The sequence below is a fragment of the Tribolium castaneum genome, unplaced genomic scaffold (assembly GCF_031307605.1).
Source record: "Tribolium castaneum strain GA2 unplaced genomic scaffold, icTriCast1.1 ptg000067l, whole genome shotgun sequence".
Taxonomy (NCBI): domain Eukaryota; kingdom Metazoa; phylum Arthropoda; class Insecta; order Coleoptera; family Tenebrionidae; genus Tribolium; species Tribolium castaneum.
The window spans coordinates 1-55000 of NW_026986664.1; the positions used below are offsets into that span (position 1 = coordinate 1).

General features: G+C 32.5%; 6 long non-coding RNA genes across 6 annotated transcripts; all 6 read right to left on the minus strand.

Annotated features, from left to right (window-relative positions):
• Positions 1 to 15856: 15856 nt before the first annotated feature.
• Positions 15857 to 16273, minus strand: LOC135267653 (uncharacterized). Its single transcript, XR_010336049.1, has 2 exons — positions 16151 to 16273; positions 15857 to 16100 (listed from the first exon to the last, which is right to left on the minus strand). It is a non-coding gene; the product is annotated as an uncharacterized LOC135267653 (long non-coding RNA).
• Positions 16274 to 22502: 6229 nt separating this feature from the next.
• LOC135267651 (uncharacterized) lies at positions 22503 to 22919 on the minus strand. Its single transcript, XR_010336047.1, has 2 exons — positions 22797 to 22919; positions 22503 to 22746 (listed from the first exon to the last, which is right to left on the minus strand). It is a non-coding gene; the product is annotated as an uncharacterized LOC135267651 (long non-coding RNA).
• A 5074-nt stretch (positions 22920 to 27993) lies between these two features.
• On the minus strand, positions 27994 to 28479 carry LOC135267655 (uncharacterized). Its single transcript, XR_010336051.1, has 2 exons — positions 28288 to 28479; positions 27994 to 28237 (listed from the first exon to the last, which is right to left on the minus strand). It is a non-coding gene; the product is annotated as an uncharacterized LOC135267655 (long non-coding RNA).
• Positions 28480 to 34637: 6158 nt separating this feature from the next.
• Positions 34638 to 35054, minus strand: LOC135267652 (uncharacterized). Its single transcript, XR_010336048.1, has 2 exons — positions 34932 to 35054; positions 34638 to 34881 (listed from the first exon to the last, which is right to left on the minus strand). It is a non-coding gene; the product is annotated as an uncharacterized LOC135267652 (long non-coding RNA).
• A 5077-nt stretch (positions 35055 to 40131) lies between these two features.
• LOC135267656 (uncharacterized) lies at positions 40132 to 40776 on the minus strand. Its single transcript, XR_010336052.1, has 2 exons — positions 40426 to 40776; positions 40132 to 40375 (listed from the first exon to the last, which is right to left on the minus strand). It is a non-coding gene; the product is annotated as an uncharacterized LOC135267656 (long non-coding RNA).
• A 6001-nt stretch (positions 40777 to 46777) lies between these two features.
• Positions 46778 to 47194, minus strand: LOC135267654 (uncharacterized). The gene is made up of 2 exons (XR_010336050.1): positions 47072 to 47194; positions 46778 to 47021 (listed from the first exon to the last, which is right to left on the minus strand). It is a non-coding gene; the product is annotated as an uncharacterized LOC135267654 (long non-coding RNA).
• Between the last annotated feature and the right edge of the window lie 7806 nt (positions 47195 to 55000).

The window sequence follows — 55000 nt, forward strand, 5'->3', positions numbered from 1 at the left end:
AAGAGTCCTACAAGAGTCCGAGATACGCCGTTCTCGTCAAGTCTATAACGTAATTCGTTTTTTTGTGTCAGAATATGTGGCTTTAGTTACGCTTTATAAAAGTTTGCTCTTATGTAAGCAAAAGAACAAACAGGATAAACTGCTTCTATTTAAAGTGATACATAATAAGCTCTTTTGTGACAGAATACGTTTTCTGTCTGTTTAATATAAGTTTTTAATAATAATAATAATAATAATAATAATAATAATAATAATAATAATAATAATAATAATAATAATGATAATAACAATAATAATAATAATAATAGTAATGAAAGTAAGCTTAGTTTTCTAAGCAAAAATGAAGCTTGTTTTGTGTGTTATATGAGCGTTTTCTCATTTCTATGGAAGAGATCATCTGTGATCTGTGTTTTTAGGCAAGAAAATGTCTAAAATTAATAACTCATTTTAAAACTGGTATAAAAACATTTACTATACAAAAGTTAATAAAAATAATAATAATAGTAATATTAATAATAATAATAATAATAATAATAATAATAATAATAATAACAATAATAATAATAATAGTAATAGTAATAGTAATAAAAGTAATAATAATAATAATACTTTTAATAAGGAAAAATGAAGCTTATTTTGTGTGTTACATGAGCGTTTTCTCATTTCTATGCAAGAGATCATCTGTGATCTGTGTTTTTAGGCAAGAAATTGTCTAAAATTAATAACTCATTTCAAAACTGGTATAAAAACATTTACTATACAAAGTTATGATCGGTTTTTAATACTAATAATATTAATAGTAGTAATAATAATAATGATAATAATAATAATAATAATAATAATAATAATAATAATAATAATAAAAGTAATAGTAATAATAATAATAATAAAAATAATAATAATAGCAGTAATAAAAGTAAGCTTAGTTTTCTAAGGAAAAATAAAGCTTATTTTGTGTGTTATATGAGCGTTTTCTCATTTCTATGCAAGAGATCATCTGTGATCTGTGTTTTTAGGCAAGAAGTTGTCTAAAATTAATAACTCATTTTAAAACTGGTATAAAAACATTTACTATACAAAAGTTAATGAAAATAATAATAATAATAATAGTAATAAAAATAATAATAATAATACTTTTAATAAGGAAAAATGAAGTTTATTTTGTGAGTTACATGAGCGTTTTCTCATTTCTATGTAAAAGATCATGTGTGATCTGTGTTTTTAGGCAATCTAAGCCATTTTATAGTTTTTAGACAAGAAATTGGCTAAAATTAATCACTCATTTTAAAACTGGTATAAAAACATTTACTATACAAAAGTTATAATCGGTTTTTAATAATAATAATAATAATAATAATAATAATAATAATAATAATAATAATAATAATAATAATAATAATAATAATAATAATAATAATAATAATACTTATAATAATGAATTTCTTTTTAAATTAAAGCTTAGTTTTTCTAAGCAAAAATGAAGCTTATTTTGTGTGTGTGTTATATGAGCGTTTTCTCATTTCTATGCAAAAGATCATGTGTGATCTGTGTTTTTAGGCAATCTAAGCCAATTTATAGTTTATAGGCAAGAAATTGTCTAAAATTAATAACTCATTTTAAAGCTGGAAAAAAAACATTTACTATACAAAAGTTAATAATAATAATAATAATAATAATAATAATAATAATAATAATAATAATAATAATAATAATAATAATAATAATAATAATAATAATAATAATAATAATAATAATAATAATAATAATTATTATAATAATAATAATAATAATAGTAATAAAAATAATAACAATAATAATAAAAATAATAATAATAATAATAATAATACTTATAATAATGATTTTCTTTCTAAATTAACGCTTAGTTTTTCTATGCAAAAATGAAGCTTATTTTGTGTTATCTAAGCGTTTTCTCATTTCTACGCAAGAGATCATCTGTGATCTGTGTTTTTAGGCAAGAAATTGTCTAAAATTAATAACTCATTTTAAATCTGAGTACTAAATTTGCTTATATGCAAACGCTTAATTAAGGTAACAGTTTTTTGGTTTCTTGTTTATATCTCGAAAACAGTTACACTTATCAATTTTTATTTTTTTACTAAAATTAAAGCTGATAAAATTTGCTACAAAATAGTTATTTGCATTTTTCTTGTAGAACCAACCATAAGCGAGTTATAGAGTTGGATATTAAATTTATTTAACAAAAATTTGCTTTAAAATAAAATGTTTGAAAATCTGAAATTAAACTAACTCAGCTTTAATTTTAGTAAAGAGATAAAAATTGATAGGAGTAACTGTTTTCGAGATATAAGCAAGAAACCAAAAAACTGTTACCTTAATTAAGCGCATGCATATAAGCAAATTTAGTACTATAAGTATTATTATTATTAATGTTATTGTTATTAATATGACGACGAAAGACGACTCTGAAAACTTTAGTGATTTTTATGTCTCCTCCTTTTTCCTCTACTAAAATGCTAGACCCAATTAATTTAGTTTAATTTCAGTTATTCAAACATTTTATTTTAAAGCAAATTTTTGTTTTGTTTTAAACGCTTAATTAAGGTAACAGTTGTTTGGTTTCTTGCTTATATCTCGAAAACAGTTACTCCTATCAATTTTTATCTCTTCACTAAAATTAAAGCTGACAAAATTTCCTACAAAATAGTTATTTGCATTTTTCATGTAGGACTAACCATAAGCGAGATATATGATTGAAAATAATTAATATTTAAAAAAAAAGTGTTTTAACAGAAAATGTCTTGTGATTTAAAATACACTTAATTTATTGGGTCCAACAATTTATTAGAGGAAAAAGGAGGTGACATAAAAATCACTGAAGTTTTTAGAGTCGTTTTTAAATGCTGCATCTTCGACTTCGTCTCAAACATTGAAAATTGTATTACATTTTTGTTCAGTAACTGTAACAGTTTTCACTTTGGTTTTTTGCTTATATCTCGAAAATCGTTACTCCTATCAAATTTTATCTTTTTTTTAAAATTAAAGCGCATAAAATTTCCTACAAAATAGTTATTTGCAAATTTCCTGTAGGACGAACCATAGGCGAGTTATAGAGTTGGATATAAATAATCTTTAACAAAAATTTGCTTTAAAATAAAATGTTTGAAAAACCGAAATTAAACTAAATTAATTGGGTCTAACACTTTAGTAGAGAAAAAAGGAGAAGACATAAAAATCACCAAAGTCTTTAAAGTTGTTTTTAGTCGTCATATTAATAACAATAACATTAATAATAATAATACTAATAGTACTAAATTTGCTTATATGCAAGCGCTTAATTAAGGTAAGAGTTTTTGGTTTCTTGCTTATATCTCGAAAACAGTTACTCCTATCAATTTTTATCTTTTTACTAATAATAATACTGATAAAATTTGCAACAAAATAGTTATTTGCATTTTTCTTGTAGGATCAACCATAAGCGAGTTATAGAGTTGGATATTAATAATATTCAACAAAAATTTGCTTTAAAATAAAATGTTTGAAAAACTGAAATTAAACTAAATTAATTGAGTCTAGCATTTTAGTAGAGGAAAAAGGAGGAGACATAAAAGTCACTAAAGTTTTCAGAGTCGTCTTTAGTCGTCATATTAATAACAATAACATTAATAATAATAATACTTATAGTACTAAATTTGCTTATATGCATGCGCTTAATTAAGGTAACAGTTGTTTGGTTTCTTGCTTATATCTCGAAAACAGTTACTCTTATCAATTTTTATCTTTTTACTAAAATTAAAGCTGACAAAATTTCCTACAAAATAGTTATTTGCATTTTTCATGTAGGACTAACCATAAGCGAGATATATGATTGAAAATAATTAATATTTAAAAAAAAAGTGCTTTAACAGAAAATGTCTTGTGATTTAAAATACACTTAATTTATTGGGTCCAACACTTTATTAGAGAAAAAAGGAGGTGACATAAAAGTCACTGAAGTCTTTAGAGTCGTTTTTAAATGCTGCATCTTCGACTTCGTCTCAAACATTGAAAACTGTATTACATTTTTGTTCAGTAACTGTAACAGTTTTCACTTTGGTTTTTTGCTTATATTTCGAAAACCGTTACTCCTATCACATTTTATCTTTTTTTCAAAATTAAAGCGGATAAAATTTCCTACAAAATAGTTATTCAGTGGATTTTCAAAAAACAATTTTAGTATTTCTCTCAAACACTTCGCTTCTTTTCATAATTTTAATCAATTTAATAACATACGTAATAATAGGAATAATATATTGGATCTCATCTTTTCCAACATGGACTGTGCCGTTAGCAAGTCTTCTTTCTCGTTTGTTCCTGAAGATCCTTTCCATCCGAGTTTGGAGTTTACCCTCGATATTGTAGCAAAAACTCCTGATAAGTTCTATATGAATAGGGACCACGTCGCATTTAATTTTAAAAAAGCAAATTTTGATTGTCTATACACTACTTTACAGGTAGTTGATTGGTCCGAACTGGAGAAGTTTAACGATGTGAATGAGGCATGTCGAGTTTTTTATGAAACCCTCTACAATTGTTTTGAGTTATCTGTTCCAAAACTATTTTGTCGTAAAAACTACCGCACATTTCCTACTTGGTTCAACACTGACATTATCAATTGTCTACGTCGTAAATCTAACATTTTAAAGAAATATCGTCGAACTAAAAATATCCATTTCTATGAGGAGTTTAAGAAACTTCGATCTCTTTCAAAATCCCTAATAACTACTGCCTATTCTCAATACATCGACCACATGGAAAACACTATCTCCAATGATCCAAAGAAATTCTGGTCTTTTGTTCAAGCTAAAAAGCGTAACTCTAGAATTCCGGGTGTGTTGTATCATAATGGTAATGCAATATCAAATCCTAATGATATAGTAAATAGTTTCGCTAAATTCTTCAAAAGTGTTTTTTCTGACATGACTTTGACTTCAGATAGTCCCTCGATGATGACGAATCTAAATAGTTTTATTACTGTAAACGAGATTAATGAGCATGAAATAATCCGGGTATTAAAGCGATCTAAAGACACACTTACTGCTGGTTGTGATGGTATCCCCAGCTTCTTATTAAGGGATTGTGCACATATTTTTTCTAAACCACTCGTATACATTTTTAATTTAATATTGCAAACTTCGACGTTTCCTAACATATGGAAAATAGCACACGTTTGTCCTGTCTTCAAAACGGGTGATATAACACAAATTCAAAACTACAGGCCAATTTCAATCTTGTGTAATTTCTCGAAAGTTTTTGAGTCAATTATTTACGACCGCATCTACTCTTCTGTAAAAAGATTTATATCACCTTCGCAGCATGGATTTGTTGAAAAAAGATCAACTGTTACAAATCTAGCCTGTTTTACTCAGTTCATATCGGACGCTTTGGACAGAAAAGGTCAGGTTGATGTCATTTATATGGACTTCAAAAAAGCATTTGATCAAATTGATCATCATCTGTTATTGTTAAAACTTGATCAGTATGGTTTCTCCGATTCTTTGCTATCCCTAATAAAATCTTATCTTGCTAATCGAGAGCAAAGGGTTAAATATCGTAACTACATTTCGGATAGTTACGTTGCAACTTCGGGTGTGCCGCAAGGTTCCAATCTTGGACCCTTATTATTTTTGCTTTTCATTAATGATATATGTGGTTCTTTATCAACATGCGATAAACTTCTCTTTGCCGATGATCTTAAAATTTACACAGAAATAAAATCTATAGAGGACTGCCTCACTTTACAGAACAATATTAACGCAGTAGTGAAATGGTGTAATGAAAATCGCCTTTATCTAAACCCATCCAAATGTAACGTTATGTCTTACACTAAAAAGCGCGAATTCCTTGAATTTGTATATGATATTTCGTCCGTAACACTGCATCGTACCTTTATTATTAAAGATTTGGGAGTTATTTTCGATACTGAACTCGCATTCAGTGAGCATATTAGGGATGTTACGGCTACAGCGATTAAGTCATATGGATTCATCTATAGAAATTGTCGAGATTTTAAGAACTTATCAGTTATGAAGACTCTATTCTTCTCGTTAGTTAGAAGCAAACTGGAATACGGCGCACTTATTTGGCACCCGATTTATAAAATCCATATAGATCAACTCGAAAACATACAGCGACGATTCCTAAAATTCCTAGTTTTTATAATAGATGGAAATTATCCTATAAGGGGCTATGACCAGAACTTGCTTTTGAATAGATTCGGTCTCCAATCTTTACATTTTCGCCGTATTTGTATTATAATTAAATTTCTGTATAATTTAATTAATAATAACATCGACTGTTCTTGGCTATTAAATATGTTAAATTTTGCTGTTCCACGTTTAAACTCCAGACAAGCCATGACATTTTATCCTATAGCGAGAAGGACCAATGTAGCTGATAAGTCTCCTATCGTATTAATGACTACCCTATTTAATAATGTATGTAAAGACGGTGATATCAACTATGATTCGTGGCGGAAGATTGTTTCGTCTATATCATTAGTATAGTATTAGTGTAGTTCTAAGTTTTTGTATATATTTACTGTAAATGGGATTCCTGTAGTAAATAAAGGCTTATTATTATTATTATTATTATTATTATTTGCAAATGTCCTGTAGGACGAACCATAGGCGAGTTATAGAGTTGGATATAATTAATCTTTAACAAAAATTTGCTTTAAAATAAAATGTTTGAAAAACCGAAATTAAACTAAATTAATTGGGTCTAACACTTTAGTAGAGAAAAAAGGAGAAGACATAAAAATCACCAAAGTCTTCAAAGTTGTTTTTAGTCGTCATATTAATAACAATAACATTAATAATAATAATACTAATAGTTCTAAATTTGCTTATATGCAAGCGCTTAATTAAGGTAAGAGTTTTTTGGTTTCTTGCTTATATCTCGAAAACAGTTACTCCTATCAATTTTTATTTTTTTACTAATAATAAAGCTGATAAAATTTGCAACAAAATAGTAATTTGCATTTTTCTTGTAGGATCAACCATAAGCAAGTTATAGAGTTGGATATTAATAATATTCAACAAAAATTTGCTTTAAAATAAAATGTTTGAAAAACTGAAATTAAACTAAATTAATTGGGTCTAGCATTTTAGTAGAGGAAAAAGGAGGAGACATAAAAGTCACTAAAGTTTTCAGAGTCGTCTTTAGTCGTCATATTAATAACAATAACATTAATAATAATAATACTTATAGTACTAAATTTGCTTATATGCATGCGCTTAATTAAGGTAACAGTTTTTTGGTTTCTTGCTTATATCTCGAAAACAGTTACTCTTATCAATTTTTATCTCTTCACTAAAATTAAAGCTGACAAAATTTCCTACAAAATAGTTATTTGCATTTTTCATGTAGGACTAACCATAAGCGAGATATATGATTGAAAATAATTAATATTTAAAAAAAAAGTGCTTTAACAGAAAATGTCTTGTGATTTAAAATACACTTAATTTATTGGGTCTAACACTTTATTAGAGGAAAAAGGAGGTGACATAAACGTCACTGAAGTCTTTAGAGTCGTTTTTAAATGCTGCATCTTCGACTTCGTCTCAAACATTGAAAACTGTATTACATTTTTGTTCAGTAACTGTAACAGTTTTCACTTTGGTTTTTTACTTATATCTCGAAAACCGTTACTCCTATCAAATTTTATCTTTTTTTCAAAATTAAAGCGGATAAAATTTCCTACAAAATAGTTATTTGCAAATTTCCTGTAGGACAAACCATAGGCGAGTTATAGAGTTGGATATAAATAATTTTCAACAAAAATTTGCTTTAAAATAAAATGTTTGAAAAACTGAAATTAAACTAAATTAATTGGGCCTAGCATTTTAGTAGAGGAAAAAGGAGGAGACATAAAAGTCACTAAAGTTTTCAGAGTCGTCTTTAGTCGTCATATTAATAACAATAACATTAATAATAATAATACTTATAGTACTAAATTTGCTTATATGCATGCGCTTAATTAAGGTAACAGTTTTTTGGTTTCTTGCTTATATCTCGAAAACAGTTACTCCTATCAATTTTTATCTTTCTTTAAAAATTAAAGCTGATAAAATTTCATACAAAATAGTTATTTGCATTTCTTTTGTAGGACCAACCATAAGCGAGTTATAGAGTTGGATATAAATAATCTTTAACAAAAATTTGCTTTAAAATAAAATGTTTGAAAAACCGAAATTAAACTAAATTAATTGGGTCTAACACTTTAGTAGAGAAAAAAGGAGAAGACATAAAAATCACCAAAGTCTTTAAAGTTGTTTTTAGTCGTCATATTAATTACAATAACATTAATAATAATAATACTAATAGTACTAAATTTGCTTATATGCAAACGCTTAATTAAGGTAACAGTTGTTTGGTTTCTTGCTTATATCTCGAAAACAGTTACTCTTATCAATTTTTATCTCTTTACTAAAATTAAAGCTGACAAAATTTCCTACAAAATAGTTATTTCCATTTTTTATGTAGGACTAACCATAAGCGAGATATATGATTGAAAATAATTAATATTTAAAAAAAAAGTGCTTTAACAAAAAATGTCTTGTGATTTAAAATACACTTAATTTATTGGGTCCAACACTTTATTAGAGGAAAAAGGAGGTAACATAAAAGTCACTGAAGTCTTTAGAGTCGTTTTTAAATGCTGCATCTTCGACTTCGTCTCAAACATTGAAAACTGTATTACATTTTTGTTCAGTAACTGTAACAGTTTTCACTTTGGTTTTTTGCTTATATTTCGAAAACCGTTACTCCTATCAAATTTTATCTTTTTTTCAAAATTAAAGCGGATAAAATTTCCTACAAAATAGTTATTTGCAAATGTCCTGTAGGACGAACCATAGGCGAGTTGTAGAGTTGGATATAAATAATCTTTAACAAAAATTTGCTTTAAAATAAAATGTTTGAAAAACCGAAATTAAACTAAATTAATTGGGTCTAACACTTTAGTAGAGAAAAAAGGAGAAGACATAAAAATCACCAAAGTCTTCAAAGTTGTTTTTAGTCGTCATATTAATAACAATAACATTAATAATAATAATACTAATAGTACTAAATTTGCTTATATGCAAGCGCTTAATTAAGGTAAGAGTTTTTTGGTTTCTTGCTTATATCTCGAAAACAGTTACTCCTATCAATTTTTATCTTTTTACTAATAATAAAGCTGATAAAATTTGCAACAAAATAGTTATTTGCATTTTTCTTGTAGGATCAACCATAAGCGAGTTATAGAGTTGGATATTAATAATATTCAACAAAAATTTGCTTTAAAATAAAATGTTTGAAAAACTGAAATTAAACTAAATTAATTGGGTCTAGCATTTTAGTAGAGGAAAAAGGAGGAGACATAAAAGTCACTAAAGTTTTCAGAGTCGTCTTTAGTCGTCATATTAATAACAATAACATTAATAATAATAATACTTATGGTACTAAATTTGCTTATATGCATGCGCTTAATTAAGGTAACAGTTTTTTGGTTTCTTGCTTATATCTCGAAAACAGTTACTCCTATCAATTTTTATCATTCTTTAAAAATTAAAGCTGATAAAATTTCATACAAAATAGTTATTTGCATTTCTTTTGTAGGACCAACCATAAGCGAGTTATAGAGTTGGATATAAATAATCTTTAACAAAAATTTGCTTTAAAATAAAATGTTTGAAAAACCGAAATTAAACTAAATTAATTGGGTCTAACACTTTAGTAGAGAAAAAAGGAGAAGACATAAAAATCACCAAAGTCTTTAAAGTTGTTTTTAGTCGTCATATTAATAACAATAACATTAATAATAATAATACTAATAGTACTAAATTTGCTTATATGCAAACGCTTAATTAAGGTAACAGTTGTTTGGTTTCTTGCTTATATCTCGAAAACAGTTACTCTTATCAATTTTTATCTCTTTACTAAAATTAAAGCTGACAAAATTTCCTACAAAATAGTTATTTGCATTTTTCATGTAGGACTAACCATAAGCGAGATATATGATTGAAAATAATTTATATTTAAAAAAAAAGTGCTTTAACAGAAAATGCCTTGTGATTTAAAATACACTTAATTTATTGGGTCCAACACTTTATTAGAGGAAAAAGGAGGTGACATAAAAGTCACTGAAGTCTTTAGAGTCGTTTTTAAATGCTGCATCTTCGACTTCGTCTCAAACATTGAAAACTGTATTACATTTTTGTTCAGTAACTGTAACAGTTTTCACTTTGGTTTTTTGCCTATATTTCGAAAACCGTTACTCCTATCAAATTTTATCTTTTTTTCAAAATTAAAGCGGATAAAATTTCCTACAAAACAGTTATTTGCAAATGTCCTGTAGGACGAACCATAGGCGAGTTATAGAGTTGGATATAAATAATCTTTAACAAAAATTTGCTTTAAAATAAAATGTTTGAAAAACCGAAATTAAACTAAATTAATTGGGTCTAACACTTTAGTAGAGAAAAAAGGAGAAGACATAAAAATTACCAAAGTCTTCAAAGTTGTTTTTAGTCGTCATATTAATAACAATAACATTAATAATAATAATACTAATAGTACTAAATTTGCTTATATGCAAGCGCTTAATTAAGGTAAGAGTTTTTTGGTTTCTTGCTTATATCTCGAAAACAGTTACTCCTATCAATTTTTATCTTTTTACTAATAATAAAGCTGATAAAATTTGCAACAAAATAGTTATTTGCATTTTTCTTGTAGGATCAACCATAAGCGAGTTATAGAGTTGGATATTAATAATATTCAACAAAAATTTGCTTTAAAATAAAATGTTTGAAAAACTGAAATTAAACTAAATTAATTGGGTCTAGCATTTTAGTAGAGGAAAAAGGAGGAGACATAAAAATCACTAAAGTTTTCAGAGTCGTCTTTAGTCGTCATGTTAATAACAATAACATTAATAATAATAATACTTATAGTACTAAATTTGCTTATATGCATGCGCTTAATTAAGGTAACAGTTTTTTGGTTTCTTGCTTATATCTCGAAAACAGTTACTCCTATCAATTTTTATCTTTCTTTAAAAATTAAAGCTGATAAAATTTCATACAAAATAGTTATTTGCATTTCTTTTGTAGGACCAACCATAAGCGAGTTATAGAGTTGGATATAAATAATCTTTAACAAAAATTTGCTTTAAAATAAAATGTTTGAAAAACCGAAATTAAACTAAATTAATTGGGTCTAACACTTTAGTAGAGAAAAAAGGAGAAGACATAAAAATCACCAAAGTCTTCAAAGTTGTTTTTAGTCGTCATATTAATAACAATAACATTAATAATAATAATACTAATAGTACTAAATTTGCTTATATGCAAGCGCTTAATTAAGGTAAGAGTTTTTTGGTTTCTTGCTTATATCTCGAAAACAGTTACTCCTATCAATTTTTATCTTTTTACTAATAATAAAGCTGATAAAATTTGCAACAAAATAGTTATTTGCATTTTTCTTGTAGGATCAACCATAAGCGAGTTATAGAGTTGGATATTAATAATATTCAACAAAAATTTGCTTTAAAATAAAATGTTTGAAAAACTGAAATTAAACTAAATTAATTGGGTCTAGCATTTTAGTAGAGGAAAAAGGAGGAGACATAAAAGTCACTAAAGTTTTCAGAGTCGTCTTTAGTCGTCATATTAAAAACAATAACATTAATAATAATAATACTTATGGTACTAAATTTGCTTATATGCATGCGCTTAATTAAGGTAACAGTTTTTTGGTTTCTTGCTTATATCTCGAAAACAGTTACTCCTATCAATTTTTATCTTTTTACTAATAATAAAGCTGATAAAATTTGCAACAAAATAGTTATTTGCATTTTTCTTGTAGGATCAACCATAAGCGAGTTATAGAGTTGGATATTAATAATATTCAACAAAAATTTGCTTTAAAATAAAATGTTTGAAAAACTGAAATTAAACTAAATTAATTGGGTCTAACACTTTAGTAGAGAAAAAAGGAGAAGACATAAAAATCACCAAAGTCTTTAAAGTTGATTTTAGTCGTCATATTAATAACAATAACATTAATAATAATAATACTAATAGTACTAAATTTGCTTATATGCAAACGCTTAATTAAGGTAACAGTTGTTTGGTTTCTTGCTTATATCTCGAAAACAGTTACTCTTATCAATTTTTATCTCTTTACTAAAATTAAAGCTGACAAAATTTCCTACAAAATAGTTTTTTGCATTTTTCATGTAGGACTAACCATAAGCGAGATATATGATTGAAAATAATTAATATTTAAAAAAAAAGTGCTTTAACAGAAAATGTCTTGTGATTTAAAATACACTTAATTTATTGAGTCCAACACTTTATTAGAGGAAAAAGGAGGTGACATAAAAGTCACTGAAGTCTTTAGAGTCGTTTTTAAATGCTGCATCTTCGACTTCGTCTCAAACATTGAAAACTGTATTACATTTTTGTTCAGTAACTGTAACAGTTTTCACTTTGGTTTTTTGCTTATATTTCAAAAACCGTTACTCCTATCAAATTTTATCTTTTTTTCAAAATTAAAGCGGATAAAATTTCCTACAAAATAGTTATTTGCAAATGTCCTGTAGGACGAACCATAGGCGAGTTATAGAGTTGGATATAAATAATCTTTAACAAAAATTTGCTTTAAAATAAAATGTTTGAAAAACCGAAATTAAACTAAATTAATTGGGTCTAACACTTTAGTAGAGAAAAAAGGAGAAGACATAAAAATCACCAAAGTCTTCAAAGTTGTTTTTAGTCGTCATATTAATAACAATAACATTAATAATAATAATACTAATAGTACTAAATTTGCTTATATGCAAGCGCTTAATTAAGGTAAGAGTTTTTTGGTTTCTTGCTTATATCTCGAAAACAGTTACTCCTATCAATTTTTATTTTTTTACTAATAATAAAGCTGATAAAATTTGCAACAAAATAGTTATTTGCATTTTTCTTGTAGGATCAACCATAAGCAAGTTATAGAGTTGGATATTAATAATATTCAACAAAAATTTGCTTTAAAATAAAATGTTTGAAAAACTGAAATTAAACTAAATTAATTGGGTCTAGCATTTTAGTAGAGGAAAAAGGAGGAGACATAAAAGTCACTAAAGTTTTCAGAGTCGTCTTTAGTCGTCATATTAATAACAATAACATTAATAATAATAATACTTATAGTACTAAATTTGCTTATATGCATGCGCTTAATTAAGGTAACAGTTTTTTGTTTCTTGCTTATATCTCGAAAACAGTTACTCCTATCAATTTTTATCTCTTCTCTAAAATTAAAGCTGACAAAATTTCCTACAAAATAGTTATTTGCATTTTTCATGTAGGACTAACCATAAGCGAGATATATGATTGAAAATAATTAATATTTAAAAAAAAAGTGCTTTAACAGAAAATGTCTTGTGATTTAAAATACACTTAATTTATTGGGTCTAACACTCTATTAGAGGAAAAAGGAGGTGACATAAAAGTCACTGAAGTCTTTAGAATCGTTTTTAAATGCTGCATCTTCGACTTCGTCTCAAACATTGAAAACTGTATTACATTTTTGTTCAGTAACTGTAACAGTTTTCACTTTGGTTTTTTACTTATATCTCGAAAACCGTTACTCCTATCAAATTTTATCTTTTTTTCAAAATTAAAGCGGATAAAATTTCCTACAAAATAGTTATTTGCAAATTTCCTGTAGGACAAACCATAGGCGAGTTATAGAGTTGGATATAAATAATTTTTAACAAAAATTTGCTTTAAAATAAAATGTTTGAAAAATTGAAATTAAACTAAATTAATGGGGTCTAGCATTTTAGTAGAGGAAAAAGGAGGAGACATAAAAGTCACTAAAGTTTTCAGAGTCGTCTTTAGTCGTCATATTAATAACAATAACATTAATAATAATAATACTTATAGTACTAAATTTGCTTATATGCATGCGCTTAATTAAGGTAACAGTTTTTTGGTTTCTTGCTTATATCTCGAAAACAGTTACTCCTATCAATTTTTATCTTTCTTTAAAAATTAAAGCTGATAAAATTTCATACAAAATAGTTATTTGCATTTCTTTTGTAGGACCAACCATAAGCGAGTTATAGAGTTGGATATAAATAATCTTTAACAAAAATTTGCTTTAAAATAAAATGTTTGAAAAACCGAAATTAAACTAAATTAATTGGGTCTAACACTTTAGTAGAGAAAAAAGGAGAAGACATAAAAATCACCAAAGTCTTCAAAGTTGTTTTTAGTCGTCATATTAATAACAATAACATTAATAATAATAATACTAATAGTACTAAATTTGCTTATATGCAAACGCTTAATTAAGGTAACAGTTGTTTGGTTTCTTGCTTATATCTCGAAAACAGTTACTCTTATCAATTTTTATCTCTTTACTAAAATTAAAGCTGACAAAATTTCCTACAAAATAGTTATTTGCATTTTTCATGTAGGACTAACCATAAGCGAGATATATGATTGAAAATAATTAATATTTAAAAAAAAAGTGCTTTAACAGAAAATGTCTTGTGATTTAAAATACACTTAATTTATTGGGTCCAACACTTTATTGGAGGAAAAAGGAGGTGACATAAAAGTCACTGAAGTCTTTAGAGTCGTTTTTAAATGCTGCATCTTCGACTTCGTCTCAAACATTGAAAACTGTATTACATTTTTGTTCAGTAACTGTAACAGTTTTTACTTTGGTTTTTTGCTTATATATCGAAAGCCGTTACTCCTATCAAATTTTATCTTTTTTTCAAAATTAAAGCGGATAAAATTTCCTACAAAATAGTTATTTGCAAATTTCCTGTAGGACGAACCATAGGCGAGTTATAGAGTTAGATATAAATAATCTTTAACAAAAATTTGCTTTAAAATAAAATGTTTGAAAAACCGAAATTAAACTAAATTAATTGGGTCTAACACTTTAGTAGCGAAAAAAGGAGAAGACATAAAAATCACCAAAGTCTTCAAAGTTGTTTTTAGTCGTCATATTAATAACAATAACATTAATAATAATAATACTAATAGTACTAAATTTGCTTATATGCAAGCGCTTAATTAAGGTAAGAGTTTTTTGGTTTCTTGCTTATATCTCGAAAACAGTTACTCCTATCAATTTTTATCTTTTTACTAATAATAAAGCTGATAAAATTTGCAACAAAATAGTTATTTGCATTTTTCTTGTAGGGTCAACCATAAGCGAGTTATAGAGTTGGATATTAATAATATTCAACAAAAATTTGCTTTAAAATAAAATGTTTGAAAAACCGAAATTAAACTAAATTAATTATGACTAACACTTTAGTAGAGAAAAAAGGAGAAGACATAAAAATCACCAAAGTCTTCAAAGTTGTTTTTAGTCGTCATATTAATAACAATAACATTGTCACGCTTTTTTTTTTTTTTTTTTTTTATTTGTAAATGAGTACACCGTCTCCGGACTCAGAGGTAGTTCAGGAGAGCCGGAGTCGTGGGTCTAGTTAAGGGCGCCAAGTAGCTTTTTTTTGTCAGCTAGCTACTGAATGCTGATTATGAAAACGACAGGCCTTGATCAAAATAAATTTAATTCAAAAATGAAAAATAATAATAATAAATGATAATAATAAATAATAATTAGTAAATCAAAATGAATTTGGTAATAAGAAACAATATCAAATTAAAAGGCCATTTCACAGCTGTGATATGTTTACATTGAACTTAATTTAATTACAATTGAATGAAAGAATAAATAATAAGTTGTAATAATAAATTAAATATACTACAGAATAATAAATTATGATCAATGAATTAAATGAGGAAAGTATCCAGTTGGTAAATGTAGTTGGAAAAATAGGGAAATAAATTTGTACAATAAATCCCGACGGGTGTAATGCCAAAATCGAAGCGGTATACGAATTATGAGATAAGGGATACTTATCGTTCGATAGGCGAGGTCAATTGGTCCAGGCGTTCCTCTTGTAGGAACTTTGGTAGGCTGGTGTCGAATCAGCCACTTGTAGAACAGGGTTAAATTCTAGATATCCCGATGGGTACAGGTTGCGCAATGGACTATTTCTGCCTCAGCCAGGGTCCCTGATTTCGAAATGATAAGAATACGAGCGATAAGAGAAATCTTACATTACCTCTGTGAGGGACGACGAAAAAGAAAGATGCGGTATTTCTAAATAAGTCACTATGTGGTAATTTACGAAACGGTAGGTCCGAGATCCGGAAAGGTAAAAGAAACGATAGTGTAAATTTTCCACGTGAACTAATACGGGAGCTTCTGTACTCGTCGAGGACCGCAGCCGAAAAAGGAAGGTTGTTAGGAAGTCAAACGATTTATCCCTACTCGTTTTCGTGGCGCGAAACGTGGCCCATATCGGTCTATGTAAAAGAAAATGAAAAATTTTGAATTTATCGCAAAGATCCTCCGAGAGCGCGCACTTGGTTCTTGAAAGCCGCATACGAAATTGGTGTTTAACGACAGGTGGAAAAGGTTAAGTTTGTTTACATTTTGAAAATGTAGTTTTGTGCAAATGGACCTTTATTGTGTCGATGGTTAGTTAATAGGGAGGTAAGTGAAAACAATTTACTAATTAATTGAGATGGAAGTTACAGAGTGTGTGCTCTTAAGACAATTTGCACGACTTAAATAAAGGGACAAAAGGGCATTTAAAACGTACCAAGGAGCCCTACAACTCGGTACGACGATACAAGAGGAACATGAGCACTAAAATTAACCCGGAGGAGATGCTCAGGCTTCTCCGGAGGGACGGCTTGAAATGCTCCGGGACTACCCACTCCTTATAGCCCCATCACGGCTAGACGATACAACTAAATAAGGAAAACAGAGAGGAAACAAGTCTTATCCAACTCCCTTTAAAGTTGGAACGAACGATACGAAAGGAAAATACAAGGAAACAGAAACCAGTGATCAAATACCAGAAGCAGGTAACATGAACAGACAGGGTATGGTAATTCTAAATGTTTTCGCCTGTTTTTTAGTTGAACGAAGATGTTATGTCAACGGTGTTCAAGTGCCCAAGCATCTACGGGACTCCAAAACGCCTCCCGTACCAGCGAAACTATGTTGGATTGATTGTAATTGAATATACGATGTATGAGTGACTCTTGCTAAGAGTTTAACAAAATAAGACCGTTACACTGTCCCTTTCCCACAAAAAAAAAAAATTAAGGCGCAAGCCTTGTTTTTTTTTTTAACAAAATCTTTGAAAGAAAATTGGAATTTATTGGAAGTTATTTTTTTTTATGGTGCGAATATTAAGTTGTTCATGTTCGGGATTGTTGTCGTTCTCGTCAGTCTCGTCTTGAGTTTCGCTTCCGGACGAATCTGAGTCATCTACGTGGTACTGTTTTAAATCCTGGATATGCCAGTTTCCGGCGTTAGAACCATCTTCATTCCGAATTCGATACACGAGATTTGAAAGTTTTTCTGTAACCGTGCCGGGGACGTATTTAGGGCTTAATTTTGCAGTGAATTTGTGTCCGGCGGAAGACAATACTTTATTTTTACGCCAAATTCGATCACCCACGTTAAATGACAGATCCCTACGAGAGGCGTTATAACGACGGGAATTTTTGTTATAGGCGTTATGCAGATTATCCCGCACGATTTGGAACACTTCCGTTAATTTGTTAATCTCTCTCGCATAATCGTGACGATCCGCAACAGTAAAGTCGAAGTTATTTCCGTTGATTGGTATATTTCGGTAATAATTTCCAGATAACGGTACGTGTCTTCCAAAATTAAGAAACGCTGGGGTATAACGAGTGCTTTCGTGACGGGCAGTGTTTATAGCAGCTTGAATTTTTGCTAATTCTAGGTCCCATGTATCGTGCGTATTTATATAGGATCGAATAGCGGTACCGATAGTGCGGTTTGTCCTCTCGACAAAATTAGCTTGCGGGTGGTACTTCGCGTTATACCAAATTTTTTCCACATTATATGAATTTACAAATCGCTTAAACGCGTTCCCTATGAACTGTTTGCCATTATCCGCAATAATAAATTGGGGTACACCGTATACCAAGAAGACACGTTCTTCCAAAAACTTAATGACTGGTGTAGACGTTGCTTTTTTAATAGGTAATAAAAGAGTGTATTTAGAGAACCAATCCGATACCGCAAGAAGATATTTGTGACCCTTGCTTGTGCGAGGGAAAGGGCCCATAAAGTCCAAGGCAATAACCTGCCATGGGAATCGTACGATTTTTTCGCAGCCCATTAGTCCAAGTGGGCCACCGTTAGGAACTTTTTGGGCGGCACACGTACGACAGGTTCTTACATAGCGGTGAACGTCAGATCTCATTCCAGGCCAGAAATAATTTTCTTTAATTCGAGAGAGTGTTTTGAACGTACCGAAATGAGCAGCAGTTGGGGGATTATGACATGATTGAATTACCGTGGGCCGTTTCGATTTGGGGACTACAAATTTCCACTCTCGTTCGTTGTTTTGTAGAGGGGCGCGACTGGGACAAAATTTCATTAGTTTATCATCCTCGACTAACCAACCAGGATAAGTATCAGGTGACTCTGTAATCCTTTGTATCATTCTATTGTACCACTTATCATTTTCTGCTGGTTCGAGATCAACTATCGCGATTTCTATTTCGGAACTTACAAAGGGCGGTATGCGTGAAAGGGCGTCCGGGACCACATTAATATTTCCTTTACGGTGAATAATATTGAACGAAAATTGCTGGAGCCGTAAGATCCATCGCGCCAAACGGCCAGTAGGATTTTTCATACGGAAAAGGTATAGAAGAGAGTGATGGTCTGTGATAACTGTAAAATTGGTACCCTCAATGTAGGGTCGAAATTTTTCTATGGAGAAGATTACTGCCAAGCATTCGCGCTCCGTTACGGAGTAGTTCCGCTCGCTTTTAGAAAGACCTCGGCTGGCAAAGCAAATGACTTTTTCGAAGCCTTCTTCTCCTTGGGTAAGTACGCCACCTAAGCCCACGTCGCTGGCGTCGCATTGTACATAAAAAGGTTTTGAGAAATCCGGTGTGGTTAAAACTGGCGCAGAAACTAGCGCGTTTTTAATCGCGTGAAAAGCGGTTTCAGTTTTCTCAACCCACTTTACTTCCTGTTTCTTTTTCTTGCCCTTTAAGAGATCATTTATCGGGGCTACTAAAGAAGAGAAATTTTTAATGAACCGCCGATACCAGCTACAGAGGCCAATAAATCTTTTAATTTCGGTTGCGTTCTTAGGTCGAGGATATTCGACCATGGAGGAGATTTTTTCCGGGTCTGTACGAAGACCTTCTGCATCAATTATATATCCGAGATATTTAAGAGAAGTCCGGAAGAATTTACTTTTATCTAGATTAATTGTCAAATTAGCTGCTTTGAGGTGGTTAAGGACTACTTCCAGTAATTCGACGTGCTCCTCAAATGTGGCGGTCACGATAATAAGATCATCCAGGTACACGAAAATCTTGGGTTCGAATTGGGGTCCAAAGATAGCATCCATCAGTCGTTGCTGTGTTTGTGCAGAGTTTCGAAGGCCAAATGGCATGACAGTAAACTGAAATAGTCCACGTCCCTGAACTGCAAATGCCGTTTTCTCTTTGGAGGGTTCGGAAAGGGGAATTTGCCAGAATGCTCTGCGAAGATCTAAAGAGCTAATAAATTTGGCATCTCTTAATAGAGAGAGAATTCTGTCGATGCGGGGAAGTGGGTAAGAGTCATGCTTCGTAATTTCGTTTAATTTCCGACCGTCAAAACAAAAGCGGTATTCACCCGACGATTTTTTAACAAGAAGTACTGGGGAACACCATGGGCTTTGTGACGGTTCTATGACTCCTAAACGTAACATCTCGTCCACTTCGCTATTTAGGATTTTTTGCATATACGGGGACATCGGGTACTGATATTGTCGGAACGGGATTGCATCTCCGGTTTCGATATTCAGGGACAGTTTGTGAGTACGGCCTAACACCTCGCCGCTTATTTCATAAAATTTCTCCGTTATTCTTTTGGCGACGAAAGACTGTTCAGCAGAAAGGGAGTTCTCAGAATGTAGAGAGTCAATAGGGGTTTGGATTTGCGGTTTGCAGGTACGAGAAAGATAATTGAGACAAATTGAAAAGGTATCGCAAAAGTCGCTACCCAGAATTAACGTATGGTTTAGAGAAGGTATTACCAAAATCGATAATTTATGTTTAACATCGTCCAGCGTAATTTCTATTTGAACTTCGTATTCGACTGGGTGTTGACTGCCGTCTGCGGTACGGGCAACTTTAAACGCGGAGGCATTTTTGTTTAAATTTAGCTCCTTTATTAAATATAATCCCCTGAGTCCTAAAACAGATTTTGAGGCACCTGAATCAATAAGGGCCTTAATTTTAACTTGATTTATTTTAATTTCGAGGTACGGACGATTATCATTTGGTTTAGTTAAAATAATTGAGTTAAGTGTTACTACCGGTGACGGTACTGGATTGTGACGTAAAAATTTTCGTACATGATTGACCCAGTTAGTCCATTCCGGTGACGTTTTGCTGATCTGAAAAGTGGGTTGTCGGCAACGATCAGCGGTAGCCGATTCCCTAATTAGTTTTTTGATGTACAATTCGGGCAAGTAAACACGGTAACGTCTCGAGTTCCGCAACGATAACAAAATCGTCCCCGTTTTTCCGGGCAGTTGGAATAAAAGTGAGTCGCACTGTCACAATTAAAACATTTTCGCGGCGTCGATGCGGCCTGAATTCTAGTGTTATTCGAATTTACAGAAGACGGTTTTTGCTGGGGGCTCCGTGGAACATGTTTCATCTGAGGCATATTTGGATTGTCCTTAAATGCAATAGGTGCGCTAGCTAGTAATGAAAGCTCTGGTTCGACTAAGTGCCAATTAGTTTTGGCGGGTGGTTGACAAAATGCCAGAGATTTCTCTACCTTTTTACACAGTTCTTGGAGTTCTTTAACGGACGAGATATCGTGTAGTGCGAGAGCGGTAATAAATTCGGGGCGGATTAATTTGCGTAAATAGTAGAGTTTTGTTTTTTCACGCGGTTCTTCCGAAAGACGTTTGAATAGGGTTTGCATAGTGGCGATATAGATAGCGATTGGTTCGTCTTTATGTTGCAATCTGTTTTTGATCTCCTGCCACAAAAGATCATCATAGTCTAGAGGAAGAAATTCTTCCTTTAACGCAGTTATCAAAGAGTGCCAATCATTGTACTGGCCTCTAACGGAGCGAAACCAAATTAACGCACGTCCTTTAAATAAGTCAATCCCTGATAGGAATAATTCTTGTGGGCTAACTCTACGCGCGATAGATAATTCTTCGACATTCTCGAGAAAGGAAATTAAGTTGTCGGTAGGTTCTCCGGAGAACGAAATTCCCCACTTATATACTGGAACCTGCTTTGGTTCCGTTACGGGTAAGGAATTAGAATTGTGGAAGTGAAATTGAGTGGTATCTTGACCAAGAGGAGTCATCATAGGGGAGTGGAGGACGCGGTCTCTCAGATCGGCCTCAAGGGTCAAACAAGTAGCATGCAGTTCGTCGCGGATGGCTTTAGACTCTTCGTTGGATTCGGATGGAATAGGCATTCTTAGAATACGTTCACGGACATGATTCAGTCTGGTCTGTATACGCTGGCACAGTGTATCGGTCAAAAGTCCGGAGTCAAAATCTAGTATTAGGGTCGTGATCGATTGTAATGTCTCGGTAATTTCCTGTCTGTCTGTTACAAAATTTAGGTGTTTTGTAGTAAAATTCACGGGTCGTGTATGTTCCTTAAGTTGCTCATGTTCTAAGAGACGGCATTTTTCTTCCTTAGTACGTTGGGTTTTAATGCGACGTATAAGCAGTTCATAGGTAAGCTCGTGCTCTGATAAATATTTCGGTAAGATAATATTTGACTCGGACGCCATAACGAGAACTTGTCAAGAATAAAGGGATGTTAGCCTGTCGTTTTCTCTCTTATTATTTTAGTACAATTATAATAAGTAATTAAAATTGGTTTTTGTTGTGTTTTTTTTTTTTTTGAAAACTAGCCCCACGTTGGGCGCCAAATTTGTGTCACGCTTTTTTTTTTTTTTTTTTATTTGTAAATGAGTACACCGTCTCCGGACTCAGAGCTAGTTCAGGAGAGCCGGAGTCGTGGGTCTAGTTAAGGGCGCCAAGTAGCTTTTTTTTGTCAGCTAGCTACTGAATGCTGATTATGAAAACGACAGGCCTTGATCAAAATAAATTTAATTCAAAAATGAAAAATAATAATAATAAATGATAATAATAAATAATAATTAGTAAATCAAAATGAATTTGGTAATAAGAAACAATATCAAATTAAAAGGCCATTTCACAGCTGTGATATGTTTACATTGAACTTAATTTAATTACAATTGAATGAAAGAATAAATAATAAGTTGTAATAATAAATTAAATATACTACAGAATAATAAATTATGATCAATGAATTAAATGAGGAAACTATCCAGTTGGTAAATGTAGTTGGAAAAATAGGGAAATAAATTTGTACAATAAATCCCGACGGGTGTAATGCCAAAATCGAAGCGGTATACGAATTATGAGATAAGGGATACTTATCGTTCGATAGGCGAGGTCAATTGGTCCAGGCGTTCCTCTTGTAGGAACTTTGGTAGGCTGGTGTCGAATCAGCCACTTGTAGAACAGGGTTAAATTCTAGATATCCCGATGGGTACAGGTTGCGCAATGGACTATTTCTGCCTCAGCCAGGGTCCCTGATTTCGAAATGATAAGAATACGAGCGATAAGAGAAATCTTACATTACCTCTGTGAGGGACGACGAAAAAGAAAGATGCGGTATTTCTAAATAAGTCACTATGTGGTAATTTACGAAACGGTAGGTCCGAGATCCGGAAAGGTAAAAGAAACGATAGTGTAAATTTTCCACGTGAACTAATACGGGAGCTTCTGTACTCGTCGAGGACCGCAGCCGAAAAAGGAAGGTTGTTAGGAAGTCAAACGATTTATCCCTACTCGTTTTCGTGGCGCGAAACGTGGCCCATATCGGTCTATGTAAAAGAAAATGAAAAATTTTGAATTTATCGCAAAGATCCTCCGAGAGCGCGCACTTGGTTCTTGAAAGCCGCATACGAAATTGGTGTTTAACGACAGGTGGAAAAGGTTAAGTTTGTTTACATTTTGAAAATGTAGTTTTGTGCAAATGGACCTTTATTGTGTCGATGGTTAGTTAATAGGGAGGTAAGTGAAAACAATTTACTAATTAATTGAGATGGAAGTTACAGAGTGTGTGCTCTTAAGACAATTTGCACGACTTAAATAAAGGGACAAAAGGGCATTTAAAACGTACCAAGGAGCCCTACAACTCGGTACGACGATACAAGAGGAACATGAGCACTAAAATTAACCCGGAGGAGATGCTCAGGCTTCTCCGGAGGGACGGCTTGAAATGCTCCGGGACTACCCACTCCTTATAGCCCCATCACGGCTAGACGATACAACTAAATAAGGAAAACAGAGAGGAAACAAGTCTTATCCAACTCCCTTTAAAGTTGGAACGAACGATACGAAAGGAAAATACAAGGAAACAGAAACCAGTGATCAAATACCAGAAGCAGGTAACATGAACAGACAGGGTATGGTAATTCTAAATGTTTTCGCCTGTTTTTTAGTTGAACGAAGATGTTATGTCAACGGTGTTCAAGTGCCCAAGCATCTACGGGACTCCAAAACGCCTCCCGTACCAGCGAAACTATGTTGGATTGATTGTAATTGAATATACGATGTATGAGTGACTCTTGCTAAGAGTTTAACAAAATAAGACCGTTACAACATTAATAAAAATAATACTAATAGTACTAAATTTGCTTATATACAAGCGCTTAATTAAGGTAACAGTTTTTGGTTTCTTGCTTATATCTCGAAAACAGTTACTCCTATCAATTTTTATCTCTTTGTTAAAATTAAAGCTGATAAAATTTCCTACAAAATAGTTATTCGCATTTCTTTTGTAGGACCAACCATAAGCGAGTTATAGAGTTGGATATAAATATTCTTTAACAAAAATTTGCTTTAAAATAAAATGTTTGAATAACTGAAATTAAACTAAATTAATTGGGTCTAACACTTTAGTAGAGGAAAAAGGAGAAGACATAAAAGTCACTAAAGGTTTCAGAGTCGTCTTTAGTCGTCATATTAATAACAATAAAATTAATAATAATAATACCAATAGTACTAAATTTGCTTATATGCAAACGCTTAATTAAGGTAACAGTTGTTTGGTTTCTTGCTTATATCTCGAAAACAGTTACTCCTATCAATTTTTATCTCTTTATTAAAATTAAAGCTGACAAAATTTCCTACAAAATAGTTATTTGCATTTTTCATGTAGGACTAACCATAAGCGAGATATATGATTGAAAATAATTAATATTTAAAAAAAAAGTGCTTTAACAGAAAATGTCTTGTGATTTAAAATACACTTAATTTATTGGGTCCAACACTTTATTAGAGGAAAAAGGAGGTGACATAAAAGTCACTGAAGTCTTTAGAGTCGTTTTTAAATGCTGCATCTTCGACTTCGTCTCATACATTGAAAACTGTATTACATTTTTGTTCAGTAACTGTAACAGTTTTCACTTTGGTTTTTTGCTTATATTTCGAAAACCGTTACTCCTATCAAATTTTATCTTTTTTTCAAAATTAAAGCGGCTAAAATTTCCTACAAAATAGTTATTTGCAAATGTCCTGTAGGACGAACCATAGGCGAGTTATAGAGTTGGATATAAATAATCTTTAACAAAAATATGCTTTAAAATAAAATGTTTGTAAAACCGAAATTAAACTAAATTAATTGGGTCTAACACTTTAGTAGAGAAAAAAGGAGAAGACATAAAAATCACCAAAGTCTTCAAAGTTGTTTTTAGTCGTCATATTAATAACAATAACATTAATAATAATAATACTAATAGTACTAAATTTGCTTATATACAAGCGCTTAATTAAGGTAACAGTTTTTGGTTTCTTGCTTATATCTCGAAAACAGTTACTCCTATCAATTTTTATCTTTCTTTAAAAATTAAAGCTGATAAAATTTCCTACAAAATAGTTATTCGCATTTTTTTTGTAAGACCAACCATAAGCGAGTTATAGAGTTGGATATAAATATTCTTTAACAAAAATTTGCTTTAAAATAAAATGTTTGAATAACTGAAATTAAACTAAATTAATTGGGTCTAACACTTTAGTAGAGGAAAAAGGAGAAGACATAAAAGTCACTAAAGGTCTCAGAGTCGTCTTTAGTCGTCATATTAAAAACAATAACATTAATAATAATAATAATACTAATAGTACTAAATTTGCTTATATGCAAACGCTTAATTAAGGTAACAGTTTTTTGGTTTCTTGCTTATATCTCGAAAACAGTTACTCCTATCAATTTTTATCTCTTTACTAAAATTAAAGCTGACAAAATTTCCTACAAAATAGTTATTTGCATTTTTTATGTAGGACTAACCATAAGCGAGATATATGATTGAAAATAATTAATATTTAAAAAAAAAGTGCTTTAACAGAAAATGTCTTGTGATTTAAAATACACTTAATTTATTGGGTCTAACACTCTATTAGAGGAAAAAGGAGGTGACATAAAAGTCACTGAAGTCTTTAGAATCGTTTTTAAATGCTGCATCTTCGACTTCGTCTCAAACATTGAAAACTGTATTACATTTTTGTTCAGTAACTGTAACAGTTTTCACTTTGGTTTTTTACTTATATCTCGAAAACCGTTACTCCTATCAAATTTTATCTTTTTTTCAAAATTAAAGCGGATAAAATTTCCTACAAAATAGTTATTTGCAAATTTCCTGTAGGACAAACCATAGGCGAGTTATAGAGTTGGATATAAATAATTTTTAACAAAAATTTGCTTTAAAATAAAATGTTTGAAAAATTGAAATTAAACTAAATTAATGGGGTCTAGCATTTTAGTAGAGGAAAAAGGAGGAGACATAAAAGTCACTAAAGTTTTCAGAGTCGTCTTTAGTCGTCATATTAATAACAATAACATTAATAATAATAATACTTATAGTACTAAATTTGCTTATATGCATGCGCTTAATTAAGGTAACAGTTTTTTGGTTTCTTGCTTATATCTCGAAAACAGTTACTCCTATCAATTTTTATCTTTCTTTAAAAATTAAAGCTGATAAAATTTCATACAAAATAGTTATTTGCATTTCTTTTGTAGGACCAACCATAAGCGAGTTATAGAGTTGGATATAAATAATCTTTAACAAAAATTTGCTTTAAAATAAAATGTTTGAAAAACCGAAATTAAACTAAATTAATTGGGTCTAACACTTTAGTAGAGAAAAAAGGAGAAGACATAAAAATCACCAAAGTCTTCAAAGTTGTTTTTAGTCGTCATATTAATAACAATAACATTAATAATAATAATACTAATAGTACTAAATTTGCTTATATGCAAACGCTTAATTAAGGTAACAGTTGTTTGGTTTCTTGCTTATATCTCGAAAACAGTTACTCTTATCAATTTTTATCTCTTTACTAAAATTAAAGCTGACAAAATTTCCTACAAAATAGTTATTTGCATTTTTCATGTAGGACTAACCATAAGCGAGATATATGATTGAAAATAATTAATATTTAAAAAAAAAGTGCTTTAACAGAAAATGTCTTGTGATTTAAAATACACTTAATTTATTGGGTCCAACACTTTATTGGAGGAAAAAGGAGGTGACATAAAAGTCACTGAAGTCTTTAGAGTCGTTTTTAAATGCTGCATCTTCGACTTCGTCTCAAACATTGAAAACTGTATTACATTTTTGTTCAGTAACTGTAACAGTTTTTACTTTGGTTTTTTGCTTATATATCGAAAGCCGTTACTCCTATCAAATTTTATCTTTTTTTCAAAATTAAAGCGGATAAAATTTCCTACAAAATAGTTATTTGCAAATTTCCTGTAGGACGAACCATAGGCGAGTTATAGAGTTAGATATAAATAATCTTTAACAAAAATTTGCTTTAAAATAAAATGTTTGAAAAACCGAAATTAAACTAAATTAATTGGGTCTAACACTTTAGTAGCGAAAAAAGGAGAAGACATAAAAATCACCAAAGTCTTCAAAGTTGTTTTTAGTCGTCATATTAATAACAATAACATTAATAATAATAATACTAATAGTACTAAATTTGCTTATATGCAAGCGCTTAATTAAGGTAAGAGTTTTTTGGTTTCTTGCTTATATCTCGAAAACAGTTACTCCTATCAATTTTTATCTTTTTACTAATAATAAAGCTGATAAAATTTGCAACAAAATAGTTATTTGCATTTTTCTTGTAGGGTCAACCATAAGCGAGTTATAGAGTTGGATATTAATAATATTCAACAAAAATTTGCTTTAAAATAAAATGTTTGAAAAACCGAAATTAAACTAAATTAATTATGACTAACACTTTAGTAGAGAAAAAAGGAGAAGACATAAAAATCACCAAAGTCTTCAAAGTTGTTTTTAGTCGTCATATTAATAACAATAACATTGTCACGCTTTTTTTTTTTTTTTTTTTTATTTGTAAATGAGTACACCGTCTCCGGACTCAGAGGTAGTTCAGGAGAGCCGGAGTCGTGGGTCTAGTTAAGGGCGCCAAGTAGCTTTTTTTTGTCAGCTAGCTACTGAATGCTGATTATGAAAACGACAGGCCTTGATCAAAATAAATTTAATTCAAAAATGAAAAATAATAATAATAAATGATAATAATAAATAATAATTAGTAAATCAAAATGAATTTGGTAATAAGAAACAATATCAAATTAAAAGGCCATTTCACAGCTGTGATATGTTTACATTGAACTTAATTTAATTACAATTGAATGAAAGAATAAATAATAAGTTGTAATAATAAATTAAATATACTACAGAATAATAAATTATGATCAATGAATTAAATGAGGAAACTATCCAGTTGGTAAATGTAGTTGGAAAAATAGGGAAATAAATTTGTACAATAAATCCCGACGGGTGTAATGCCAAAATCGAAGCGGTATACGAATTATGAGATAAGGGATACTTATCGTTCGATAGGCGAGGTCAATTGGTCCAGGCGTTCCTCTTGTAGGAACTTTGGTAGGCTGGTGTCGAATCAGCCACTTGTAGAACAGGGTTAAATTCTAGATATCCCGATGGGTACAGGTTGCGCAATGGACTATTTCTGCCTCAGCCAGGGTCCCTGATTTCGAAATGATAAGAATACGAGCGATAAGAGAAATCTTACATTACCTCTGTGAGGGACGACGAAAAAGAAAGATGCGGTATTTCTAAATAAGTCACTATGTGGTAATTTACGAAACGGTAGGTCCGAGATCCGGAAAGGTAAAAGAAACGATAGTGTAAATTTTCCACGTGAACTAATACGTGAGCTTCTGTACTCGTCGAGGACCGCAGCCGAAAAAGGAAGGTTGTTAGGAAGTCAAACGATTTATCCCTACTCGTTTTCGTGGCGCGAAACGTGGCCCATATCGGTCTATGTAAAAGAAAATGAAAAATTTTGAATTTATCGCAAAGATCCTCCGAGAGCGCGCACTTGGTTCTTGAAAGCCGCATACGAAATTGGTGTTTAACGACAGGTGGAAAAGGTTAAGTTTGTTTACATTTTGAAAATGTAGTTTTGTGCAAATGGACCTTTATTGTGTCGATGGTTAGTTAATAGGGAGGTAAGTGAAAACAATTTACTAATTAATTGAGATGGAAGTTACAGAGTGTGTGCTCTTAAGACAATTTGCACGACTTAAATAAAGGGACAAAAGGGCATTTAAAACGTACCAAGGAGCCCTACAACTCGGTACGACGATACAAGAGGAACATGAGCACTAAAATTAACCCGGAGGAGATGCTCAGGCTTCTCCGGAGGGACGGCTTGAAATGCTCCGGGACTACCCACTCCTTATAGCCCCATCACGGCTAGACGATACAACTAAATAAGGAAAACAGAGAGGAAACAAGTCTTATCCAACTCCCTTTAAAGTTGGAACGAACGATACGAAAGGAAAATACAAGGAAACAGAAACCAGTGATCAAATACCAGAAGCAGGTAACATGAACAGACAGGGTATGGTAATTCTAAATGTTTTCGCCTGTTTTTTAGTTGAACGAAGATGTTATGTCAACGGTGTTCAAGTGCCCAAGCATCTACGGGACTCCAAAACGCCTCCCGTACCAGCGAAACTATGTTGGATTGATTGTAATTGAATATACGATGTATGAGTGACTCTTGCTAAGAGTTTAACAAAATAAGACCGTTACACTGTCCCTTTCCCACAAAAAAAAAAAATTAAGGCGCAAGCCTTGTTTTTTTTTTTAACAAAATCTTTGAAAGAAAATTGGAATTTATTGGAAGTTATTTTTTTTTATGGTGCGAATATTAAGTTGTTCATGTTCGGGATTGTTGTCGTTCTCGTCAGTCTCGTCTTGAGTTTCGCTTCCGGACGAATCTGAGTCATCTACGTGGTACTGTTTTAAATCCTGGATATGCCAGTTTCCGGCGTTAGAACCATCTTCATTCCGAATTCGATACACGAGATTTGAAAGTTTTTCTGTAACCGTGCCGGGGACGTATTTAGGGCTTAATTTTGCAGTGAATTTGTGTCCGGCGGAAGACAATACTTTATTTTTACGCCAAATTCGATCACCCACGTTAAATGACAGATCCCTACGAGAGGCGTTATAACGACGGGAATTTTTGTTATAGGCGTTATGCAGATTATCCCGCACGATTTGGAACACTTCCGTTAATTTGTTAATCTCTCTCGCATAATCGTGACGATCCGCAACAGTAAAGTCGAAGTTATTTCCGTTGATTGGTATATTTCGGTAATAATTTCCAGATAACGGTACGTGTCTTCCAAAATTAAGAAACGCTGGGGTATAACGAGTGCTTTCGTGACGGGCAGTGTTTATAGCAGCTTGAATTTTTGCTAATTCTAGGTCCCATGTATCGTGCGTATTTATATAGGATCGAATAGCGGTACCGATAGTGCGGTTTGTCCTCTCGACAAAATTAGCTTGCGGGTGGTACTTCGCGTTATACCAAATTTTTTCCACATTATATGAATTTACAAATCGCTTAAACGCGTTCCCTATGAACTGTTTGCCATTATCCGCAATAATAAATTGGGGTACACCGTATACCAAGAAGACACGTTCTTCCAAAAACTTAATGACTGGTGTAGACGTTGCTTTTTTAATAGGTAATAAAAGAGTGTATTTAGAGAACCAATCCGATACCGCAAGAAGATATTTGTGACCCTTGCTTGTGCGAGGGAAAGGGCCCATAAAGTCCAAGGCAATAACCTGCCATGGGAATCGTACGATTTTTTCGCAGCCCATTAGTCCAAGTGGGCCACCGTTAGGAACTTTTTGGGCGGCACACGTACGACAGGTTCTTACATAGCGGTGAACGTCAGATCTCATTCCAGGCCAGAAATAATTTTCTTTAATTCGAGAGAGTGTTTTGAACGTACCGAAATGAGCAGCAGTTGGGGGATTATGACATGATTGAATTACCGTGGGCCGTTTCGATTTGGGGACTACAAATTTCCACTCTCGTTCGTTGTTTTGTAGAGGGGCGCGACTGGGACAAAATTTCATTAGTTTATCATCCTCGACTAACCAACCAGGATAAGTATCAGGTGACTCTGTAATCCTTTGTATCATTCTATTGTACCACTTATCATTTTCTGCTGGTTCGAGATCAACTATCGCGATTTCTATTTCGGAACTTACAAAGGGCGGTATGCGTGAAAGGGCGTCCGGGACCACATTAATATTTCCTTTACGGTGAATAATATTGAACGAAAATTGCTGGAGCCGTAAGATCCATCGCGCCAAACGGCCAGTAGGATTTTTCATACGGAAAAGGTATAGAAGAGAGTGATGGTCTGTGATAACTGTAAAATTGGTACCCTCAATGTAGGGTCGAAATTTTTCTATGGAGAAGATTACTGCCAAGCATTCGCGCTCCGTTACGGAGTAGTTCCGCTCGCTTTTAGAAAGACCTCGGCTGGCAAAGCAAATGACTTTTTCGAAGCCTTCTTCTCCTTGGGTAAGTACGCCACCTAAGCCCACGTCGCTGGCGTCGCATTGTACATAAAAAGGTTTTGAGAAATCCGGTGTGGTTAAAACTGGCGCAGAAACTAGCGCGTTTTTAATCGCGTGAAAAGCGGTTTCAGTTTTCTCAACCCACTTTACTTCCTGTTTCTTTTTCTTGCCCTTTAAGAGATCATTTATCGGGGCTACTAAAGAAGAGAAATTTTTAATGAACCGCCGATACCAGCTACAGAGGCCAATAAATCTTTTAATTTCGGTTGCGTTCTTAGGTCGAGGATATTCGACCATGGAGGAGATTTTTTCCGGGTCTGTACGAAGACCTTCTGCATCAATTATATATCCGAGATATTTAAGAGAAGTCCGGAAGAATTTACTTTTATCTAGATTAATTGTCAAATTAGCTGCTTTGAGGTGGTTAAGGACTACTTCCAGTAATTCGACGTGCTCCTCAAATGTGGCGGTCACGATAATAAGATCATCCAGGTACACGAAAATCTTGGGTTCGAATTGGGGTCCAAAGATAGCATCCATCAGTCGTTGCTGTGTTTGTGCAGAGTTTCGAAGGCCAAATGGCATGACAGTAAACTGAAATAGTCCACGTCCCTGAACTGCAAATGCCGTTTTCTCTTTGGAGGGTTCGGAAAGGGGAATTTGCCAGAATGCTCTGCGAAGATCTAAAGAGCTAATAAATTTGGCATCTCTTAATAGAGAGAGAATTCTGTCGATGCGGGGAAGTGGGTAAGAGTCATGCTTCGTAATTTCGTTTAATTTCCGACCGTCAAAACAAAAGCGGTATTCACCCGACGATTTTTTAACAAGAAGTACTGGGGAACACCATGGGCTTTGTGACGGTTCTATGACTCCTAAACGTAACATCTCGTCCACTTCGCTATTTAGGATTTTTTGCATATACGGGGACATCGGGTACTGATATTGTCGGAACGGGATTGCATCTCCGGTTTCGATATTCAGGGACAGTTTGTGAGTACGGCCTAACACCTCGCCGCTTATTTCATAAAATTTCTCCGTTATTCTTTTGGCGACGAAAGACTGTTCAGCAGAAAGGGAGTTCTCAGAATGTAGAGAGTCAATAGGGGTTTGGATTTGCGGTTTGCAGGTACGAGAAAGATAATTGAGACAAATTGAAAAGGTATCGCAAAAGTCGCTACCCAGAATTAACGTATGGTTTAGAGAAGGTATTACCAAAATCGATAATTTATGTTTAACATCGTCCAGCGTAATTTCTATTTGAACTTCGTATTCGACTGGGTGTTGACTGCCGTCTGCGGTACGGGCAACTTTAAACGCGGAGGCATTTTTGTTTAAATTTAGCTCCTTTATTAAATATAATCCCCTGAGTCCTAAAACAGATTTTGAGGCACCTGAATCAATAAGGGCCTTAATTTTAACTTGATTTATTTTAATTTCGAGGTACGGACGATTATCATTTGGTTTAGTTAAAATAATTGAGTTAAGTGTTACTACCGGTGACGGTACTGGATTGTGACGTAAAAATTTTCGTACATGATTGACCCAGTTAGTCCATTCCGGTGACGTTTTGCTGATCTGAAAAGTGGGTTGTCGGCAACGATCAGCGGTAGCCGATTCCCTAATTAGTTTTTTGATGTACAATTCGGGCAAGTAAACACGGTAACGTCTCGAGTTCCGCAACGATAACAAAATCGTCCCCGTTTTTCCGGGCAGTTGGAATAAAAGTGAGTCGCACTGTCACAATTAAAACATTTTCGCGGCGTCGATGCGGCCTGAATTCTAGTGTTATTCGAATTTACAGAAGACGGTTTTTGCTGGGGGCTCCGTGGAACATGTTTCATCTGAGGCATATTTGGATTGTCCTTAAATGCAATAGGTGCGCTAGCTAGTAATGAAAGCTCTGGTTCGACTAAGTGCCAATTAGTTTTGGCGGGTGGTTGACAAAATGCCAGAGATTTCTCTACCTTTTTACACAGTTCTTGGAGTTCTTTAACGGACGAGATATCGTGTAGTGCGAGAGCGGTAATAAATTCGGGGCGGATTAATTTGCGTAAATAGTAGAGTTTTGTTTTTTCACGCGGTTCTTCCGAAAGACGTTTGAATAGGGTTTGCATAGTGGCGATATAGATAGCGATTGGTTCGTCTTTATGTTGCAATCTGTTTTTGATCTCCTGCCACAAAAGATCATCATAGTCTAGAGGAAGAAATTCTTCCTTTAACGCAGTTATCAAAGAGTGCCAATCATTGTACTGGCCTCTAACGGAGCGAAACCAAATTAACGCACGTCCTTTAAATAAGTCAATCCCTGATAGGAATAATTCTTGTGGGCTAACTCTACGCGCGATAGATAATTCTTCGACATTCTCGAGAAAGGAAATTAAGTTGTCGGTAGGTTCTCCGGAGAACGAAATTCCCCACTTATATACTGGAACCTGCTTTGGTTCCGTTACGGGTAAGGAATTAGAATTGTGGAAGTGAAATTGAGTGGTATCTTGACCAAGAGGAGTCATCATAGGGGAGTGGAGGACGCGGTCTCTCAGATCGGCCTCAAGGGTCAAACAAGTAGCATGCAGTTCGTCGCGGATGGCTTTAGACTCTTCGTTGGATTCGGATGGAATAGGCATTCTTAGAATACGTTCACGGACATGATTCAGTCTGGTCTGTATACGCTGGCACAGTGTATCGGTCAAAAGTCCGGAGTCAAAATCTAGTATTAGGGTCGTGATCGATTGTAATGTCTCGGTAATTTCCTGTCTGTCTGTTACAAAATTTAGGTGTTTTGTAGTAAAATTCACGGGTCGTGTATGTTCCTTAAGTTGCTCATGTTCTAAGAGACGGCATTTTTCTTCCTTAGTACGTTGGGTTTTAATGCGACGTATAAGCAGTTCATAGGTAAGCTCGTGCTCTGATAAATATTTCGGTAAGATAATATTTGACTCGGACGCCATAACGAGAACTTGTCAAGAATAAAGGGATGTTAGCCTGTCGTTTTCTCTCTTATTATTTTAGTACAATTATAATAAGTAATTAAAATTGGTTTTTGTTGTGTTTTTTTTTTTTTTGAAAACTAGCCCCACGTTGGGCGCCAAATTTGTGTCACGCTTTTTTTTTTTTTTTTATTTGTAAATGAGTACACCGTCTCCGGACTCAGAGCTAGTTCAGGAGAGCCGGAGTCGTGGGTCTAGTTAAGGGCGCCAAGTAGCTTTTTTTTGTCAGCTAGCTACTGAATGCTGATTATGAAAACGACAGGCCTTGATCAAAATAAATTTAATTCAAAAATGAAAAATAATAATAATAAATGATAATAATAAATAATAATTAGTAAATCAAAATGAATTTGGTAATAAGAAACAATATCAAATTAAAAGGCCATTTCACAGCTGTGATATGTTTACATTGAACTTAATTTAATTACAATTGAATGAAAGAATAAATAATAAGTTGTAATAATAAATTAAATATACTACAGAATAATAAGTTATGATCAATGAATTAAATGAGGAAACTATCCAGTTGGTAAATGTAGTTGGAAAAATAGGGAAATAAATTTGTACAATAAATCCCGACGGGTGTAATGCCAAAATCGAAGCGGTATACGAATTATGAGATAAGGGATACTTATCGTTCGATAGGCGAGGTCAATTGGTCCAGGCGTTCCTCTTGTAGGAACTTTGGTAGGCTGGTGTCGAATCAGCCACTTGTAGAACAGGGTTAAATTCTAGATATCCCGATGGGTACAGGTTGCGCAATGGACTATTTCTGCCTCAGCCAGGGTCCCTGATTTCGAAATGATAAGAATACGAGCGATAAGAGAAATCTTACATTACCTCTGTGAGGGACGACGAAAAAGAAAGATGCGGTATTTCTAAATAAGTCACTATGTGGTAATTTACGAAACGGTAGGTCCGAGATCCGGAAAGGTAAAAGAAACGATAGTGTAAATTTTCCACGTGAACTAATACGGGAGCTTCTGTACTCGTCGAGGACCGCAGCCGAAAAAGGAAGGTTGTTAGGAAGTCAAACGATTTATCCCTACTCGTTTTCGTGGCGCGAAACGTGGCCCATATCGGTCTATGTAAAAGAAAATGAAAAATTTTGAATTTATCGCAAAGATCCTCCGAGAGCGCGCACTTGGTTCTTGAAAGCCGCATACGAAATTGGTGTTTAACGACAGGTGGAAAAGGTTAAGTTTGTTTACATTTTGAAAATGTAGTTTTGTGCAAATGGACCTTTATTGTGTCGATGGTTAGTTAATAGGGAGGTAAGTGAAAACAATTTACTAATTAATTGAGATGGAAGTTACAGAGTGTGTGCTCTTAAGACAATTTGCACGACTTAAATAAAGGGACAAAAGGGCATTTAAAACGTACCAAGGAGCCCTACAACTCGGTACGACGATACAAGAGGAACATGAGCACTAAAATTAACCCGGAGGAGATGCTCAGGCTTCTCCGGAGGGACGGCTTGAAATGCTCCGGGACTACCCACTCCTTATAGCCCCATCACGGCTAGACGATACAACTAAATAAGGAAAACAGAGAGGAAACAAGTCTTATCCAACTCCCTTTAAAGTTGGAACGAACGATACGAAAGGAAAATACAAGGAAACAGAAACCAGTGATCAAATACCAGAAGCAGGTAACATGAACAGACAGGGTATGGTAATTCTAAATGTTTTCGCCTGTTTTTTAGTTGAACGAAGATGTTATGTCAACGGTGTTCAAGTGCCCAAGCATCTACGGGACTCCAAAACGCCTCCCGTACCAGCGAAACTATGTTGGATTGATTGTAATTGAATATACGATGTATGAGTGACTCTTGCTAAGAGTTTAACAAAATAAGACCGTTACAACATTAATAAAAATAATACTAATAGTACTAAATTTGCTTATATACAAGCGCTTAATTAAGGTAACAGTTTTTGGTTTCTTGCTTATATCTCGAAAACAGTTACTCCTATCAATTTTTATCTCTTTGTTAAAATTAAAGCTGATAAAATTTCCTACAAAATAGTTATTCGCATTTCTTTTGTAGGACCAACCATAAGCGAGTTATAGAGTTGGATATAAATATTCTTTAACAAAAATTTGCTTTAAAATAAAATGTTTGAATAACTGAAATTAAACTAAATTAATTGGGTCTAACACTTTAGTAGAGGAAAAAGGAGAAGACATAAAAGTCACTAAAGGTTTCAGAGTCGTCTTTAGTCGTCATATTAATAACAATAAAATTAATAATAATAATACCAATAGTACTAAATTTGCTTATATGCAAACGCTTAATTAAGGTAACAGTTGTTTGGTTTCTTGCTTATATCTCGAAAACAGTTACTCCTATCAATTTTTATCTCTTTATTAAAATTAAAGCTGACAAAATTTCCTACAAAATAGTTATTTGCATTTTTCATGTAGGACTAACCATAAGCGAGATATATGATTGAAAATAATTAATATTTAAAAAAAAAGTGCTTTAACAGAAAATGTCTTGTGATTTAAAATACACTTAATTTATTGGGTCCAACACTTTATTAGAGGAAAAAGGAGGTGACATAAAAGTCACTGAAGTCTTTAGAGTCGTTTTTAAATGCTGCATCTTCGACTTCGTCTCATACATTGAAAACTGTATTACATTTTTGTTCAGTAACTGTAACAGTTTTCACTTTGGTTTTTTGCTTATATTTCGAAAACCGTTACTCCTATCAAATTTTATCTTTTTTTCAAAATTAAAGCGGCTAAAATTTCCTACAAAATAGTTATTTGCAAATGTCCTGTAGGACGAACCATAGGCGAGTTATAGAGTTGGATATAAATAATCTTTAACAAAAATATGCTTTAAAATAAAATGTTTGTAAAACCGAAATTAAACTAAATTAATTGGGTCTAACACTTTAGTAGAGAAAAAAGGAGAAGACATAAAAATCACCAAAGTCTTCAAAGTTGTTTTTAGTCGTCATATTAATAACAATAACATTAATAATAATAATACTAATAGTACTAAATTTGCTTATATACAAGCGCTTAATTAAGGTAACAGTTTTTGGTTTCTTGCTTATATCTCGAAAACAGTTACTCCTATCAATTTTTATCTTTCTTTAAAAATTAAAGCTGATAAAATTTCCTACAAAATAGTTATTCGCATTTTTTTTGTAAGACCAACCATAAGCGAGTTATAGAGTTGGATATAAATATTCTTTAACAAAAATTTGCTTTAAAATAAAATGTTTGAATAACTGAAATTAAACTAAATTAATTGGGTCTAACACTTTAGTAGAGGAAAAAGGAGAAGACATAAAAGTCACTAAAGGTCTCAGAGTCGTCTTTAGTCGTCATATTAAAAACAATAACATTAATAATAATAATAATACTAATAGTACTAAATTTGCTTATATGCAAACGCTTAATTAAGGTAACAGTTTTTTGGTTTCTTGCTTATATCTCGAAAACAGTTACTCCTATCAATTTTTATCTCTTTACTAAAATTAAAGCTGACAAAATTTCCTACAAAATAGTTATTTGCATTTTTTATGTAGGACTAACCATAAGCGAGATACATGATTGAAAATAATTAATATTTAAAAAAAAAGTGCTTTAACAGAAAATGTCTTGTGATTTAAAATACACTTAATTTATTGGGTCTAACACTCTATTAGAGGAAAAAGGAGGTGACATAAAAGTCACTGAAGTCTTTAGAATCGTTTTTAAATGCTGCATCTTCGACTTCGTCTCAAACATTGAAAACTGTATTACATTTTTGTTCAGTAACTGTAACAGTTTTCACTTTGGTTTTTTACTTATATCTCGAAAACCGTTACTCCTATCAAATTTTACCTTTTTTTCAAAATTAAAGCGGATAAAATTTCCTACAAAATAGTTATTTGCAAATTTCCTGTAGGACAAACCATAGGCGAGTTATAGAGTTGGATATAAATAATTTTTAACAAAAATTTGCTTTAAAATAAAATGTTTGAAAAATTGAAATTAAACTAAATTAATGGGGTCTAGCATTTTAGTAGAGGAAAAAGGAGGAGACATAAAAGTCACTAAAGTTTTCAGAGTCGTCTTTAGTCGTCATATTAATAACAATAACATTAATAATAATAATACTTATAGTACTAAATTTGCTTATATGCATGCGCTTAATTAAGGTAACAGTTTTTTGGTTTCTTGCTTATATCTCGAAAACAGTTACTCCTATCAATTTTTATCTTTCTTTAAAAATTAAAGCTGATAAAATTTCATACAAAATAGTTATTTGCATTTCTTTTGTAGGACCAACCATAAGCGAGTTATAGAGTTGGATATAAATAATCTTTAACAAAAATTTGCTTTAAAATAAAATGTTTGAAAAACCGAAATTAAACTAAATTAATTGGGTCTAACACTTTAGTAGAGAAAAAAGGAGAAGACATAAAAATCACCAAAGTCTTCAAAGTTGTTTTTAGTCGTCATATTAATAACAATAACATTAATAATAATAATACTAATAGTACTAAATTTGCTTATATGCAAACGCTTAATTAAGGTAACAGTTGTTTGGTTTCTTGCTTATATCTCGAAAACAGTTACTCTTATCAATTTTTATCTCTTTACTAAAATTAAAGCTGACAAAATTTCCTACAAAATAGTTATTTGCATTTTTCATGTAGGACTAACCATAAGCGAGATATATGATTGAAAATAATTAATATTTAAAAAAAAAAGTGCTTTAACAGAAAATGTCTTGTGATTTAAAATACACTTAATTTATTGGGTCCAACACTTTATTGGAGGAAAAAGGAGGTGACATAAAAGTCACTGAAGTCTTTAGAGTCGTTTTTAAATGATGCATCTTCGACTTCGTCTCAAACATTGAAAACTGTATTACATTTTTGTTCAGTAACTGTAACAGTTTTTACTTTGGTTTTTTGCTTATATATCGAAAGCCGTTACTCCTATCAAATTTTATCTTTTTTTCAAAATTAAAGCGGATAAAATTTCCTACAAAATAGTTATTTGCAAATTTCCTGTAGGACGAACCATAGGCGAGTTATAGAGTTAGATATAAATAATCTTTAACAAAAATTTGCTTTAAAATAAAATGTTTGAAAAACCGAAATTAAACTAAATTAATTGGGTCTAACACTTTAGTAGCGAAAAAAGGAGAAGACATAAAAATCACCAAAGTCTTCAAAGTTGTTTTTAGTCGTCATATTAATAACAATAACATTAATAATAATAATACTAATAGTACTAAATTTGCTTATATGCAAGCGCTTAATTAAGGTAAGAGTTTTTTGGTTTCTTGCTTATATCTCGAAAACAGTTACTCCTATCAATTTTTATCTTTTTACTAATAATAAAGCTGATAAAATTTGCAACAAAATAGTTATTTGCATTTTTCTTGTAGGGTCAACCATAAGCGAGTTATAGAGTTGGATATTAATAATATTCAACAAAAATTTGCTTTAAAATAAAATGTTTGAAAAACCGAAATTAAACTAAATTAATTATGACTAACACTTTAGTAGAGAAAAAAGGAGAAGACATAAAAATCACCAAAGTCTTCAAAGTTGTTTTTAGTCGTCATATTAATAACAATAACATTGTCACGCTTTTTTTTTTTTTTTTTTTTTTATTTGTAAATGAGTACACCGTCTCCGGACTCAGAGGTAGTTCAGGAGAGCCGGAGTCGTGGGTCTAGTTAAGGGCGCCAAGTAGCTTTTTTTTGTCAGCTAGCTACTGAATGCTGATTATGAAAACGACAGGCCTTGATCAAAATAAATTTAATTCAAAAATGAAAAATAATAATAATAAATGATAATAATAAATAATAATTAGTAAATCAAAATGAATTTGGTAATAAGAAACAATATCAAATTAAAAGGCCATTTCACAGCTGTGATATGTTTACATTGAACTTAATTTAATTACAATTGAATGAAAGAATAAATAATAAGTTGTAATAATAAATTAAATATACTACAGAATAATAAATTATGATCAATGAATTAAATGAGGAAACTATCCAGTTGGTAAATGTAGTTGGAAAAATAGGGAAATAAATTTGTACAATAAATCCCGACGGGTGTAATGCCAAAATCGAAGCGGTATACGAATTATGAGATAAGGGATACTTATCGTTCGATAGGCGAGGTCAATTGGTCCAGGCGTTCCTCTTGTAGGAACTTTGGTAGGCTGGTGTCGAATCAGCCACTTGTAGAACAGGGTTAAATTCTAGATATCCCGATGGGTACAGGTTGCGCAATGGACTATTTCTGCCTCAGCCAGGGTCCCTGATTTCGAAATGATAAGAATACGAGCGATAAGAGAAATCTTACATTACCTCTGTGAGGGACGACGAAAAAGAAAGATGCGGTATTTCTAAATAAGTCACTATGTGGTAATTTACGAAACGGTAGGTCCGAGATCCGGAAAGGTAAAAGAAACGATAGTGTAAATTTTCCACGTGAACTAATACGGGAGCTTCTGTACTCGTCGAGGACCGCAGCCGAAAAAGGAAGGTTGTTAGGAAGTCAAACGATTTATCCCTACTCGTTTTCGTGGCGCGAAACGTGGCCCATATCGGTCTATGTAAAAGAAAATGAAAAATTTTGAATTTATCGCAAAGATCCTCCGAGAGCGCGCACTTGGTTCTTGAAAGCCGCATACGAAATTGGTGTTTAACGACAGGTGGAAAAGGTTAAGTTTGTTTACATTTTGAAAATGTAGTTTTGTGCAAATGGACCTTTATTGTGTCGATGGTTAGTTAATAGGGAGGTAAGTGAAAACAATTTACTAATTAATTGAGATGGAAGTTACAGAGTGTGTGCTCTTAAGACAATTTGCACGACTTAAATAAAGGGACAAAAGGGCATTTAAAACGTACCAAGGAGCCCTACAACTCGGTACGACGATACAAGAGGAACATGAGCACTAAAATTAACCCGGAGGAGATGCTCAGGCTTCTCCGGAGGGACGGCTTGAAATGCTCCGGGACTACCCACTCCTTATAGCCCCATCACGGCTAGACGATACAATTAAATAAGGAAAACAGAGAGGAAACAAGTCTTATCCAACTCCCTTTAAAGTTGGAACGAACGATACGAAAGGAAAATACAAGGAAACAGAAACCAGTGATCAAATACCAGAAGCAGGTAACATGAACAGACAGGGTATGGTAATTCTAAATGTTTTCGCCTGTTTTTTAGTTGAACGAAGATGTTATGTCAACGGTGTTCAAGTGCCCAAGCATCTACGGGACTCCAAAACGCCTCCCGTACCAGCGAAACTATGTTGGATTGATTGTAATTGAATATACGATGTATGAGTGACTCTTGCTAAGAGTTTAACAAAATAAGACCGTTACACTGTCCCTTTCCCACAAAAAAAAAAAATTAAGGCGCAAGCCTTGTCTTTTTTTTTAACAAAATCTTTGAAAGAAAATTGGAATTTATTGGAAGTTATTTTTTTTTATGGTGCGAATATTAAGTTGTTCATGTTCGGGATTGTTGTCGTTCTCGTCAGTCTCGTCTTGAGTTTCGCTTCCGGACGAATCTGAGTCATCTACGTGGTACTGTTTTAAATCCTGGATATGCCAGTTTCCGGCGTTAGAACCATCTTCATTCCGAATTCGATACACGAGATTTGAAAGTTTTTCTGTAACCGTGCCGGGGACGTATTTAGGGCTTAATTTTGCAGTGAATTTGTGTCCGGCGGAAGACAATACTTTATTTTTACGCCAAATTCGATCACCCACGTTAAATGACAGATCCCTACGAGAGGCGTTATAACGACGGGAATTTTTGTTATAGGCGTTATGCAGATTATCCCGCACGATTTGGAACACTTCCGTTAATTTGTTAATCTCTCTCGCATAATCGTGACGATCCGCAACAGTAAAGTCGAAGTTATTTCCGTTGATTGGTATATTTCGGTAATAATTTCCAGATAACGGTACGTGTCTTCCAAAATTAAGAAACGCTGGGGTATAACGAGTGCTTTCGTGACGGGCAGTGTTTATAGCAGCTTGAATTTTTGCTAATTCTAGGTCCCATGTATCGTGCGTATTTATATAGGATCGAATAGCGGTACCGATAGTGCGGTTTGTCCTCTCGACAAAATTAGCTTGCGGGTGGTACTTCGCGTTATACCAAATTTTTTCCACATTATATGAATTTACAAATCGCTTAAACGCGTTCCCTATGAACTGTTTGCCATTATCCGCAATAATAAATTGGGGTACACCGTATACCAAGAAGACACGTTCTTCCAAAAACTTAATGACTGGTGTAGACGTTGCTTTTTTAATAGGTAATAAAAGAGTGTATTTAGAGAACCAATCCGATACCGCAAGAAGATATTTGTGACCCTTGCTTGTGCGAGGGAAAGGGCCCATAAAGTCCAAGGCAATAACCTGCCATGGGAATCGTACGATTTTTTCGCAGCCCATTAGTCCAAGTGGGCCACCGTTAGGAACTTTTTGGGCGGCACACGTACGACAGGTTCTTACATAGCGGTGAACGTCAGATCTCATTCCAGGCCAGAAATAATTTTCTTTAATTCGAGAGAGTGTTTTGAACGTACCGAAATGAGCAGCAGTTGGGGGATTATGACATGATTGAATTACCGTGGGCCGTTTCGATTTGGGGACTACAAATTTCCACTCTCGTTCGTTGTTTTGTAGAGGGGCGCGACTGGGACAAAATTTCATTAGTTTATCATCCTCGACTAACCAACCAGGATAAGTATCAGGTGACTCTGTAATCCTTTGTATCATTCTATTGTACCACTTATCATTTTCTGCTGGTTCGAGATCAACTATCGCGATTTCTATTTCGGAACTTACAAAGGGCGGTATGCGTGAAAGGGCGTCCGGGACCACATTAATATTTCCTTTACGGTGAATAATATTGAACGAAAATTGCTGGAGCCGTAAGATCCATCGCGCCAAACGGCCAGTAGGATTTTTCATACGGAAAAGGTATAGAAGAGAGTGATGGTCTGTGATAACTGTAAAATTGGTACCCTCAATGTAGGGTCGAAATTTTTCTATGGAGAAGATTACTGCCAAGCATTCGCGCTCCGTTACGGAGTAGTTCCGCTCGCTTTTAGAAAGACCTCGGCTGGCAAAGCAAATGACTTTTTCGAAGCCTTCTTCTCCTTGGGTAAGTACGCCACCTAAGCCCACGTCGCTGGCGTCGCATTGTACATAAAAAGGTTTTGAGAAATCCGGTGTGGTTAAAACTGGCGCAGAAACTAGCGCGTTTTTAATCGCGTGAAAAGCGGTTTCAGTTTTCTCAACCCACTTTACTTCCTGTTTCTTTTTCTTGCCCTTTAAGAGATCATTTATCGGGGCTACTAAAGAAGAGAAATTTTTAATGAACCGCCGATACCAGCTACAGAGGCCAATAAATCTTTTAATTTCGGTTGCGTTCTTAGGTCGAGGATATTCGACCATGGAGGAGATTTTTTCCGGGTCTGTACGAAGACCTTCTGCATCAATTATATATCCGAGATATTTAAGAGAAGTCCGGAAGAATTTACTTTTATCTAGATTAATTGTCAAATTAGCTGCTTTGAGGTGGTTAAGGACTACTTCCAGTAATTCGACGTGCTCCTCAAATGTGGCGGTCACGATAATAAGATCATCCAGGTACACGAAAATCTTGGGTTCGAATTGGGGTCCAAAGATAGCATCCATCAGTCGTTGCTGTGTTTGTGCAGAGTTTCGAAGGCCAAATGGCATGACAGTAAACTGAAATAGTCCACGTCCCTGAACTGCAAATGCCGTTTTCTCTTTGGAGGGTTCGGAAAGGGGAATTTGCCAGAATGCTCTGCGAAGATCTAAAGAGCTAATAAATTTGGCATCTCTTAATAGAGAGAGAATTCTGTCGATGCGGGGAAGTGGGTAAGAGTCATGCTTCGTAATTTCGTTTAATTTCCGACCGTCAAAACAAAAGCGGTATTCACCCGACGATTTTTTAACAAGAAGTACTGGGGAACACCATGGGCTTTGTGACGGTTCTATGACTCCTAAACGTAACATCTCGTCCACTTCGCTATTTAGGATTTTTTGCATATACGGGGACATCGGGTACTGATATTGTCGGAACGGGATTGCATCTCCGGTTTCGATATTCAGGGACAGTTTGTGAGTACGGCCTAACACCTCGCCGCTTATTTCATAAAATTTCTCCGTTATTCTTTTGGCGACGAAAGACTGTTCAGCAGAAAGGGAGTTCTCAGAATGTAGAGAGTCAATAGGGGTTTGGATTTGCGGTTTGCAGGTACGAGAAAGATAATTGAGACAAATTGAAAAGGTATCGCAAAAGTCGCTACCCAGAATTAACGTATGGTTTAGAGAAGGTATTACCAAAATCGATAATTTATGTTTAACATCGTCCAGCGTAATTTCTATTTGAACTTCGTATTCGACTGGGTGTTGACTGCCGTCTGCGGTACGGGCAACTTTAAACGCGGAGGCATTTTTGTTTAAATTTAGCTCCTTTATTAAATATAATCCCCTGAGTCCTAAAACAGATTTTGAGGCACCTGAATCAATAAGGGCCTTAATTTTAACTTGATTTATTTTAATTTCGAGGTACGGACGATTATCATTTGGTTTAGTTAAAATAATTGAGTTAAGTGTTACTACCGGTGACGGTACTGGATTGTGACGTAAAAATTTTCGTACATGATTGACCCAGTTAGTCCATTCCGGTGACGTTTTGCTGATCTGAAAAGTGGGTTGTCGGCAACGATCAGCGGTAGCCGATTCCCTAATTAGTTTTTTGATGTACAATTCGGGCAAGTAAACACGGTAACGTCTCGAGTTCCGCAACGATAACAAAATCGTCCCCGTTTTTCCGGGCAGTTGGAATAAAAGTGAGTCGCACTGTCACAATTAAAACATTTTCGCGGCGTCGATGCGGCCTGAATTCTAGTGTTATTCGAATTTACAGAAGACGGTTTTTGCTGGGGGCTCCGTGGAACATGTTTCATCTGAGGCATATTTGGATTGTCCTTAAATGCAATAGGTGCGCTAGCTAGTAATGAAAGCTCTGGTTCGACTAAGTGCCAATTAGTTTTGGCGGGTGGTTGACAAAATGCCAGAGATTTCTCTACCTTTTTACACAGTTCTTGGAGTTCTTTAACGGACGAGATATCGTGTAGTGCGAGAGCGGTAATAAATTCGGGGCGGATTAATTTGCGTAAATAGTAGAGTTTTGTTTTTTCACGCGGTTCTTCCGAAAGACGTTTGAATAGGGTTTGCATAGTGGCGATATAGATAGCGATTGGTTCGTCTTTATGTTGCAATCTGTTTTTGATCTCCTGCCACAAAAGATCATCATAGTCTAGAGGAAGAAATTCTTCCTTTAACGCAGTTATCAAAGAGTGCCAATCATTGTACTGGCCTCTAACGGAGCGAAACCAAATTAACGCACGTCCTTTAAATAAGTCAATCCCTGATAGGAATAATTCTTGTGGGCTAACTCTACGCGCGATAGATAATTCTTCGACATTCTCGAGAAAGGAAATTAAGTTGTCGGTAGGTTCTCCGGAGAACGAAATTCCCCACTTATATACTGGAACCTGCTTTGGTTCCGTTACGGGTAAGGAATTAGAATTGTGGAAGTGAAATTGAGTGGTATCTTGACCAAGAGGAGTCATCATAGGGGAGTGGAGGACGCGGTCTCTCAGATCGGCCTCAAGGGTCAAACAAGTAGCATGCAGTTCGTCGCGGATGGCTTTAGACTCTTCGTTGGATTCGGATGGAATAGGCATTCTTAGAATACGTTCACGGACATGATTCAGTCTGGTCTGTATACGCTGGCACAGTGTATCGGTCAAAAGTCCGGAGTCAAAATCTAGTATTAGGGTCGTGATCGATTGTAATGTCTCGGTAATTTCCTGTCTGTCTGTTACAAAATTTAGGTGTTTTGTAGTAAAATTCACGGGTCGTGTATGTTCCTTAAGTTGCTCATGTTCTAAGAGACGGCATTTTTCTTCCTTAGTACGTTGGGTTTTAATGCGACGTATAAGCAGTTCATAGGTAAGCTCGTGCTCTGATAAATATTTCGGTAAGATAATATTTGACTCGGACGCCATAACGAGAACTTGTCAAGAATAAAGGGATGTTAGCCTGTCGTTTTCTCTCTTATTATTTTAGTACAATTATAATAAGTAATTAAAATTGGTTTTTGTTGTGTTTTTTTTTTTTTTGAAAACTAGCCCCACGTTGGGCGCCAAATTTGTGTCACGCTTTTTTTTTTTTTTTTTTATTTGTAAATGAGTACACCGTCTCCGGACTCAGAGCTAGTTCAGGAGAGCCGGAGTCGTGGGTCTAGTTAAGGGCGCCAAGTAGCTTTTTTTTGTCAGCTAGCTACTGAATGCTGATTATGAAAACGACAGGCCTTGATCAAAATAAATTTAATTCAAAAATGAAAAATAATAATAATAAATGATAATAATAAATAATAATTAGTAAATCAAAATGAATTTGGTAATAAGAAACAATATCAAATTAAAAGGCCATTTCACAGCTGTGATATGTTTACATTGAACTTAATTTAATTACAATTGAATGAAAGAATAAATAATAAGTTGTAATAATAAATTAAATATACTACAGAATAATAAATTATGATCAATGAATTAAATGAGGAAACTATCCAGTTGGTAAATGTAGTTGGAAAAATAGGGAAATAAATTTGTACAATAAATCCCGACGGGTGTAATGCCAAAATCGAAGCGGTATACGAATTATGAGATAAGGGATACTTATCGTTCGATAGGCGAGGTCAATTGGTCCAGGCGTTCCTCTTGTAGGAACTTTGGTAGGCTGGTGTCGAATCAGCCACTTGTAGAACAGGGTTAAATTCTAGATATCCCGATGGGTACAGGTTGCGCAATGGACTATTTCTGCCTCAGCCAGGGTCCCTGATTTCGAAATGATAAGAATACGAGCGATAAGAGAAATCTTACATTACCTCTGTGAGGGACGACGAAAAAGAAAGATGCGGTATTTCTAAATAAGTCACTATGTGGTAATTTACGAAACGGTAGGTCCGAGATCCGGAAAGGTAAAAGAAACGATAGTGTAAATTTTCCACGTGAACTAATACGGGAGCTTCTGTACTCGTCGAGGACCGCAGCCGAAAAAGGAAGGTTGTTAGGAAGTCAAACGATTTATCCCTACTCGTTTTCGTGGCGCGAAACGTGGCCCATATCGGTCTATGTAAAAGAAAATGAAAAATTTTGAATTTATCGCAAAGATCCTCCGAGAGCGCGCACTTGGTTCTTGAAAGCCGCATACGAAATTGGTGTTTAACGACAGGTGGAAAAGGTTAAGTTTGTTTACATTTTGAAAATGTAGTTTTGTGCAAATGGACCTTTATTGTGTCGATGGTTAGTTAATAGGGAGGTAAGTGAAAACAATTTACTAATTAATTGAGATGGAAGTTACAGAGTGTGTGCTCTTAAGACAATTTGCACGACTTAAATAAAGGGACAAAAGGGCATTTAAAACGTACCAAGGAGCCCTACAACTCGGTACGACGATACAAGAGGAACATGAGCACTAAAATTAACCCGGAGGAGATGCTCAGGCTTCTCCGGAGGGACGGCTTGAAATGCTCCGGGACTACCCACTCCTTATAGCCCCATCACGGCTAGACGATACAACTAAATAAGGAAAACAGAGAGGAAACAAGTCTTATCCAACTCCCTTTAAAGTTGGAACGAACGATACGAAAGGAAAATACAAGGAAACAGAAACCAGTGATCAAATACCAGAAGCAGGTAACATGAACAGACAGGGTATGGTAATTCTAAATGTTTTCGCCTGTTTTTTAGTTGAACGAAGATGTTATGTCAACGGTGTTCAAGTGCCCAAGCATCTACGGGACTCCAAAACGCCTCCCGTACCAGCGAAACTATGTTGGATTGATTGTAATTGAATATACGATGTATGAGTGACTCTTGCTAAGAGTTTAACAAAATAAGACCGTTACAACATTAATAAAAATAATACTAATAGTACTAAATTTGCTTATATACAAGCGCTTAATTAAGGTAACAGTTTTTGGTTTCTTGCTTATATCTCGAAAACAGTTACTCCTATCAATTTTTATCTCTTTGTTAAAATTAAAGCTGATAAAATTTCCTACAAAATAGTTATTCGCATTTCTTTTGTAGGACCAACCATAAGCGAGTTATAGAGTTGGATATAAATATTCTTTAACAAAAATTTGCTTTAAAATAAAATGTTTGAATAACTGAAATTAAACTAAATTAATTGGGTCTAACACTTTAGTAGAGGAAAAAGGAGAAGACATAAAAGTCACTAAAGGTTTCAGAGTCGTCTTTAGTCGTCATATTAATAACAATAAAATTAATAATAATAATACCAATAGTACTAAATTTGCTTATATGCAAACGCTTAATTAAGGTAACAGTTGTTTGGTTTCTTGCTTATATCTCGAAAACAGTTACTCCTATCAATTTTTATCTCTTTATTAAAATTAAAGCTGACAAAATTTCCTACAAAATAGTTATTTGCATTTTTCATGTAGGACTAACCATAAGCGAGATATATGATTGAAAATAATTAATATTTAAAAAAAAAGTGCTTTAACAGAAAATGTCTTGTGATTTAAAATACACTTAATTTATTGGGTCCAACACTTTATTAGAGGAAAAAGGAGGTGACATAAAAGTCACTGAAGTCTTTAGAGTCGTTTTTAAATGCTGCATCTTCGACTTCGTCTCATACATTGAAAACTGTATTACATTTTTGTTCAGTAACTGTAACAGTTTTCACTTTGGTTTTTTGCTTATATTTCGAAAACCGTTACTCCTATCAAATTTTATCTTTTTTTCAAAATTAAAGCGGCTAAAATTTCCTACAAAATAGTTATTTGCAAATGTCCTGTAGGACGAACCATAGGCGAGTTATAGAGTTGGATATAAATAATCTTTAACAAAAATATGCTTTAAAATAAAATGTTTGTAAAACCGAAATTAAACTAAATTAATTGGGTCTAACACTTTAGTAGAGAAAAAAGGAGAAGACATAAAAATCACCAAAGTCTTCAAAGTTGTTTTTAGTCGTCATATTAATAACAATAACATTAATAATAATAATACTAATAGTACTAAATTTGCTTATATACAAGCGCTTAATTAAGGTAACAGTTTTTGGTTTCTTGCTTATATCTCGAAAACAGTTACTCCTATCAATTTTTATCTTTCTTTAAAAATTAAAGCTGATAAAATTTCCTACAAAATAGTTATTCGCATTTTTTTTGTAAGACCAACCATAAGCGAGTTATAGAGTTGGATATAAATATTCTTTAACAAAAATTTGCTTTAAAATAAAATGTTTGAATAACTGAAATTAAACTAAATTAATTGGGTCTAACACTTTAGTAGAGGAAAAAGGAGAAGACATAAAAGTCACTAAAGGTCTCAGAGTCGTCTTTAGTCGTCATATTAAAAACAATAACATTAATAATAATAATAATACTAATAGTACTAAATTTGCTTATATGCAAACGCTTAATTAAGGTAACAGTTTTTTGGTTTCTTGCTTATATCTCGAAAACAGTTACTCCTATCAATTTTTATCTCTTTACTAAAATTAAAGCTGACAAAATTTCCTACAAAATAGTTATTTGCATTTTTTATGTAGAACTAACCATAAGCGAGATATATGATTGACAATAATTAATATTTAAAAAAAAGTGCTTTAACAGAAAATGTCTTGTGATTTAAAATACACTTAATTTATTGGGTCTAACACTTTATTAGAGGAAAAAGGAGGTGACATAAAAGTCACTGAAATCTTTAGAGTCGTTTTTAAATGCTGCATCTTCGACTTCGTCTCAAACATTGAAAACTGTATTACATTTTTGTTCAGTAACTGTAACAGTTTTCACTTTGGTTTTTTGCTTATATCTCGAAAACCGTTACTCCTATCAAATTTTATCTTTTTTTCAAAATTAAAGCGGATAAAATTTCCTACAAAATAGTTATTTGCAAATTTACTGTAGGACGAACCATAGGCGAGTTATAGAGTTGGATATAAATAATTTTTAACAAAAATTTGCTTTAAAATAAAATGTTTGAAAAACTGAAATTAAACTAAATTAATTGGGTCTAGCATTTTAGTAGAGGAAAAAGGAGGAGACATAAAAGTCACTAAAGTTTTCAGAGTCGTCTTTAGTCGTCTTATTAATAACAATAACATTAATAATAATAATGCTTATAGTACTAAATTTGCTTATATGCATGCGCTTAATTAAGGTAACAGTTTTTTGGTTTCTTGCTTATATCTCGAAAACAGTTACCTCTATCAATTTTTATTTCTTTACTAAAATTAAAGCTGACAAAATTTCCTACAAAATAGTTGTTTGCATTTTTCATGTAGGACTAACCATAAGCGAGATATATGATTGACAATAATTAATATTTAAAAAAAAAGTGCTTTAACAGAAAATGTCTTGTGATTTAAAATACACTTAATTTATTGGGTCTAACACTTTATTAGAGGAAAAAGGAGGTGACATAAAAGTCACTGAAGTCTTTAGAGTCGTTTTTAAATGCTGCATCTTCGACTTCGTCTCAAACATTGAAAACTGTATTACATTTTTGTTCAGTAACTGTAACAGTTTTCACTTTGGTTTTTTGCTTATATCTCGAAAACCGTTACTCCTATCAAATTTTATCTTTTTTTCAAAATTAAAGCGGATAAAATTTCCTACAAAATAGTTATTTGCAAATTTCCTGTAGGACGAACCATAGGCGAGTTATAGAGTTGGATATAAATAATTTTTAACAAAAATTTGCTTTAAAATAAAATGTTTGAAAAACTGAAATTAAACTAAATTAATTGGGTCTAGCATTTTAGTAGAGGAAAAAGGAGGAGACATAAAAATCACTAAAGTTTTCAGAGTCGTCTTTAGTCGTCATATTAATAACAATAACATTAATAATAATAATACTTATAGTACTAAATTTGCTTATATGCATGCGCTTAATTAAGGTAACAGTTTTTTGGTTTCTTGCTTATATCTCGAAAACAGTTACTCCTATCAAGTTTTATCTTTCTTTAAAAATTAAAGCTGATAAAATTTCATACAAAATAGTTATTTGCATTTCTTTTGTAGGACCAACCATAAGCGAGTTATAGAGTTGGATATAAATAATCTTTAACAAAAATTTGCTTTAAAATAAAATGTTTGAAAAACCGAAATTAAACTAAATTAATTGGGTCTAACACTTTAGTAGAGAAAAAAGGAGAAGACATAAAAATCACCAAAGTCTTCAAAGTTGTTTTTAGTCGTCATATTAATAACAATAACATTAATAATAATAATACTAATAGTACTAAATTTGCTTATATGCAAACGCTTAATTAAGGTAACAGTTGTTTGGTTTCTTGCTTATATCTCGAAAACAGTTACTCTTATCAATTTTTATCTCTTTACTAAAATTAAAGCTGACAAAATTTCCTACAAAATAGTTATTTGCATTTTTCATGTAGGACTAACCATAAGCGAGATATATGATTGAAAATAATTAATATTTAAAAAAAAAGTGCTTTAACAGAAAATGTCTTGTGATTTAAAATACTCTTAATTTATTGGGTCCAACACTTTATTAGAGGAAAAAGGAGGTGACATAAAAGTCACTGAAGTCTTTTGAGTCGTTTTTAAATGCTGCATCTTCGACTTCGTCTCAAACATTGAAAACTGTATTCCATTTTTGTTCAGTAACTGTAACAGTTTTCACTTTGGTTTTTTGCTTATATTTCGAAAACCGTTACTCCTATCAAATTTTATCTTTTTTTCAAAATTAAAGCGGATAAAATTTCCTACAAAATAGTTATTTGCAAATGTCCTGTAGGACGAATCATAGGCGAGTTATAGAGTTGGATATAAATAATCTTTAACAAAAATTTGCTTTAAAATAAAATGTTTGAAAAACCGAAATTAAACTAAATTAATTATGACTAACACTTTAGTAGAGAAAAAAGGAGAAGACATAAAAATCACCAAAGTCTTCAAAGTTGTTTTTAGTCGTCATATTAATAACAATAACATTAGTAAAAATAATACTAATAGTACTAAATTTGCTTATATACAAGCGCTTAATTAAGGTAACAGTTTTTGGTTTCTTGCTTATATCTCGAAAACAGTTACTCCTATCAATTTTTATCTTTCTTTAAAAATTAAAGCTGATAAAATTTCCTACAAAATAGTTATTCGCATTTCTTTTGTAGGACCAACCATAAGCGAGTTATAGAGTTGGATATAAATATTCTTTAACAAAAATTTGCTTTAAAATAAAATGTTTGAATAACTGAAATTAAACTAAATTAATTGGGTCTAACACTTTTGTAGAGGAAAAAGGAGAAGACATAAAAGTCACTAAAGGTTTCAGAGTCGTCTTTAATCGTCATATTAATAACAATAACATTAATAATAATAATACTAATAGTACTAAATTTGCTTATATGCAAACGCTTTATTAAGGTAACAGTTGTTTGGTTTCTTGCTTATATCTCGAAAACAGTTACTCCTATCAATTTTTATTTCTTTATTAAAATTAAAGCTGACAAAATTTCCTACAAAATAGTTATTTGCATTTTTTATGTAGGACTAACCATAAGCGAGATATATGATTGAAACTAATTAATATTTAAAAAAAAAGTGCTTTAACAGAAAATGTCTTGTGATTTAAAATACACTTAATTTATTGGGTCCAACACTTTATTAGAGGAAAAAGGAGGTGACATAAAAGTCACTGAAGTCTTTAGAGTCGTTTTTAAATACTGCATCTTCGACTTCGTCTCATACATTGAAAACTGTATTACATTTTTGTTCAGTAACTGTAACAGTTTTCACTTTGGTTTTTTGCTTATATTTCAAAAACCGTTACTCCTATCAAATTTTATCTTTTTTTCAAAATTAAAGCGGCTAAAATTTCCTACAAAATAGTTATTTGCAAATGTCCTGTAGGACGAACCATAGGCGAGTTATAGAGTTGGATATAAATAATCTTTAACAAAAATATGCTTTAAAATAAAATGTTTGTAAAACCGAAATTAAACTAAATTAATTGGGTCTAACACTTTAGTAGAGAAAAAAGGAGAAGACATAAAAATCACCAAAGTCTTCAAAGTTGTTTTTAGTCGTCATATTAATAACAATAACATTAATAATAATAATACTAATAGTACTAAATTTGCTTATATACAAGCGCTTAATTAAGGTAACAGTTTTTGGTTTCTTGCTTATATCTCGAAAACAGTTACTCCTATCAGTTTTTATCTTTCCTTAAAAATTAAAGCTGATAAAATTTCCTACAAAATAGTTATTCGCATTTTTTTTGTAGGACCAACCATAAGCGAGTTATAGAGTTGGATATAAATATTCTTTAACAAAAATTTGCTTTAAAATAAAATGTTTGAATAACCGAAATTAAACTAAATTAATTGGGTCTAACACTTTAGTAGAGAAAAAAGGAGAAGACATAAAAATCACCAAAGTCTTCAAAGTTGTTTTTAGTCGTCATATTAATAACAATAACATTAATAATAATAATACTAATAGTACTAAATTTGCTTATATACAAGCGCTTAATTAAGGTAACAGTTTTTTGGTTTCTTGCTTATATCTCGAAATCAGTTACTCCTATCAATTTTTATCTTTTTACTAAAATTAAAGCTGATAAAATTTCCTACAAAATAGTTATTTGCATTTTTTATGTAGAACTAACCATAAGCGAGATATAAGTTTGAAAATAATTAATATTTAAAAAAAAAGTGCTTTAACAGAAAATGTCTTATAATTTAAAATACGCTTAATTTATTTGGTCCAATACTTTATTAGAAGAAAAAGGAGGTGACATAATAGTCACTGAAGTCTTCAGAGTCGTTTTTAAATGCTGCATTTTCGTTTTCGTCTCAAACATTGAAAACTGAATTACATTTTTATTCAGTAACAGTTACAGTTTTCTTATTGGTTTTTTGCTTATATCTCGAAAACAGTTCCTCCTATCAATTTTTATCTTTTTTTCAAAATTAAAGCTGATAAAATTTCCTACAAAAGAGTTATTTGCATTTCCTGTGTAAGACCAACCATAAGCGAGTTATAGAGTTGGATATAAATAATCTTTAACAAAAATTTGCTTTAAAATAGAATGTTTGAAAAACCAAAATTAAACTAAATTAATTGGGTCTAACACTCTAGTAGTAATTCGTTTTTTTGTGTCAGAATATGTGGCTTTAGTTACGCATTATAAAAGTTTGCTCTTATGTACGTTATAGACTTGACGAGAACGGCGTATCTCGGACTCTTATAGGACTCTTATAGAAACAAAAAGTATCAGTTTGGATTAAAACAAATTATTTTTGTTGACTCTTAGTCCGAATTGTTCATCAGTTCAAACAAAAACGGCTTATTTTAGATGTTATTACTACTATTATTATTATTTTTATTACTATTATTATTATTATTATTATTATTTTTATTATTACTATAATTATTATTATTATTATTATTATTATTATTATTATTATTATTATTATTATTATTATTATTATTATTATTATTACTATTATTATTATTACTTTTGTAATTATAACTTTTGTATAGTAAATGTTTTTATACCAGTTTTAAAATGAGTTATTAATTTTAGACAATGTCTTGCCTAAAAACACAGATCACAAATGATCTCTTGCATAGAAATGAGAAAACGCTCAGATAACACAAAATAAGCTTAATTTTTGCTTAGAAAAACTAAGCTTCAATTTAGAAAGAAATTCATTATAAGTATTATTATTATTACTTTTATTACTATTATTATTATTATTATTATTATTATTATTATAATAATAATTATTATTATTATTA